General features: G+C 36.9%; 1 long non-coding RNA gene across 1 annotated transcript; it reads left to right on the top strand.

Annotated features, from left to right (window-relative positions):
* Nucleotides 1-26,301: 26,301 nt before the first annotated feature.
* On the top strand, nucleotides 26,302-45,079 carry LOC138831669 (uncharacterized). The gene is made up of 3 exons (XR_011373420.1): nucleotides 26,302-26,367; nucleotides 43,892-43,970; nucleotides 45,023-45,079. It is a non-coding gene; the product is annotated as an uncharacterized lncRNA (long non-coding RNA).
* The last annotated feature ends 27,010 nt before the right edge of the window (nucleotides 45,080-72,089 follow it).

Genomic DNA, 72,089 nt, shown 5'->3' with positions numbered 1-72,089 from the left:
CTCAGATTGACATGGAGCAGAGGCAACTGTTCAACCCTGAAAGAGGTGACTTTTCACTCCACTCCTGCAACCCTCCTCCAGCTTAGTTACTCATCAGAATAAGGGGGGAAAAAGAAGAGAATCAGAAAATAAGGGTCAGGAGATATCAGAGACAGAATAAGATGTAATGTCTTCATCACACTGTGAAAATGATAAAAAAAAAAAACAGCCTAAAACCAAAATTAAAACCACATATCCCATGCAGAATGAGGCCCTTATGTTGAATCTGTTCCTGTCCTACCCACATCCTGCAGGTCTGAAGAGCTGTTCTGAAGAGTAGTTCTGAAGGGAAGAGAAGAGAGGACTAAAAGAGGAGGATGAGAAAACTTTCTTTTGAGGCCTGCAGAGCTCAAGGGAATATTTTACATATCACTGAGTATTATAATGCCTGTTATATTTTTTGTCCATATACCCAGAGGACACATTCCCTGAACCAATCTCCTTTTATCTGTGCAACAGTGACATTCACTAAAGGGGTGGTTTCTACCTCAAGGCTTTGTTCCTGGTACTAGGAATAGGCTTGATAATTGCTCCAAGTCTTCAAAAGTTAATAAATCCCATTTAATATGTAAAAATGGCATCTGTTTTGATTAAGAATACTTTATATCATAATCAAATGCAGTCACAGCTAAAGGGCAATTTGTTCTCCCAGGTGTCATTTCTTTGACTTCAAAAAGTATATACCAGTTTGTTCTAAACCACCTCTAAATTCACTTTGATTTGCAAATTTGGCGTACTTGGTATAAACAAACACTGACAATGAGTTAACAATACTGTATGACCCTGTCTATTCCTGTATGAATATAGAATTTCATGGAGGGAGTATGTTTGTGACTCTTGCACATATTTGACTGCAAATCTTAATGAGTAACAGAATATTAATAAATATTATTTTATATCAAGCTTCTGTATTTTCTTTGATATTGCCCTGAACCACATATAAACAAAAATGTCAATCTAATAAATAGAAAAGGAGAAAGCACTGAGTGCCATTGGAATTTTGTCCCCAATGTGTGTGCTTCTATGTTACCCACTGCCTACTAACAAATCACGAGGAATGATAATTTGCTTTCACTAGTACTCAACTCTGCCATTTAGACAAATTATGTTACTTATGGAACCTACTCTAAAGGAAATTATTGCTCTGTTTCAATCGATTTCCTCATTCCTCACTATCAACAAACATATTCTTCTTCGATTGATTTTTATTTAGCATTCACTCAACAAACCTTAATTGAGAAATACCACATGCCAAGCATCATGCTACATGCCAGGAAATAGTTTACACTTCTGGCCTTAAAGATCTTATTGCTCATTTGGGAAGGAGAAATAAGTAAAACCAAAGATAACAAACAATAAATTAGCCTGGCAGACATATTTGACAGGCAGCCATAGCTTTCTGAACATATCTGCAGAGAATGCAGGCAGCTGATCTATCTTGGCTGAGGGGAAAGGGGTAGAAATAGTCAAGGGAAGCCTTTCCAAATAGGGTGGTATTTGAATGGAAAATGCCAGGCAGAGAGCAAAAATGTGCCCAGATGATAAGTTCCCAGAAGTGGGAAAGCAATGGCATGAAATCTTATGTATACTTAGTCTCAATGTGCACAAGAAAAAAATCCACACCATAAGACTTGCATATGGAAAGATTCTAAACATCCCACAAAACATAACACAACATTTTTCATTTATGTAATCCTGTCTATTACTTTTAGCTCAATTAAGCATACTAGTCACTGAACTAAAATAAAAGAAGCAGTGGAAAGAAAACATGCATGATACAACTTTGAGACTGAAATCATTGTGTCTTTTAAATAACTCTATCCTATCCCTTATGGAGACTGGGCAGGAAGACAAGGATCTGAACGTGTTCTGTTTAACTAACATTTAACATGTTTTCTATTCTATTGAGGAATCTATTGCCTTAATATAGGTGAAAATCATTGTGTTACAGGCATAGATACATAAAATCCCTTAGCCCAAGATTTATAACAGCAATACTTACATGCTTTCTGCATGAGATTCTGTCATGACTGCTTAGACCCATGGATGTCCTGGGTGGCTAAGTTCTTATTCCAAGACGATATTATTTTAGAAGTTCCGCCAGGCAGCTCTGTGTATTATGATCTGAATAATTATCAGACATTTAAGTTCTCAATCTAGTATGTGAGATAGACTGTGGAGTGATGTGACTTGCATGGTAGTATTGTACAAGAGCAGAGGCATCCAAGGGCATCTGTTCCCAAAGCTGCACACCCAGGACAGGAGATGGGGGAAGAAAGGCCGTCTGTCCCCTTATGGAATGAGAATTCATTCTGAAACTTGGGCTGCTAAATTTTAGGCAAGAATGTGAGCCAATCATACCTCATCTAAAATTAGTACTTTGATGGCTGGATTTAAGGGAGGGTAGACACACGCACCAACTCCAAGCAGAAGGGAAATGAAGCAACTTCCTCGGACAGCTCTGGTGGAAATTAGTGGGAATTGAGGCAAGGGGAAATGAGAAGACATGGAGGAAACTGAACACCTTTCTACTCTGTAGTCATTCTCATGGCAAGTTCTAAACACGTGATTAAAGTATACCACCTTCCTTCTCTTGCCAATATTTTTCATAAACAAAAAGGAAACAAAATGATGCGTGCATCATGGTGTCTGTTGGAGAATAAGTCTCTGGAAATTGCCTTTAGATCATTTAATACATAGAACTAAACTGCAATGAGCACTTGTATGGGGCCTAAAAAACAGTGACTCGGCCGGGCGCTGGTGGCTCACGCCTGTAATCCTAGCTACTCAGGAGGCTGAGATCTGAGGATCGCGGTTCAAAGCCAGCCCGGGCAGGAGAGACCTTGAGACTCCTATCTCCAATAAACCACCAGAAAACCGGAAGTGGCGCTGTAGCTCAAGTGGTAGAGCGCTCGCCTTGAGCTGAAGAGCTGAGGGACAGCGCTCAGGCCCAGAGTTCAAGCCCCACGACCGACAAAAAAAAAAAAAAAAAAAACAGTGACTCGGATGACTTTTCTTGAGAACCTACCCTGTAGCAAGAAGGGACTGACAGCCATGACTACCCTCCCTCTGGCCTGGTTCTACCAATATTATCATTTCTGAGCCGCTCTGGATCAATGCCCAGACACAGGTGAGCTACTGATTCTATCCCACTATTCCTATTGGATTTCTCTAACACTGGCTTTTCCATTAACTGACCATGATTTTTCTCAGATCTGTGCTGCAGTCTGGAGTTCTTACACAAAATCCGTTCTTCCTTCTTTCTTGTCAGCATTGCAATCTGAAGAGTGTTCCTGATCTACCTCCACCCCTTCCCACCATTTATCCATCACAGGCAGTTGTCTCCATAAATCTCTTATATTTCTATTTCTACTATGGCCTCTGCTTCTAGGATGATTTGAACGAACACAAGGGATTGCTCTGAGGGCTAAGGATTTAAAATTGAATGATAAAGTTGCTACCACAAAAGATACTAGGATTTCCTGACTTATGATAGGATACAAGTACATATATCGTGATGCTCTTGCAATTCCCACAATGTGATCATGTTCCTTTGTGGGTTTTTTTTTCTGTTGTTTTTCTTTACTTTCACTCAATTTACCATTGGCATACCTTGGCATATCTAAAATTCCTCTGATCTCTTGATTTAAGGTTATGCTATTGTCCTTATATATCTGACAATATCAGAGTGCTCTTTTCCAAACCTTTGTGAACAATCCCAAAATATCTACTCATCACTCAAAACTGACCCTTGGCACGATGGTAGAACCTGAGTCATCATACACTCATGAAATCTAAGATTCTGAGATAATTTAGTCAAGATTATCTATCTCACACACTTTCCCCCTCACTCTGTTTTTGTATTCTGGCCTTCTGCTCCTGGTCAACAAACATGTGCACATAACTTTTCTCTTCTCATTCTGAATTGCACAAGACCAGAATGCTTCTACACTTGCACGCCTCTCATCAAAATCCTACATTGATTTAAAATGCATGAGTCATTTTATTCATATCTTGGGTTCCGTTCAGGAAAATGCTGATCCTAGAAAACAGGAAGGCCTCATTTCCTCTCTCTCCTCTACTTGCCATGATCTTCCGTGGCCTATATAACTATCCTGGCCCACCCTTTGCACAGCTGATTGCTTACAATGCTCCTGTTATAAAGCCCGAGCATTTGGCAGAGGTTGAGCGATTGCCATTTGGCTGGTGTACAAACACCGACTCTTTTTCTAAAGTTTTAAGGGCTTCTCCCTTGAGGAGGGAAAAGTGATTCCTCTGATATGTGTATGGAAAGGAGAAGGAAAAGGAGAGAAATTAGGGTGAGACTGAGTAAAGGTCAGGGTCATCTCTATGTGGGTGTATGCCAATGCTCATGAATAATACAACCTATTTCATTTTCTGCTTTAGCTAGCATAAAGCATTACAAACCCTCCAAAACAAATCCATTTTTGCAGTAAAATGCTGTTACCTTCCAGTATTACTGTCTGTAGTTCAACTGAAACTCGACCCCATATCAAAGGGAGTGAGGCGAGTCAGGTACTGTGTATCAGTGGAAGCTCTTAGGTTGTCTTAAGGGCTGGAGAAAATGACCACAAAAACCACATTTTAAAACAAAGTGCATCATCTATCAGTAGACATGCTTCAGTAGACAGGAGTGTTTCTGCAGGCATCCTTAGAAGGCAAGCACTGAAGCTGTGTGTGGTTGGTGCCCCCAAGAAACAGTGTTCTTATCGACAGCAAGTTAATAGATGTTCACATCCAGGTAGCTAGAGAATATATGGACAGGTGTGAAGGTGTTATGAACACAGCTTCAGGACACAATCTGAAATCAGGTGCCTGGGCGAGCTCCCTCAACCCTCAGATACATTATGATGGTGATAGTAATGCAGTGAGATACAATACCATGAGGTAAGATGCCTGGCTGAACAGTACTGCTCTCCAATTTTTGATCCCTCTATGCCTCTCACTGCTTTCCAAAATAGGACTCAAAGTAGATGTTTTGTGTACAATCATTCCAGACTCATTTCCTTAGTCTATGTGTTCCATGGATATGTTAAATTGACAAACATGTGTAAAATTGTAGACCTAGAGGTTCTCTGTGTTTTAAGCTAGCTGCTGTATCCCTTGTATTATTAATAAATAATTTTTCTGTATGTTAGTGCAGCCTTTATCATTAAGCTGTTAACTCCTATAAGGCATGTACTATGGATGTATGGTGTCTTCATATCCACCTGACAAATTCAGGTGGATTTTAATGTCAGGGAGTATTGTGGTTATTTGATATTAGTCAAGTAATAATATTTATAAAGGTGTGGTTGTAAGAATTTTTATTATTTGTGAGGAAAACTTTTTAAAGGAAAAGGCAATGTGGAAATGCACAATTCTGTCTTTCACAAACCTCTATTTTTCAGTTTATGATTTGGAATCCATCAAACTTGCTTTAAATTTAGTGTATTTTTCCATAAAAATCTCTGCCTCCTAGTGCTGGATAAAAGTATTTTTATTTCATTCATAGTTAACTCTCTTTGAAACATCTTACTCTCCAACTCTTTTTAATTACTCAAATAATATTAGTATATTTTCTCTTTAATAAATTCCCTAGAGTCACTTTTGCTATTATTTCATGATTCTCTTTTTCTCTGAACAATACATTTATACCATTTAAAGTATAACATACAATTTTTCATATGGTTCCCACAGTGTTACTCATTTGAGACTTTGATCTGTCTACTAGTCACAATTAGATTTGTTCTAAAGTTGCTTCTATCTTTATGAAAAACACTAATGTATAAAGTCAAAAGAACAAAATAAGATAGTAAAAACTGAGGTCAGTTATGAAAGTTTTGGAGAGGGTGACAAAAGGATCCATCAGTTCGAAAAGTTCAGAAAACTTACTTAAATTGCCTACAGCTGTCTGAAGATATATTTTAATGTTCCTGATAAATGTGATACAGTTGTTCTTTAGGAATTGAAGATCATGTGAATGAATTTTAGAAAATACACTAAATACTATAGGAAATCACATGTCCTCCAGAGCCAAAATTCCCATTGCTTTTTTAAATAACATAAAACAGGATTTTATCTAGTTTTAGAAATTTTGATAGGCAAGACAAAAATATTACAAAAGTTTTGAAGATGTACACGTTCAAGAAATATGAAAGAAATCAGGGACAAAATTTAAAGAAGCCTTAAAGATCAAAATAAATTCAGTAGCTCACAAAGTTAATGAAAACACTGAAGCACAAAATTCAAGATTGCCTGGGAAAATTCTCTAAACCACTAACTTTAGAATTGATTCTGATATGAGGAAACTAAAAGAAGAAGAAGAAGCAGAAGAAGCAGAAGAAGCAGAAGCAGAAGAAGCAGAAGAAGCAGCAGCAGAAGCAGCAGCAGAAGCGAAGAAGAAGAAAAGAAGAAAGAAGAAGAAGAAGAAGAAGAAGAAGAAGAAGAAGAAGAAGAAGAAGAAGAAGAAGAAGAAGAAGAAGAAGAAGAAGAAGAAGAGGAAGAGGAAGAGGAAGAGGAAGAGGAAGAGGAAGAGGAAGAGGAAGAAGAAGAAGAAGAAGAAGAAGAAGAAGAAGAAGAAGAAGAAGAAGAAGAAGAAGAAGAAGAAGAAAGCTGTTTCCATAGAGAAAAAGAACTTGTACCACTTACTTCTTATAGTGGGACCAAAATCGAAGCCATTGGCCCCAAGACACTTGATTCCCAAAGTAAAGATTCTAAGTTGATATTCTAATTGCAGAGAAAGCTAGGAAAGCCACTCTCATTTCTAGGACTGTGATTTACTCACTTTCCAGAGTGTGTTTATTTGGGGAAAGGAGATCTACAATCCCAGACATGGATGGTCATAGTCTGGGAAGTCACACAGAATGATTAACTCTGACCATGAACATCCTTTTAAGCATTCTGCACCAGCTCCATGAGACTTGAATTGGATAAGAAGAGTGTATCCTTGCTTTTAAACACGTCAGAAAGAATGACCTTGCCCCATTTGTTAGGAAATGGAAAGACTTGGAAAAAAAATTTTATATTGTGAAAATACCATACAAAGGGGTTACAATTACTTGGGCAAGATAATGAGTACATTTCTTATCAAGCTTTGTTGCCTCCTCCTTTGTTTCCCCTTCCCATCCCTTCCCATCTCCCCCCCACGCCCACCCCCCAAGTTGTAAAGTTCGTTTTTCAACATAACGTCTTGTACATCTCATTGTTGCAATGGGTCCACCTGTATCCCTATTTAAACAATTTTTTTCCCTTTCTCTCCACAAAGTATACCAACATCAAATACAGTGAAAACAGGGATTATACCATGGGGAAGGAACATACAAAGCAACAAAGAAATCATCTTATAAATATGTTAGAAACAATAGTATGAAAGAAAAAACATTTGAATCCTTATCTTGGGGTTCATTTCGTTTAACATCATCTTATCTGTCCTTGTCTGCTTGTCTCAGACATATACTAGTTATTGCAAATAAGGGAAATCATGGGACCTATGTTTCTTTGGGCCTGGCTTACTTATATTAATTGAAGTAAGTGAAATAAGCCAGGCCCAAAGAAACATAGGTCCCATGGTTTCCCGTATTTGTAATAACTAGTATATGTCTGAGACAAGCAGAACTGGTCAGATATTAGGCGAAATGAACCCCAAGATAAGGACACAGTGTTGTTTTCCTTTCTTGCTATTGTTTCTAACATATTTATAAGGTACCACATGATTTTTTTGTTGCTTTGTGTGTCCCTTCCTCTCCCTGTTTTCACTGCATTTGATGATGGTATAATTTGGGGAGTGGAAGGGAAAAAACACATTGTTTTAATAGGGATTCAGGTTGACCCATTGCAACAATGAGAGGTACAAGACACTATGTCGATAAACAAACTTTACAGTTTAGGCGGGGTAGGTGGGGGGAGTGTAGTTGTGCAGATGGGAGGGAAGGGATTGTAGGAGAAAAACAAAGGAGGCAACAATGCTTGATAAGAAATGTACTCATTACCTTGCTCATGTGATTGTAACCCCTCTATACAGCATTTTCACAATAAAAACTTATTTAAAAAAGAAAAAAATTACATAGTTATTTTAAACCTCCAGCAGTCCAGCATTCTTAATGAAATAAGGCTCAGAGAAATGAAAAGGTGCTATTAGGTTACACAGATAATTATTAGAACAGCTAGGACTAATAGCCTGGTTGTCTAATTCCTACCCAGGCACATATTTTTGTCCCTGTATCCTTTGCAGTTTTAAGGGAAGTGGTTAAGATTTCTTGGAACCCTAAAATCAACATTCTATCTCCACTGTGTTTGCAAGACACCTTTTTTCCTCTACCAGAGTGCTTTCACGTTCTAGCACAGATAGAACTGTTCAAAGGCGTTTTAATTAACCCTGACATCATTACCCTCTTTTGCAAATTGAAGTCCATAATCCCAATGCCCAGAAAGATCCTCTTGGCAGTTTACATTGTATCTATCTATTACTTAAGTTATTCCCTTTCAACAATCTAAACACACTATTTGGGACATGACTCTGTGGAATGAATTATTAGAGGTCCTGACCCCCATGGAATATGAATTTACATTTCCTGTCTATATTCTGAATCTGATGTTCTTAATCTGTATGATTAGGGTGTATCTTATGCTTTTAGTATAGTTTAAATTGTGCATTTTTCTTTTAGTATCAAAACAGACAGCACACTAAGTAAGTGCCTATGATTTCTTAAGCATTTGTTCAATGAGGGGCTGGGAAGGTGGCTCAGTGGTAGATTGCTTGCCTCACACTCATGAGTCCCAGGGTTCGATTCCTCAGCACCACATAAGCAGAAAAAAGCTGAAAGTGGTACTGTGGCTCAAGTGGTGGTACACTAACCTTGAGTTGAAGAGCTGAGGAATAGCGCCCAGGCCCAGAATCCAGCCCCCACAACCAACAACAACAACAACAACAACAAAGAAATGTTCATTGAATGAATAATGCATACTAACTTCTTTAAAGATGTTTTCCTCTTACATGCTCATCCTTAATTATATTCTATTGGTCTGTCTGTTTCTCTATTTTTTATTCCTCATACCCTCTCTTAGTCTCTCTTTTTCTTTTTTTTCTCTCTCTTTTTCCCTTCTTCAAGACCTCTTTTTTACTTTGGTCACTTTACTCTTCCTTTTCTCCTACGTAATTAACAGGCATGTACCATGTTCATCAAAGCATTCCTCAAGGATGTAAATATGTCATCAGTAAAATGGACAGCTTACCAGTCTTTGCCAACTGTTTCCCACAACTATTTGGCACCATTATTCAAAAGCTTCTGCTCACTTTTGTTGTCCGGATTGATCTATTCATTCTTACTACATATTAGGCACAATAATCTACCAAATAACAATGTTTTGACCATCTCAAAAAATAATGGAAAACCAGACCATTGCCAAATACCTATCAATCATGGAATATTTTTATTATACTATTTGCAGTTACTTCTATTTTTATTTCTTCTTTGTTCTCTTTGGTCTATTCTCTTTTGTCACTGTTTTTTTTTAAATTTCTGTACCCTTTGTCTTCTATATAAGCTTATCTGATTTGGGTAGGAAGGGGAATTACAGAAATCAGAAGACAAACAGTGAACCAGTTCAGCAGTGATACTCACTAGACACTATATTGGAAATGAACTATACAACTTGGGGAAGTCGGGGGACTGGGAGGTGAAAAAGTGGAAAAAATGAGGGAAAAGGTGGCACTGTGTACTCAAGACCTGACCCATGTAACTGTAACCTCTTTGTACATATCCTTTAAAATAAAATTTAAATTTAAAAAGGAATATTTATACCACAGTGTACGTTAAGTATACACCAGAAGAAATAATGTTTCTGATTCCAAAGAACATCCATTTTAAATCATATTTCCCACACTTATTGAACTTTTGTAATCTTATGCTCTCAGTCTATGCCTATGATGCAAAACAATTTCTGCTTTTACAAATACTGATATACTTGCCACATCATGCTTAGTGTTATCACATCTTGCTTAATGTTATTTATTGCTCTTCCACTTTTTTTAAAATGAAGACTTTAATCTGTGTCTACCATTTGATGTGTAGAGAGATGAGCCAGTTCTCATCAGAAAAATTTTGATCTAACATATTTTATCCTGTATTAAATACTTTGTAATTAGCTTGTAATTTCTGGTATTTTTTAAAGTTATGGCCTTTTTAAAATTATAACTGTATATGGTTAAATCCAAGCTATATATTGTGGAATGAACCTGAGATTCAAATTCAGGATCCATGAGACAATTTCTGTCTGTCACTGAAGGATTATGGATATTTACATGTCTTTACTTTTTGGGGCCTTAGTTCCCATACTTTAACATTGAAGTTTTAAATTAGGTAATTTCTCACTTTTCCTCTAGCCTTTTAAAAAACTGATACACAGCTGTCAGAAAGCTATATTTAAATCTATCTTCAAAAAAACAACAAAAAACTTCTCAAAATTGTTTAAAACTTTTATAGTGAAAACAATGAGACACTTCAGAAAATAGTTCTGGAAGATTTCACATCAGAGGCTGTATAGATGAGCTTTATCACAGACGTTTCAGAAGCTAAAAAATAGAGAGAGAAAGTTTTATGTTTTAAGCTGAAGCAACAATTACCTGTATGCTATTGAGAATTTCTGTACTTATGCAATACTCAATGCACGGGAGAGGCCAAAGGGAAGCAATCACCTCTGAAGTTTTATTCATCACTCAGGATCATGAATACAGAGTCTTCCCTGATTTATGCTCTGCGCTTCCTCGACTAAACATGTTCTATGTTTCTCTCTAACCGCGATCCCTCACTACTTCTTCATTGTTCCCATATTTTGTGTATTAGTACCAATTAGTTCTACAATTTTAGTGCATCCGTATTGGCATTCAAGGTAACTCTATCAGATTCATCTTCTCTGTCACTCTCCTGAGACCTCTGACCTCCTTCCCAAACTAATTCTTAAAGGCTTCCTTAGTCCATTTCATACTTTTTTTCATAAAGCTATTCATCCACACTTACCTTTTTCACCATCTCAGTCTGTCCTTCCCCTTTTCCATTATTACCCAGACTCTACACACCTAGACAGGGCCTGTTTTACAGCTGTCGTTCACTTCATTGAGTGGATATTATCCATGCAAAGGTGCTTTCAACCTGATGTTTCACACAAGTATATAGAGTATTTAATTATATTGACCACCTCCTCCTCATTTACTTTCACTCTCCCCCTTCCCCTCCCCATGGCACCCTACAGCTTTGAGTGGGTTTCATTTGGAAGATTTTCATATCTTCACTCACATCTAGTATGTTCTGTTATTCTTTACTCTTTAGCTCTCTCTTTTCCTCTCACTCCATGCCCTCTAATCCTCTCAGATACTCTCACAATTACAACATTGTTTTGTTTTGTTTTTCTCTCTGTATTCTATATGTGAATGTGTATGTGCTTACATATTGTTTGCATTATATGAAAGAAAACATCTTATTTTACTCACTAATTCATTACTCCCAGGCTTACTGTCTACATTTAGAAGTCATAAATGGCCAACTGAATTCTTTAAATATTTGACAGCTATAATTTCAAGTCCTTTCTATTTTTAAATTCAATCTCCATAGGCCTCAGATACATTTTCCTAACTGACCTTCTGGTAATTTTATGTTTAAGCATATCAATGGCTTCCTATTCTCTATCTAACTACTGATTTTCAATTCCTTTCACCTACTTAAAACACATTCTAAGATGTGGACCCAAACATCTTTCTTGTCTTTCTATTCTGTTAGGATTAATCTTCTGACCCTCAAACAGATTTATTTTTCATAGCACTCATGAGTTTCTTGCGTCTGGCATTAATTATACCTTCTTGTAGATATTAGACTATTTTTAAATGACGGAGGGAATGAATCAAACGTTCTTATAATATTTCAGTTCAATTATCACTTACAGAGTGATCAGAATGACTTTTTAGTGCTGGTCCCTAGGCCTGAACTTGAGGCTGGCTACTATGACTGAGCTGTAGTGGTATGCTTTGATCTACCAGTCAGGCCACATATTCATTTCTAACTTGTTTTGGTAGTTAATTGGAAATAAAAGTCCCACAGACTTTCTGTCTGGGCTCACTTTGAGCAGATTCAAATATCTCTACCTCTTGTCTTGAGTAACTAGAATTATAGACATTAGCCACCAGCACACATCTAGTGACCTTAATACACATTCAAAATATCCTGGAACTGTTGGCTAATGCGTACCTACTGAGATGTAAGGATCATGATTCAAAGCCAGCACAGGAAAGTCTATGAGACTCTTTTCTCCAATAAACTAATCAAAAATGGGGGAAGTGGCACTGTAGTTCATGTGGTGGAGTGCTAGCCTGGAGCACAAACAGGCTCAGTGACAGTGCCCAGGTCCAGAGTTCAAGCCCAGGATTGTATATGGACTCTGTGTGTGTGTGTGTGTGTGTGTGTGTGTGTGTGTGTGTGTGTGTGTGTGTGTGTGTGTGTGTGTGTGTGTGTGTGTATGCATGTGTGTGTGTTTCTTTTTCCTTAAGGTAAGTAGAAATTTACCCTTTCTGCGGTTCATCATACAGAGATGGAAAAATTATTTTTATACTTTACTGAACACTTAAAATTACAACAAACATTACACTGGCATATCTCCTTATAAAAATCTGTAGATGTTCCAGCTAGCAATTTCTTTGGAGAGGAAAATGTTCTTTTCATGTATTTAATAAAAAGGTTTTTTTTTTTTCAGAAAAAGTGTTCTGGGCAGAGTACTTTGCCTAGTAAAGATATTCTGCACATTCAGTTCTAATCATAACTCCTTAGCTTAGCTTAGTTTGGCTGTTAAGCCTTATTTACCCTTTTGAACCATTCTACAAGATATCTATCCTCTATATTAGGAAAAGTCAGAGTTTCTTTAGGTCCAAATAAATGTACCTTCCCATCCATCAGGTTGAAGAACAGGACTAAATACATACCAAGAATAAATAACTCCATTAGTCAGAAAAATAGACTCATCAATCAGCCCTTGAGGTCAAATAGTTGACAGGTACCAATGAGCTCTTTCCAATGTCATCTTTTAGAAATGAAGACATTGAAGGATTTAACCAAAGTGATTTCAAGGGGACTGGCCAACCCCCCAGAACAAAAATACATGAATTGGTCCCACTCAGTGTTGCAGGATGAGCTCAGAACCAGAATGTACATTGTGATATTGCTAATTGACCCAAAGAAGGAAAAGTAGTGAACTGAAGAGAAATATTTAACATTTTCACAAAAAGATGACATTTAAAGGTCATTCAAATATATCAGCATATAGAGCAGTATAAATATTTGCTATTACCATAAATCCAGGCAGGATTCCCCCCACTTTCTTTTTAGAACTAAAACATAGCAACATCAAACTGTGTTGTGTTCTGTTTTGGGCATGCTTAAACAATATAGTGATGGTATTTCTTTGAAAACTGCCATAAAAACAAATAGATGTTTAGTTGACTATCTATGTAATAGATTACATTCCTTTCTTTGTAACCCATTGTCTTTTCAAAAAGACATTTGATATGTTCTTTGCTTTAGTTTAATTCATGCATTCATTCTCTCAAAATGGATGAGATGCCTTCTCTCTCCTCTCTATGTTAGGAAGTTTCACTAGTCACTGCTATGGCCAACAGCCTTCTTTTACTTGACTCTGAGAGCAGGAGTGAAGATAGCTATGGTCAGGCGGATTCTTCTTACTTTGTCACTGTGAGATTACCCTTAATTCAGACAGTGGAATATCAAACACCTACAGAGGACAAGGGAATCACAGAGCGTCACTGAATCCCCTTCACACAAGTGGGAAGACACGTAGAGTTCATAATCAAGGCAAATCTTTCAGACAGCTGACAGGAAATGGAAATTGAGTTCTATTCATTTCTTGTAGTTGCCATCTCCTTGAAAACATCGAACTGTCTCCCAAGATTCCTACCCTCCAGATGACTTAGCTGAGTCACCTTCTGTGTCAGTGGTGATGAGGGTGTAGAAGACACATGGCATGTATAAAACAATGAAGACCAGGTTCCTTATTTCTTTCTCTTCATGCTCTTCTTATCTTTCCCAGGAAATTCTTCACCCTCACTGCAAGCACGTAATGGAAGAGACACTCCACTAAGATCCTCTTCTAAGCCTACTACCTTTAAAGCTCTGTACTCTGTTATCAGATAAGGATCTTATTTCCCAATAGAAACTCCGTGGTCCATCACTGATATCTGGCCATTTGTTTTTCCTGGAATCGAAGTGGAAGTGGATGGTGTGGGGGTAGAGATGCACCCATCAGTCCCTGGGTGTCATTCTTTGTGTCTGGCTAACTGTATGCGTGTTCTTTAACACTGTACAATGGTCCTTGTATGACACAGAGAAGCAATACCACTGAGATGCACCCTGTATTAGTCACCAGCATGCTAGGGGTGATCACTGAAGTAAATACTTTTTATAAAAACACAAAGAAAAAAAGAAACATTGCTGCTGACTTTAGATATGTGACCATTTATAGCATAGCACAACTAGTATCATTTTTATAGGACCATATTCCTAACAAGCAGTGTGTTGCTGTCTGTCTAAATGGTGTAGAGCACTGGGAATAAACAGAAAGCCTCAATGAATGAACTCAGCAACCACAAACAAATTACCTGAGACATGTACCTTCCTGAGAGGCAAGGAATTATGGCAGCAATATTGCATGATGGGATATGTAAGTACAGCCTTAAAGGATCATATGTGGAGGCAAACCAATTAAGTAAAGCACTTAGGAAAATTGCTTTCTACTGTCTGAATGAAGATTTATCACAAGACATGGTTTTTAAATGAAAAATCTTATATGTAAGCCTAGACTAAGTGTTTTGTCCAAGGTGACACAATAAGGCAAGCGATAGAGATAAAAATAGAATGCTTGAAACCAGCCTCTTCATCTAATTACTAGATGCTTTGCAAGTTTTTTTGAACAGGACTGAATACAAAGCAGGACACTATAAGTGAGAGGTCATCAATGGAATTATAGCAGCCAACTGGGCAGCCATGGAAATGGAACTGATCACTTCCATAAAACATAAGACAACTTTATCAATAAGGACACCGTAAATGCAAAAGAATTGCAGCTGCAAATCTCATGAAGGAAAACACATTTTCCCCACTAAATAGCCTTTGCTAATCATGGCCAGCCATTAAAGATCACCAGACATCTGACCCTCTTTGATTCCAGCTTGCTGGCTAAAGTTATCATCGGGCAATTTCATTTTGTCTTTGTCTTTTAAAAAGTTCCTTTTAGTATGATTTATCTTACTCAATTAAAGTTTTACAGAGCATTTGCTAAATATTAAATGCTATAAAGGGGACAGAAAAATGAACTAAAATTATTTCAGCTATTCCAGAGAGCTTGGGTCTGTCACTCATGAATGCCTAAATCATATTTCTGGGTAAGCGGTACTTAGTATCCCAAAAGAAATAAAAGCAAAGTCCCATGAGAATGCTTAAGGGGGCTGGACAGAATAAGATCAGGTGAGAAAAAGAGGAAAGTACTGTATTAGCAGATAAACTCAGGAGTCGAGTAAAGCTGCTGAGCACTGATAAATTTTCAGTTAAAATAGAGGGATAACTTAGAACAAAAGGGAACTCTAGGCAAAGACAACAACTAGCGGGGTATAGGGAAGGGTAACCTCTTCTGTGTAAGTACTTGGAGAATTTCCCTTCTCAGACATCTACTGATCAAATCAATGTGGGCTTTATTCTCCATGGTCTATTTTAAATTTAATACCAATGACTCTTAGTTTCCTGAGCTCTAGTGATGTTTTGCTGGTAGAATTATTTTATCTACCATGGTGGTTGTGGTGGTTAAGTGAGATATTCCATGTAAGAACTTTAATAGAACTTGGGTATGTTGGGAATTTTTCATATAATTAGTATAATAGTTACATCATGCATGGAAAATATTAACTTTCCCTGTCTCCAAGCTAGATGTAAGTTACATGAGACTGTCACTGGTTTACTCCTCAAGGAAAACTCAGATTTAGACCCAAAACAATGAGCCTGCTCAATGATCACTCATATGCATAAATACCACTGATTCTCGGTGAATTATGTCACTGTTCTCTAATAGGAGAGGATTCAGGTAGCCATCCATGACTCAAGAACAGACAAACAGATTCAGCTGGCAAGAACTGCAGCCTGTATTACTCTGATGAGATGGGAAATAAGCAGATATATTTTTATATTGGAAAAAGTCTAGTGTCACCACGTAGAACACATAGGGGTCAAGAGGATACCAGAAAAGTGGGCTGTCCAAGAATAATGTTTGCCGAGCTTTACAACATTGGTGCGGGGGGGTGGGGGGGGAAGGAGAAGGATTGGGATTGTGGGGGAGGGGGGAGGCTGGGAAGGGATATGAAGGGTAAACCAAAGGAGGAGGGTGCAATGCTTGGTAAGAAATGTACGCATTATCCTGCCCATGTAATTGTAACCCCTCTGTACAGTATGTTCACAAATAAAATTAAATTAAATTAAAAAAAAAGAATAATGTTTGCCTACATCAGAGTTCTCATTACTAATAGTCCGCATGAGGCACAATTGGTGGTTGATCTATTGTATTAGAAAGAATGCCTCCCATGTCCATCAGATGACCAAAGGACAGGTGAGTGTAAAAGAACATGCATCACTTGTTCTTAGGAATACTCTTCCTTACTATCCAAAGACATCTGAAAACATTTTGTGAATAAGATGACTAGATAGGTGCCAAAATAAAAATGAACACACACTTGAATGCTATCAAAAATTAATTTTACTGTCCAATGCATTTAACACAATTGCAAATGAATGATTTCCTCTTGAGAATGTCTTTGAGAGAGAGAGAGAGCAGAGAGAGAGAGAGAAAGAGAGAGAGAGTTTGTTGAGTGTGCGGGGAGGGAGTAATGGATGGAGTTGTACAGGATGCATATAAGAGGTATCTAAATATAATCCATGCTTGTCATTTGAGGATCCATGATACAGTTGGAAGACTAATTAAGACTGAATTGCCCATTGAAAAGTGACAGATGTGATGCCTGTGCACTCTTGGGAAGTAAGAAGTGAGAAAAAATGATTTCTTACTACATCCGTTGCTTTATAAAGAAGATCCTATAGATAATGTGGGGAATGTTTTTTTTTTCCTTTACCAGCCCAGTCTTCTTTCTATTTACTTTATTATGGTAATCAAGATTAATTTTGAAGATGGCAAATCAAGTTATGTATTATAGTCTCACTATATATAAATTATTCTTCAAGTTTTAATGTGAAGTGGGAGGCAGTGAAATTTTGTATTTTCTGTAGGTCAATATATGGAAATAAGCTTCACATCTACTTGCTTCACAAAAGGAGTAGCGATTGAGTACTTCATATATATGTATATGTATACATATGTGTTTGTATATATATATATATATATATATATATATATATAAGCAATCAATGAAATGTATTACATAACTCAATGACCTAATCAAAGAAGAATTCCCAAAGCAAATACAATGAAGTTCTCTATTTAGTTGTATAGAGACAGCATGTACACAACAAAAGCTTCTGGAATGTCCCTATAGAACAACAGTGAACAGTGAGGGTCTGATAGCATGGAGACCAGGGCTGGCATTTCTGCTCTGATGCTTACTGACTCTGTCATCTTGGCAAGTCACATATCCAAGACTATTTCCTCAATCATAAAATGAGGATAATGTTACAAAATTCAGAGTTAATAAGAGAGAATAATTCATTAAATATGTACTTTACAAATCACAGCACTGTGATACCTTATCTTTATTATCCTGACCATTCTCATTGAATAGCATTTCCAATTGCTAAAGCAAGAATGTGGCAGGGCTGAAAGGAAAACCAAGGTTTCCTGCCTCTATGTCCACAGCCCTTAACATTTGCTACACAAGTACTAATCAATTTCCCAGAAAACTGTGCCATCTGTAAAGGAACACTTCCTTTCCTTTGCTACTTTGTTAATGTATGACATTAATGATGGTGGACCCCCAAATTCTCCTGAAGCCTAGGTCATATCTTGAGAATGTAGTCTTCACAGACTTCAAACAAAGCCCTGTATGGTAGAGCAAAGGGTGTCTTCTCTTTCCGTATCTAAAGACAAATAAGGTGAGTATGGTAGCATGCTGTGAGGCTGCATGGGCCATATCAAGTTCATTTCATTTGTGAAATCAACTGAGAAAAATGGCTGTGTGTTTGCCAGCCCCTTTGCTGATGACAGCTTGAGCACCTGCCACCACAAGGTCAATGGTGGCTCCCTGAACAGTGTCAGTATGCTTTCAAGTGAGATATGAGAAAGTAGTTGTCTCCAGCATATCTCCACTGAAAATACGATGGCAATCAAATTCTCAACACAGCTGGCAATCAATGCCACAGATAATATTAAACCTGAATGAATATTTTGCAAGGATCTTATGCAGTGTAAGCGCTATCAGTGTAGGCAGGTTGTAAAATGTGAAACCCAGCCTCCTCATTGTTTCCATTTCTACATGCTGATCATCTCTCCCTTGTCCCTCCCATTCTAGAACCAGTTGTCACTTGAAACAGAAAGTAAATAGACCCTTTTACATTCCTATTAACAAACTAATAGGATAAGGAAGATCCCTATCGATGAACTTTCAATATCTCATATTTACCCTTCAACAACTATGACAAGAATACAGTTTATAAAGGTTTGGAATCTTTCTTTTCTTTCTTTCTTTCTTTCTTTCTTTCTTTCTTTCTTTCTTTCTTTCTTTCTTTCTTTCTTTCTTTCTTTCTTTTCTTTCTTTCTTTTCTTCTTTCTTTCATTCTTTCTTTCATTTTAGTGCTAGTTTTCAGGCCAGAAATCAGGGGCTGATTGCTGTTCCTGAACTTTTGTGCTGAATGCTAAAGCTCCATCACTTGAGCAACAGCTCTATTTCCAGTCTTTTGGGTGATTAATCGGAAATAAGAGTCTCACAGATTTTCTTGCCACCAATGGCTTCAAACTACAATCATCAGCTCTCAATCTCCTGAGTAGTTGGGATTAAAGGTGTGAGTCACCAACTCTTGACATCACAATTATTTCTGAATACTTTTGTTCCATTATTGTCTGAAAACCTGCAAGTAGAACCCAGTGATATGGAAGGCTCTATCACATGTTTCACTAGGTACTAAATACAATACTTGATTTCACAACTATTTTTGTCAAAGAGAAGAAACAGAAATTTGCTAAAATTGCTTAACGAGTTTACCCACATTACACTATAGTGTTAATTATTATGTGGCCTAAAAGGGATCCAAATAGGGAAAGATGAAGTAAAACTCTCCCTTTTTGCAGATGATATGATCTTGTATTTAAAGAATTCCACAGACTCCACTCTCAAATTACTCAGGCTGATTTGAAACTTTGGCAAGGTAGCAGGGTATAATAAAATTAAACCTCAAAACTCAATGGTATTTCTGTATGCCAACAATGAGAAAAGCATGGCTGAAATCCGGAAAGCAATTTCATTTGTAATAGCCCCACAAAAAATAAAATACCTAGGAATTAACTTAACCAAAGAAGTGAAGGACCTCTATGATGAAAACTTTAAAAACCTGAGAAAGGAAATCAAAACAGACCTTAGAAATTGGCAAAACCTCCCACACTCCTGAATTGGAAGGATCAGCATCGTGAAAATGGCAATACTTCTACAAACTCAATGCGATACCTATCAATCTTCACGGAAATAGAAGAGGCAATCCAAAAATTCATATGGAACAATAAACGACGCCAAACAGCAAAAAACGATCCTTAACAGAAAGAACAGTGCGGAAGGAATATCAATACCAAATTTCAAACTCTACTATCAAGCCATAGTAATCACAACAGCTTGGTATTGGCACAAGAACAGACCCCAGGACCGATGGAATAGAATTAAAAACCCAGAAATGAACCTACATACCTATAGCTATCTAATCTTCCATAAAGGAGCTAAAAAAATAGAATGGAAGAAAGACAGCATCTTCAGTAAATGATGCTGGCAAAATTAGTTAACTACTTGCAGAAAACTAAAACTAGATCCTTATATATCACCCTGCACCAGAATCAACTCCAAATGGATCAAAGACCTCAGAGTCAAAGCAGATACTCTGAAAACATTACAGGATGGATTAGGAGAAACCCTAGGTCTCCTTGGCTCAGGCCGAAATTTCCTTAACAGAGACCCAGAAACACAACAAATCAAAGAAAGGTTGGACAAATGGGATTGCACGAAATTGCAGAGCTTCTGCATGGCAAAGGACATAGCTTGCAAGATCAATAGAAAGCCCACGGATTGGGAGAAGATCTTCACTAGCCATACAACAGACAAGGGTCTCATATCTAAAATATACCTGGAACTCAAAAAATTAAATCCCCCAAAACAAATCTTCAAAGAAACAACTGCACAATAAATACGTGGGCTAAAGACTTAAAGAGAAACTTCTGAAGAGGAAAAGATGGCCAATAGACACATGAAGAAATGCTCAACCTCCCTAGCCATAAAAGAAATGCAAATCAAAACAACATTGAGATACCACCTCACCCCAGTTAGAATGGCTATAATCAAGAACTCTAATAACAACAGATGCTGGAGGGGATGTGAACAGAAGGGAACCCTACTGCATTGTTGGTGGGAGTGTAAACTTGTTCAACCACTTTGGAAAGCAGTATGGAGGTTCCTCAAAAGACTCCACATAGAGCTTCCCTATGACCCAGCAATCCCACTTTTGGGCATTTATACAAATGATCACAAACAAGACCATACTAAAGCTACCAGCACAACTATATTTATTGCAACATTATTCATCATAGCTAAGATATGGAACCAACCCAGATGCCCCTCAGTAGATGAATGGATCAAGAAAATGTGGTATATATACATAATGGAATTCTATGCCTCCATCAGAAAGAATGACATTGCCCCATTTGTTCAGAAATGGAAAGACTTGGAAAAAATTAGATTAAGTGAAATAAGCCAGGCTCAAAGAAACATAGGTCCCATGGTTTCCCTTATTTGAATTTACTAGCATATATATATATATATATATATATATATATATATATATATATATCTGAGACAAGCAGAAACAGTCAGATAAGTTGATGTTAGGCGAAATGAACTCCAAGATAAGGATTCAAATTTTTTTCTTTCTTGTGATTGTTTCTTGTATATTTGTAAGATGATTTCTTTGTTGCTTTGTATGTCCCTCCCCCATGGTAGAACCCCTGTTTTAACTGTATTTGATGTTAGTATAATTTGTGGAGGGGAAGGGAAAAAACAAATTGTTTAAATAGGGATACAGGTGGACCCATTGCAACAATGAAATGTATAAGATGTTATGCTGAAAAATGAACTTTACAACTTTGGCTGGGGGGCAGGAGGATATGATTGGGGACAGATGGGAAGGAATGGCAAAAGGAAACAAAGGAGGAGGCAACAATGCTTGATGAGAAATGTACTAATTACCTTGCACATGAAATTATAACTCCTCTGTAAGGTATTTTCACAATAAAAATTATTATGTGGCCTACTTTACAGGATTTCATTTATGAACTAAATTGAAGCTGAAACAGATGGTTATCATTAATAATTTTATATTTTTTCTTTTGGTTCCAGATTTTTCTAGGCATAGTTTCCTCATCAAAAATGGCATGTGAGGGGCTGGGAATGTGGCTTAGTTGTAGAGTGCTTATCTAGCATGCATGAAGCCCTGGGTTCAATTATTCAGTACCATATAAATATATAAAGTTGAAAGTGGTGCTGTGGCTCAAGTGATAGAGTACCAGCCTTGAGCAAAAGCTTATATAGACAGTTCCCAAGACGGAGTGCAAGCCCGAGGACTAGAAAGAGAAAAGAAAGAAGAGAAGAGAAGAGAAGAGAAGAGAAGAGAAGAGAAGAGAAGAGAAGAGAAGAGAAGAGAAGAGAAGAGAAGAGAAGAGAAGAGAAGAGAAGAGAAGAGAAGAGAGGAGAAGAGAGGAGAAGAGAGGAGAGGAGAGGAGAGGAGAGGAGAGGAGAGGAGAGGAGAGGAGAGCAGAGGAGAGGGGAGGGGAGGGGAGGGGAGGGGAGGGAAGGGGAGGGGAGGGGAGGGGAGGGAAGGGAAGGGAAGGAAAGGGAAGGAAAGGGAAGGAAAGGGAAGGAAAGGAGCAAGGAAAGGCATGGGAGAATAGAAAATTTTTCATGGTTCTTTTTTTTTTAGTATTTTATGGTTGTGAATTTCTTGAAGATCTGCTAACAACCAAGAAGATAATTGGATACAAAATTCTGCCATATGTGGCAACATATAATTCCTTATATGTTTCAAGCTGTAGACATTTCTTCTTGTTTTTTTGTTTGTTTGTTTGGTTTTTTTTGGGGGGGGGGTCCAGTCATGGGCCTGAACTCTGGGCCTGGGCGCTGTCCCTCAGCTCTTCAGCTCAAGGCTAGTGCTCTACCACTTGAGCCACAGCACCACTTCCGGCTTTTTTCCTTTTTGCTTATGTGGTGCTGGGGAATAGAACCCAGGGCCTTATGCAAGCAAGGCAAGCGCTCTACCACTAAGCCACCTTCCCAGCCCTGTAGACATTTCTTCTATTCCCACTATTCATCCCATTCTTATCAGGCAGATTTTGGAATAAAGAGAGTCTTTTTTAAACCAGTCTTTTTGTATTTTTCCTAGAACGAGAGGTCAACTTCTTTTACTTACAGTGGAAGACCTACAGAACTGGCTAAATACTGAAGTGAATGTCAATTTCTACATCTACAGCTAATTATTTTACCTTTACATTACTGAGTGTCTGAATTTAAAATGAAGACTACAGCTATGTAATGGAAGTCAGTGCAAGATTGAACAGGAAGTAAAAGAAAAGGGTAGTGGGGGAGAAAGTCCAGGTTACCGTATTCATTGAGAGGAATAGTCATGGAACAACAGAATGTTAGAGCCACTCAAGAACTTAGGGATCATGGCATCAGCACTACATCATTGGTTCGGACCCAAACTTTGTACACAGAATGCACTATAGCTGATGATACAAGAGCTCAGATGCCTCATTTCAAATTTAAATATATTTCCACAAAGAAAATACAGTAACAATAACAAAGCATATTGAGAAAATCAGACAAGTATAGAGATGACACTTATCTCTACTGTCTTCTAACTCTGTATCCGACAACAATTTAACTATGTTCTGAGGTCCTAAATTTCTCATAAATGAATGGGGACAGTCCTACCTTTATAGAATTGTGAGTTTTATTGATGATTTAAATAAATCATCTAATACTAAGGAGGCACTTACCAAAGAATACTCCTTGCTAAGTCTTGTGTTGTTTTGTTCTGTTTCTCTAAGCAGTTATCTTCACATTTTTAGAAGAGTATAAGTATAATAAGAGTATAAGTATAATTCACTTCTTGATACATATTTTCCCCCTAACATTCTCATACTAACATAATTGATGTGGAAAGAAAACCTAGAAATTGCATGAGTTGTGATGCTTTTTCCACTTTATGCTCACGAATACCCAAGCCATGTGCATTACCTGATGTCCTGGCAAAATGCCAAGAGAGATCCAGATCTGAGAGTCCTCAGTTTTACATTTTCATTCTTACCCTTGAACCACATAATCATTTCACTAATGGGACTCTTTTGTCTGTCCCCATGATACATTAAGGGGGGAAGGGATAAAATTATGTGAAAAAAAAAGAAGCAAAGTAGCTCATTGATTATCTCCCCCATCCCCTTGTTGCAATGCTAAGGTTCAAACCTAGGTTGTGGTGTGTGCATGCAAGTTCCCTTCCCAATAGCATGCAACTGGTCCTCATTATATGCAAATTCTATGTTTACAAATGTTTAGCATTCCCCCATGGAGCTGCATCCCCAGCCCAAGTCTCTCATTTTTGACATAGTTCACTGAGATAGGAGAGTCTAAGCTCCTCAAAGGGCAAAAGCCTCAGAATATTCTGCCACAGAGGTCCATAAAGACATCCCTGAGCTAGTTGTGGGTTCTGAGCACCTATCAGAAGCTTATGGTCTCCATGAAAAGCTTTCCTTTGGCTTGGGACCTGGCTGACTCTTCCAAAATGGCAGTAAGACTGACAAATGCTCTATCTCTTCCTAGTTGTGCAATCAGTGTTTCTGTGTGTGCACAGAGTCTCAGTTTCTATGACAAAATACTCAAGATAATCAAGTTATACAGAGGAAAGATTTGAGAGATTGGCTTACCATTTTTAAATATTTCAGTCTATGATTATTTGGCTCCAAAAATTTAGAAATGCAAAACAAGACAACATTGAGATTCTCCTTCACCCCAATTAGAATAGTCATTCTCAAGAAAACTAAATAACAGATGATGGCAGAGATGTGACCAAAAGGGAACACTACTGCACTGTTGGTGGGAATATAAACTTGTTCAACCACTCTGGGAAGCAGTATGGAGATTCCTTAAAAGACTAAACAGAGAGCTTCCCTATGACCCAGTAATCCCACCCCTGGGCATTTATCCAAATGACCACAAACCAGGCACACTAAAGCCACAAGCACAACCATGCTCATTTCAGCATTGTTTATCATAGCTATGACATGAAATCAACCCAGATGCCCCTCAGTGAATGATTGGATCAAGAAAATATGGAATATGTACACAATGGAGCTCTATGCTTCCATAAGAAGGAATGACATTGTCTCATTAGTAAGTAAATGGAAAGACTTGGAAAAAATTACACAAAGGAAAGTAAGCTGGACTCAAAGAAACATAGCCTGCATGGTTTCCCTCATTTGTAATAATTAGAATGTGTCTATAAATCTACAAGTAAACCCAATGGATAGTAAAATACAAATAATTACTCTTGGATATGATTAATTAAACAGCACTCTAAACATTCATGCAGGAAAAACAAAGGAGGCTATTCTTAGGAAAGGATCACAAGAGTCAATAACTACGTGCATATGACCATATAAAATGATGCTTATCAAGATGAACTCCAAGAAATAGAAACAAGATGGTTTTTATCATACTGTTCAATTTTCTATTGTTCATTTTTTTCCTTTTCTTTCTTTGGTTTATTTCCTTTTCTGCCTGTATTTGATTTCTGTACCCTTTGTCTTGTATATAAATCTACCTGACTTGGGGAGGGGAAGGGGAAGCACAGAAACAGAGAAATGGTGAACCAATTGAGCAGTGATGCTTACTAGACACTACTTTAGAAATTAACTATGCAACTTAGGGGAGGAGGGGAAACAGGAGGTGAAAATATGGGAGAGAATGAGGGAGTGGGCAACACTGTGTAAAAGGAAATATTTATCTGGGAATGTGGCTTAGTGGTAGAGTGCTTGCCTAGAATGCATTAAGCCTTGGGTTCAATTCCTTAGTACCACATAAACTGAAAAAGCCAGAAGTGGTACTGTGGTTCAAGTGGTAGAGTGCTAGCCTTGAACAAAAAGAAGCTCAGTGATAGTGCCCAGGCCCTGAGTTCAAGCCCCAGGAGTGGCAAAAAAAATGTTCTTATTAGCTGACTTATGTAACAAACCCCTCTTAATTCACCTTTACAAAATAAAATAAAAATAAATAAAACCTTCATTTTGGTCCTATGGTTCTGCTCTCCAATCTTTTAGATAATTTCTGAGTGCTCAATATATTTTTCTTAATGAGAGGTACCCAAGCACCTTGCTTTTATCTTTGTTTTGTTGAAGTTCAGATTTAAAATTTTCAGTCACCTTTCTCCTTGCAACACCATCACTGGTGTCTATTGCTGGCTCTTGGAAGTGGCCGTATATACTCTTAAATTTTCAATCTCATTCTCATTTATAATGTACTTCACCATTCTATAAAAAGGTATAATTTTTCAAGAAAGTGACCACTTGTGTATGTACATATACGTACACTACTCTGCAGATGTATTTTTCTGTTTATCTACGAGTAAGAAGTAACCTTCAAACTGAGATACTCCCAGTAAGGATTCCTTGGACAAGCAAAGTTTATTTTAAGTATTAAATACAGTATTAAGAACCCATACCCAAATCTCATAAAAAAAGACCCTCCAGTATTTTACTCTTAGTTGGTAATATGGAAAAAATGGCTTATTTCATCTAATTCCTTACTCTCTGGGCCAAATAAGATACACAAAGAGAATAGAATGGAGAAAATTTATCAGATTTAATTTTCTCTGAAATAGCATTCACATCTCTAAGATTCTAAATTTTGGAAAGAATCTAAGAGTAGGAATTCTATTGATATGCTTGTGTTCTAGAATCAACACAGTGGTGAGGAATGGAAGAGGCTCCACAGCATCTCTGACTCCTCCAGAAAGACTTTTTTCCCCAAAGAAGACAGAAGAGGTGAGGTCCACTGTGCTTACATGCTGCTTTATAAATCAATGATTAATGGGACTCACATGTCACATTTGCATTTATTTATAGGGTTCAGCATTAGCAGCATATTTAAAAGTCATGATGTCACTGCCATTAATCAGGTCCTGTAGTGGGGTAGCAGGCTTCATTGTCATCTGTTTATCACTAGTGTCTGCGAACACGTGTATCTGGAAAGGCTAAGTTGAGATCTATATAGCCTGAATGACTTTCTTCGGTAGCATGATAGAAGATAAAATGCTATCATTCTCTAGTTGGGAATATATCACTCTACGTATGCTAGACCTAGCATATTTAAGATGGCATTTGAACAATTAGGACGCAATTGCACAGGTCCTGAAAAAGTCACTGATGGATACCTTCTACTTTAAGAGTTTAAATCTCTCGTGCAAGGAGTTCAGTTTTGATCTCTCCAAGTCACCACTTCAGTAGCCCAGGTGATTTCATAGGGAAACAAAAAAAGTCATACTTCCAAAGGATAGCAATTTTGAGTAAGACCCTGCATCGAGTCCTTGCCCATCCCCCCACCCATTGGCTTCTATCTGATTTCCGAGGAAAAAGAAAAAATGTTTCTGAAGATTTATTTTCCAGGGTGTTATGATATAACCATAAAATGGATTGCATTACAAAAATTACAAAGATGAATAAGTTCATTGCTTTGAGAAGTGGGAAAAAGTATAAAATGGGAGACAAGACAAATAAAATAAAAAGAAAGGTTGGACAGAAATAGTGAGAAAATAATTGAGATACTAATGCTATGGAGTAGGTTGTAGGAAAACAAAATAAGTGGGTAGAGGAGAAGGAAAAGAGAGACAGTCTGAATAATTATGTAGAACCATTGCAATGATAGGCAGTGCCTAACCTGTCACTATTCAGGAATCTGCTTATTGTTTTCCTCATGTGAACCTTTCTTCTACGTTAACTCAATCTGTTCATATTTATCTTGGATAGTACTAGATTATATGCATTGTACAGACGTTTCCAGGTCTTAGCATAAGTAAATGATATCATCTTCTGTTTAGTCAGCCTCAGATGACACTCTAAATTCTTCCCATGGATTGCTATGCGATATATTTCCTCCACTTTTCAGTGAGACCTGAATGATTTTGATATTTCAATTACTCCTGTTGTTCACTTCAAATGTTGTAGGAGCTGGGTGCTGGGGGCTCACACATGTAATCCTAGCTACTCAGGAGGTTGAGATCTGAGGATTGGGGTTCAAAGCCAGCCCAGGCAGGAAAGTCCATGAGACTCTTATCTCCAATAAACAGCCATAAAACTGTAAGTAGTGCTGTGGCTCAAGTGGTAGAGATTTCATCTTGAATTACTCAGGGACAGCACCCAGGCCCAGAATTCAAGCACCTTCCCCGCCCCTCCCCCCCCCCCCCCCCCCCCCCGCCTCCCTGCCCCAACTGACCAAAAGAAAATGTTGTAGGAAAAAGAGGTATGTACTTGATGATCCTCTACCTTTCAAACTTAGGATTCTGTCACTAATGGTTACAAAGCCTCCACAGATATTTAAACCTTGTGTTTCATTCAAAGGAAAGAGTAGGAGTTGTGCACTCTACAGTATTTCAAAAATTACTTTGTTCGACTTGCTTAAGATGAAATGTTTCATTACTATAATCACTCATTCTCCTTAAGCTTTGACCACTATATCTTTCACATGCACTTCATTGTTACTTTTGTGGATCAAAAATGCCACACATAGAATCTCAGTGGAGAATAGTGAATGGGATATTCTTTGATATATGTTTTTATTGTAAAAATACTATACAGAGGGGTTACACTTACATGAGTAAGTGTAACATGAGCATTGTTACCCCCTCCTTTGTTTTCCCCTACCATTCCTACCTTCCCCGCCTCCCCAACTCCTCCTTCCATCCTCCCCTCAATTTGTAAAGTTCATTTTCAACAGTGTATTGTACATCTCATTGTTAAAATTGGTCAACCTGTGTCCTTATTTAAGCATTTTGTTATTTCCCTTCCCCTCACCATATCATAAAACTGCATATACAAGATGCAGGGCTCCAGACTCAAATACAGTGAAAACTGGAGTTATACCATGGGGGACGAACATACCAGAGAAACAAAAAAAATCACACAGAACATTATAAATATGTTAAAAACAGTAATAAGAAACCAAAAAAACACTTGCGTCCCTATCTTGGGGTTCATTTCGCTTACCATCATTCTCACTGTTGGGAAATCAGGGAGGTGATTCCTCTATGCTCATAACCTTTCTGCATCATAAAAAGAAGATGGGCTCAACACCTGAGGCTCATAACAATAATCTTAGCTACTCAGAAGCTGAGATATGAGTATTATGGTATGAAGCCACCCTCAGTATGATGAGGCTGTCTTCCCCCAAAGGCCAGAAGCACAGCTGTAGTTCAAGTGATAGGAGCACTAACATTGAGCTCAAAATCTTTGGGTCATTGCCTAGGACCTGAGTTCAAGGGCCAGGACTGGCACAAAAATAATTAACCAAGGTAAAACACTTTCAACAATAGTTATAAAAATATGATAATGAAAAGATAGATATGTTTATGATTCAATATCCTATATGTGTGTTGAGTGAGATATCATATAATATTCCTTAAATGACTGGAATTTTTATATTTTTATGTTTCAGTTGAAGTCAGTATAAATAACATGTTAGAAAACAGAAATGTTTTATATATTTGCTTTAGCTACCTAAGAGAAAATTTTGTATTAATTACCTTACTCCAGTTGTATAGATTGTAAAGACTGTTGATAAGAAATAAAGGAGTATTATAGAGAAAAGAGTTTCTCATCACAGAATTATTAGGGAGAATGCAAAGTAGTACCTGCTTTCTAAGAATGTATATTCTTGGAGGAAGGATTGGGAAAGATCCTAAATTGGAAATAAAAATAAACAACTGAGTTTCTGCAATAGAGGTCCTAAAAATGAGAAAGTACTGTTAGTACTACTGAAATAAATAGAACAAAGAGGAGACTGGGGAAGGTGTGGATAGAGAAGAGCAAAGCTGGTATAGGGGACATATATTTGAGATTAAAGATCTAGTCTCAAACAAAATAATTTAGAGATGTTCTTTCACATAAATGTATTCCATAAGTCTGTAATAAATTCTATGTTATGGGGAAGCCATCCAAAAATACATTGACTAAAAATAAATACAAAGGAAGAGTACCAGTAGCTCTTGTCTATAATGTTTGCTATTCAGGAGGCTGCAAATTGAGGATAATGGCCAAAACCAACCCATCCAGTAAAGTCAGATGTTTATCTCCAATTAATCCAAGTCTTATCTCCAATTAATCACCAAAGCATAGAGATATGCTTTAAGTGGTGAATGTCAGCCTTGAGTGAAAAAGTCAAATGAAAGCATGAGCATTGGATTCAATCCCCAATATGGGCATAAAAATACATAAATAAATAAAATTAATGAAAGATAAGCTTTGATTCACTTACTATTTTAGCTACTATGACAATAAGATTAATGAACCACTTGAAATCTAAATAAATGGGAAACACAGGTTACTTCAAACTGTACTTTCTTGATTCTAGTTAGAAATTATTTTGATTGTCAAGAACGCAGAATGCTATACACTGCTAACAAGTATAGGCTATAATATATATATATATATATATATATATATATTCCCCAAAGATCTAATCTTTTGCATGTATAAAGACGTAAATCAAGTTATAATTGTAATTAAAGTGGAGAAAGTGTGAATAGACAGCAATCCTTTCCTTGTTCTCCCATTGTCATCACAGAATCCCATAAAAGTCTGCTTGTCTTCCATTTAATGGGCTTTGTGGTATAAATTCAAGCTTTGTGCTTCAACATCCAAGTGGATGGTGGAAAAGGTTGTAAAGTAGACTTTCATGCCTTATCACCAAGAACCGTAAAGTCTCTGTGGACAACAAAGAATTAAATCCAATTTTTTTTATCAATATCTCCCTGGCACACACATATCCTCTTCAAAAAAAAAAGGCTTTTAATTAAATTGTGACCTGGTAGAATAAATATTTCACAAGAGGCTTGATCCCATCCTGCAGGGCACTCAGTTTTATTCCCAGATGCCTTGTAACCACAGCCTCTTCACACCAGTTGTCTCTTCGTCTTTGATCTTTCGCCTTTGTCCTTTGCCCATCATTTTCCCACAGGGGTTCATCTTCTAAGTGACAGAGCAAGTGCTGGGTATGGGTCCATTTTATCCAAAACAGCAAAAACCACTCTTAATGTAAAACAGTCCTAGCACTTCTTGATTTTTTAAAAAAATCTCCTTCCCTTGACCTCCCGTATTTCTTCTTAATCTATTTCCTTTAAAAGGACAAAGAAACACAGCCTGCCTTCTTATTGAAGCCTACCCAGTTTTCCTGGTCAGTAAAGTCTTTGGTTTTCCTTACAAAGAGCAACATCTTTGTAACTGTGTTAATCCCACCAACTTTAGAAACTAAGATGGTAAAGAAATGGCTTCATTTATAATGCTGGATAAATGAATTATATTTAGTAAAAATCTGAACAAAAAGCTACCAACTCACTTTGAATTGTGAAACTATTAAAAATATTATAATTATCCATGCACATAGATAGTAGCTACTTTAAATGTACCAAAGCATTAACTAAGAAAATAAGCTGGACTCTTGCCTTATTTCAAAGAAACTTCAAGCATGACAAATGGAAAAAGCATTTCTCACTGGCTTTCATAAAAACAAACAAGATTACATTTTATCAGCAGAAGTAGAGGCTATAACTAGACCTCTAAGAGAAAGGCAACAGCATTAAACCTTTATGACTGACCAGGAAAACATTCTACTTCTTCCTTTAAAAGTGCAAAAGAAAGACAATATTAGAAAGTGAAGAGATGAAACAGTTTTATAATAGCATCTGGGAGCAACCAGAGGAACAGTTCAATGCTGTATTTTAGTTGTAGATAGAGATAGGGTGAAAATAAAATAAAATGAACCTTCCATTTATGACTGCTGAAAGAGAATTAGACCAGAGGCATAAAAGAAAAGAGAAAAGCAACTAATAAATGGTAGGCTTGGAGAGGTCTTTGTTTAGAGGCAATACCAAATTATTAGAAAAAAAAAGCAGATATAAACACACCATCTTTCAATGTTCCACTTCAAGTAATTCAAGGAACCTTCAGACTTCTAGGAACAATCATCCCTAGCAGACAAAGAGCAGTGTTACTCAATGTTCTCTATATATTTCCAAAAGGTATATATGAAGCAAGTATTTTAAAATGAATCCCATTTCTCACTAGTTCCAAAAACATATTAAGATCCCTATGAAAAATATCCTGGGTTCAATGCAAAAGAAAAAATATTTAATAATTAAATCAGTTACCTCAACATTGTCATTTTCTGGATACAACAGCTACCTATCCTGACTTGAGATCTCAGTCACATTTGCCAGAAACTAATCTAACTTCCACCTATTCCACACTATTGAATGGGGCCTTCTGCTTCAAACTATGATAAAGTACCCTGGAATGGACTAATGCTTCCACTGGGAACGAGAAGAGTTGGATAAAACACAAAAATTACTCAAAAGGATCACAGACAACAAGAGCAGCCAGAATTTAATAATCAAAGATTCCAAAACAGAAAAACCTGTGGTGGTGAAGCCGGTCTTCACTGCTTTTCCCTCAATATGTGCTAGTTTAAACTGCACAGGATTGAAAGCCCACGTGGAATGTAGGAGCACACAACTTTTTTGACAGTCTCGTGAGACTGAATAAATGGAAATTAAAGTTCAGAATTAGCAAGGGAGTCAGGACATGAGGGGGCTGAGATGGAAGGAACTTCAAGAACTGAATCCCTTTTTAAATGCTACTTTTCCCTTCAAGACATTTGAAGATTCCTAAGCATTGCTAAGTAAGACATCCAATGCTCTTCACCCTAAAATACTCATAGTAGTAATAACACAAATAATAATTTTGATGATGATGATGATGATAGAAAAAGGTCAGATAAGATGATGTTGAGCAAAATGAGCCCCAAGATAGGGACACAAGTGTTTTGTTTTTTTCTTGCTTGCTATTGTTTCTAATGTATGTATAAGGTACCATGTGATTTTTTTGTTGCTTTGTATGTCCTTCCCCCATGGTATAACCCCTGTTTTCACTGTATTTGATGTTGTTATAATTTGAGGAAGGGAAGGGAAAAAAACAAATTATTTAAATAGGGATGAAGGTTGATGCATTGTAACAATGAGATGTACAAAATGCTATGTTGAAAAATGAACTTTACAATTTAGGCGGGTGGGGGGGAGTGTAGTTGAGGAGGTGGGAGGGAAGGGATGGTAGGGGAAAAACAAAGGAGGAGGCAACAATGCTTGATAAGAAATGTACTCATTCTTGACATAACGACTTGTACATCTCATTGTCTCAATGGGTCCACCTCTATCCCTATTTAAACGATTTGTTTTTCCCCTTCCCTTCCACAAATTATACCCACATCAAATACAGTGAAAGCAGGGGTTATACTGTTGGGGAGGGACATACAAAGCAACAAAGAAATAATCTTATAAATGTGTTAGAAACAATCGCATGAAAGAAAAAAAAAACATTTGAATACATATCTTAGGGTTCATTTCCATAACATTACCTTATCTGACCTTTTCTGCTTGACTCAGACATATACTAGATATTGCAAATAAGGGAAACCATGGGGGGGGAGGATGGGAAGGGATGGGAAGGGGAAACAAAGGAGGAGGCTACAATGCTTGATAAGAAATGTACTCATTATCTTGCCCATGTAATTGTAACTCCTCTGTACAGTGTTTTCACAATAAAAAAAGAAAAAAGAAAAAAAAGGAAATGTACTCATTACCTTGCTCATGTAACTATAAACCCTCTGTACAGTATTTTCACAATAAAAAAAACATAGGAGGAGGCTGCAATGCTTGGTAAGAAATGTATGCATTATCCTGCCAATGTAATTGTAACCCCTCTGTACAGTATGTTCTCAAATAAAATTAAATTAAATTAAAAAAAATAATAATCCTTATATTCTTTCCCCAAACTCAACTTTGTCCAACAAAAGTTAACCCTTACTATTTTCTTTTTTTGGATTTTCTAGTGTGTGACGTGAGCAGCACTGACTTTTCACAGAACATACACAAAAAAATATATGCAAAACTTCAGAGAATAGTTATCATAATTCTCAATCTGAAAATCACATTGCAAGGTATGAACTGTAGGTGCCTGGGTAATATAGTGAGATCTGGTCTCAAAATAAATAAATAAATAAACAATTTATTTAAAGCAAAATCTGAACTGCTCATTTGTTCACCTGAACTGCTTTATCATGAATTTTGATTTTATAGCTATTATCTCTGTTTCGTGCTTATCTGGACATTATGAGAAACAACCTTGTCCTTTATGAGAAACTGCTGTTTTGCTATGAACCACAAGCTTGGATTCTATTTTTTTTTTTTTCTGCCACAGTGGCATCAGATGTGATTTCCTGAGCATTAGCTATTTCATTCTGACCTTGAAGTTTAATGGACAGTTTATAAAGGCAGAAAAAGGGCCTATTACCTGAATAGATGTATCTTTTCTTGGTCCAAATCAGTGTACTCAAGAATATTCACTAACCTTTCATGAAAGGGAAAAAATAATAAATACAGGTTCAGACAGCAATATTCTGTAGCTTCTTCAGACCCAATAGAGTAAGAAAGAGGGTGGATCTAAGGAACTAGAAGTGAGCTTTCTGAAGCAGTTTCTTATGAAATAGTTGACTTTCCACTTCTGCCCCCTTCTAACTTTGGATACTCTCTGTAAAATAACTCCCATTTAGTTCAACAGACATTGGGTGCTTCTCAATCCCTGAGGCTGAAACCAGCTGAGGGTTAGAAAATAAATGAACCCATTGAAGGTGATTCAATATAGTTTTAATGGACTTCATGTTCACATTCATGATGGACCCTTATAAATACTAATTTTACAAATTCAAAAAGTGGCTTGTATTCATTCAGTAATATCTATAAAATTATACCAGGTTCTGTACTAGATTCTAGATATGTCATATACATCAACATTTTATGACATTTGGCATATACATGTCAGATACTAGAGATGCCATATACATGAACAAGTAGTAAGCTAATGCTCAGATGTATATAAATGCAGATGATTATATGAGCAATAACACTTTAACTGATCAGATCAGGGAAGATAAAAGAGTGCTCTAGATGCTAATAATGATGTAATCTGGTCTGGAGTTATTTGGATATTTTCCCCAAGGAAGCACTGAAGAGAAAGAAAGTCTAACGGAAAGGAACATCAAAATTATCCCAGTCTAAAGAGTGAAATCAATTAAAAGTAGTGATAATAATTAGAGGAGCTTCCTGAACACTTCTGAAAAAAGAAACTTTCTTTGACAGGTGTTGATTTAGGAAATCATTTTTTTAGGCTCAGAAATAGCTCAGATTTTTGCCCCAAAAGAGAGAACTGAACTCTCATAATAGGAAAATTACATTTCAGAGCATAGCTGAAGATAGGAGATTATGTGAGGGGAAATTCTATTACCTCAGCCAACACACATGTTCAAGAATTTTAGCTATAAAAGAACACTAATCATTCTAATTATCTAATGTTGTTTCCTCGGATTAAAAAGAAAAAGAGGAGGAGGAGGCAAGGGGTGGTTGAGAGCCTGATGCCACTGAGACATGGTCTCTATGATGAAAAATAATGAGTCTAGGGAAGAATAAAATGGCCTGTCTCAATATCCGTGCTGTTTCCATTGAATGAAATGTCAGTTTGTGGAAGTGGCTGTCATTTGTTCTGCAGCATAAAGAGGAGGGAAAGGGGGCAGGTCTTACTTTATATGTGAATTGGCACCATTAAGACACATCTGTCCAGGACCTCAACCTGTTTTTCAACCTGGAATAGACATTGATGTGTATAAATCTTCCCTAATGGATAGGGTTGTCCAGAGTTTGCCATGTTGTACCCTGACAAGAGGTTTACAAAGGAAATGAACTGCTTATCTAGTCTGACTACCTGTCTCCTGATAATCTTGGCTTTCTCTCACCCAATTCCTATTCCTAAATCCAATTATGCTCACATATACCATTAGGTGTGAAAGAGAAGTTGATCAAAAATTTAAAAAAATAAGTTCAATTAAAAAGTTTGTCTGTTTTTTCCCCCTGGATTTTCTAGGAATAATACAAATTTGGCATACCAAGCTATATAAAAAAGAACTCTTAATATTTTCAAGCTAAATGACATTTTCTTCAAATAAAATCTTTTTAGGGTTGGGGAAGTACTAGAGTTTGAATGCAAAGTGTCACACTTGCCAAGCAGGTGCTCTCTAGTTCTTGAGCCAAGATCCAAGTCCCTTTGTGCTTCAGTGATGCCCTCCACCAGCATAGAAGGCAACCCTCATAGTCATGCCTCCCCGCATAACTGGGATGACAGGTGTGAGCCCCACACTGCACTTCTTTTCCTTTTGAGATGTGGTTCTTGCAAATATATTTTTTATTTAATTTTATTGTCAAGTTGATGTACAGAAGGGTTACACATACACAAGGTAATGAGTATATTTCTTGTTGAATCTTGTTACCCTCTCCCTCACTTTTCTCCCACTTATTTCCCCCAAGTTGTAAAGTTCATTTCCATCCAGCCTATTGTCTTGTGAGTTTCATAGCCTCTGAAATGGCTAGGATAACAGGCATATTATACTACCACTTTCAAACATTGGCTGAGATGCAGTTTCACAAACATTTTGCTCAGGCTAGCCTTTTACTATCATTCTTGGTCTCTTTCCTTCTGGAATAGAAGCATGAGCCAGTAGGAGCTAGCCAAACAAAGCCTTCTGAGGAAGCACATACATAAGCAATGGAGTAAACTGTACTGGTTCAGCTTAGTCACTTCTCCAGAGAACTGAAATCCCAAACGTCCTGTCAGACTAAACTAAATTACATGGAGTCGGTCTAATGACACTCCTTCTTAGATCCATTTGAGCTATACCACCGGTGCCTCTGGCTTCCCCTTCCTGTCATCCTCACCAGGAACCCGAACTCATGTCCAAATTTTTTACTTTATCTTCTGCTCATTCTCAGTCCTTATCTTCCCTCGCTTCCCAACGAGCTCTTTACCACTCATTTCTCAGAACTTTTTCTTCTAACCTCCTTATTTTAGCTGAAAGCTAGTTCTCCTCTGAGAACGAAATTTCTGCAATAACCTCAAACCGTGATTGCATTTTCTCCTATATATCCCATTACCTCAAGGCCAGAAAGGGAGGCAGGTGTCCACCTTGCTTCCCCTTGTGGCTTCTAAACCATTGCCATCCTCTCCCCTTACAAAAACCACCACGCTGGTAAGATGTGCAGCATCTCGATAAATCACTATTACCTTATTGGTGGCAGCTACCGCCCTATCTCTTTGTCACTTCCTCTCTTTCCTTACCACATAGCTCCTCTCCACAACTGTTGCCATTATTCATAGTGCATTCAATGTCTACATTAACGAGCCACTCCTCCTTTCTTTAAATTCTTCTGTTTCCTCCGTAACTTCCCAGTTCAACAAATTTCCTGAGCAAGGACATATTCTGGACATTGTACCCAACAGAAAGCAAAGGTTAAACATTCTTTCCTTTGACTACACTTCTTAACATTGACTGTACTTTGAAACATTCCCCTGTGCTTATATACTCCCACCACTACCATCTTTTCCCAGCTACCCAGTTCATTCTCCTTTTTCCACTTTCCTGCTTATCTATCATCATTGACATTCCCTTGCAATTGCGTTCATTTCTCTTCATTGGAATCACTTGGCAAAACTCAAGCTCTGTAAGTCCTTGACCATTAACCTTCTTTATACTTGTGCCTAGACAAGTTAAACATTACAGAAAAAAATTCCCACCTTAATCTGTTTCATTTTAATTTTATTTATCTCTAACAAGAACTTGTCTCTGTCTGGTAATTCTACAGTATGCTCAGAAATTCAATTTTATTCATCAAGAAAAATGCTGATACTTGCTCCTATCTTCAAAGTCCCTACAGCTTTGCTTTTTCTTCAACTGAATTCTCTCCCTAGGACTTCTTTAGAACACACCAGGATAAGTCACAAAGATTGGGTCTCTTGGTATCTTGTTTATTTGACCTACTTGTTCCCATCTGCATCCATGTATCTCTTCCTCCTGCTACAACAGAAAAGGTATTCCTTATGCAGCTGAAATCCAATTCTGATAGTTCTATGGATCCTATTCACTTTTATCATCTCAAAGACATAAATTCTACAGTTATAGATGCTGGAGGGGATGTGGACAGAAAGGAACCTTACTTCATTGTTGGTGGGAATGTAAACTTGTCCAACCACTTTGGAAAGCAGTATGGAGGTTCCTCAAAAGACTTCACATAGATCTCCCCTATGATCCAGCAATCCCACTTTTGGGCATTTACCCAAATGTTTCCAAACAAGACCACACTAAAGCTACCAGCACAACTATGTTTATTGCAGCATTATTTACCATAGCTAAGATATGGAACCAACCCAGATGCCCCTCAGTAGATGAATGGATCAAGAAAATGTGGTATATATACACAATGGAATTCTATGCCTCCATCAGAAAGAATGATATTTCCCCATTTGTTAGGAAATGGAAAGGTTTGGAAAAAATTATATTAAGTGAAGTAAGCCAGGCCCAAAGAAGCATAGGTCCCATGGTTTCCCTTATTTGCAATATATAGTATAGGTATAAGTCAAGCGGAAAAGGTCAGATAATGTGATGTTAGGAAAATGAACCCTTAAATATGTATTTTAATGTTTTCGTTTCTTTCATGCATGTGTTTCTAACGCATTTATAAGATTATTTCTTTGTTGCTTTGTATGTCCCTCCCCCACAGTGTAACCCCCGCTTTCACTATATTTGATGTCAGTATAACATGTGGAGTAGATGGGGACAAACAAGTCGTTTAAGGATTCAGGTGGACCTGTTGCAACAATGAGAAGTACAAAATGTCATGTCAAAACCAGCTTTACAATGTCGGTGTGGGGGGGAGGGGGGTATAATTGGGTGGGGGGAGGGGGGAGGCGGGGAAGGGAGGTGAAGGGTAAACAAAGGAGGAGGCTGCAATGCTTGGTAAGAAATGTATGCATTATCCTGCCCATGTAATTGTAGCCCCTCTGTACAGTATGTTCTCAAATAAAATAAAATAAAATAAAAATCTACAGTTATAACCCCTCCCTCTAACATATATCCCAGCATCTTGGTCATGAGCATAACCTTCAAAGAATTGTCCACAAATGTTTATTCCAATCAGTTCTTTTCCTTATTTACTATTCTTATACAGGCAGTATATAAATCAAATGATATCATGCTAAATTATAAATATATGCACATACACATGCACATACACACACATACACTAGAAGGCTACATATGATACAAGTCATAGTCTTTTCGAAGTGGTAGGATTGTGCCCACTTATTTTCTTACACTGAAAAGAATCTCATAGGTTTGTATGTATACATTCATTCACCCACACCTTCCCTGTAAAAAATGCATAAATTCACTGGAAATTCTGATTTCCAAAAACATTTCCTGAACATGTAGGGAACAAAGGTCATGTCACTAAAGTACATATTTATAAATTTGTATTACTTGGTTACATGATCTTGTAAAGAAGGTTGCCATCCAATGATTCACTTCTACTCTTATCACAATCAAAGCAAGATCAATGCTAAGATTTCATCTAGTTATTTCTCATACAATTTCAAAAAACTTTAATTCAACTGCTTGAGACCATTATTATCAACCTTCCTAAACAAGAACCTCTTAGAAAGATCCTATTATTGCAGGTGCTGCTGGCTGCTCAGGAGGCTGAGCTCTGAAAATCAAGGTTCAAACCTAGCCTGGGTAGGAAAGTCCATGAGACATTTAATCTCCAATTAACCATCAAGTGGAGCTGTGGCTCACATAGTAAAGTAGTAGCCTTGAGCAATAAAGCTTGGGGACAATGCCCAGGCCCTGAATTCAAACCTAAGGACCAGTACAGGGAAGAAGGAAGGAAGGAAGAAAAGAAGGAAAGAAGGAAGGAAGGAAGGAAGGAAGGAAAAGAAGGAAAGAAGGAAAAAAAAGGAAGGAAGGAAGGAAGGAAGAAAGAAAGGACTTGATCTTAGGATAAAGTACTCAGGTACTGATACACAGCTCTAAAGAATATGTATGTGAATAACACCTTTGGAGAATAGCTACTAACACAGGAACACACAGAACATATATTATTGAAATATTAACTATAAAAAATCTTATGATTATAGAAATTAAAGCCATCTAAGAAAGAGAGAGTGGATACTTTGAAAGAACAAGATAGACAAGCAAAAGATATGTGAAGGTTTTCTTTTAATATCTTGGGACATTGGCAAGGAGAAGTTAATGACAACATTTCTTGCACTAAATTTATAGCTGAAGCTGTTTGTGGTTTTCAGATGAGGTCTGCTTCAAATGTTTCTCTGACCATTTCTTATTCTTTCATACTTTTTTATTTCTGAAACACAAGAATGGCCAGAACTGTCATTCCTTAATTCGGTGTCTCTTTGGGATGCCTCCACTTTCTTTCCCACTTTGATTTTAATGCTTCTATGATTGGCCATTTCAAGCAGACAGCCTATTGTGAGATTTTTCACATCATAGCTCTATTAAATCAATCCTATTTGAACTCTTCCTTCTCAGCACTTCACTGAAAATAACCTCCTGAGGATTGGAGGGCTAGGAAAGGGCAAAAAGCTTTAGCTATTACTTTGAAGAAAACTTTGTGTACAAGGGAAATATCACAAAGAGCTACTTGTATTCACATATCATGTTTACATGTCCATTAAGAGCTACACTCAGAGGTCATCTGTCATAATGACTACACAGGAAACTGACTATAAAGTATGATGACCTGAAATACACTTTATAAAGAAATGAAGGAAAAGATAAATAAAATGGCTAATGATAATCTCAATAAAAATACAGAGATACATGGGGAAAACATCAAACGATTGGGTACAAAGCCACAGGTATAAAATTTGTACATATTTATCAAATAATAACTCTTTAAGTGAAGATATTGTTATTATTATTATTTGCTTTTCTTAATCTTACATACCAAAACAGTACCAGAAGCAGCTTTCCTATTTGACAAGATACCTTCCCTCCAACTTCTCCAAAGAGTGAAAACCTTACTCAACAACTGATACACAAATAATTTGACAACAATAATAATAGTGCCATAAATCACATTCAATGTTCACTGTTTACAAAGCTCTGGGAATGCATGCATATTGTTCATGAAAAACACCAAACATAAAATGATTTTAACTGTGCCAATCTCTCTATGACATTTTTCTACAGCATATGAAAAATGTATTGTGCAAAATTCTCAGCCATACACTTCAGGCTTTTAAGTACAAAGACAGACTTGCTAAGTAATCCTGTATGTATGAATCTGATACTTTCTAGCCATGGTCTTCTCCCTTGCTTATTTATTATTTTTGTCATTTATTTCCTTCATTTCTTCTTCTCATACCATTGTATTTATTGAGTTCCTAAAGTAATATAGCTATTAATTCTTGATAGTTAATATGAATTTCTCAATGTCTGTGAATACATGCCACATTGCCTTAAAACTTGATGAAGTATACCAGATGCCAGTGGCTCACAATTATAATTCTAACTACTCAGTGAGCTGAGATCTAAGGATCAAATACAAAGGCAACACAGAGAAGTTAAGAAATTCTTCAGATACATCTCTAATTAACTAGCAAAAGGCAGAAATAGAGCTGTGACTCAAGTGGTAGAATACTAGCCTTGAGATAAACATCTTAGGGACAATGTCCAGGCCCATATCAGCACCCAAGCCTCCAAGGTTCAGCACACACACACACACACACACACACACACACACACACACACACACACACACACACACACAAACAGAACTTTATTAAGTAAACAATTCTAGTGTAATCCTGACCTTCCATAAAAGGAATGCAAAGCCCTGAGACAGTATTTCTAGAAAGTAGCCACAAAATTTCACAGGTAGCCACAAGCATCAAGATCACATAATTTTATCTTGATTGAGTCATCATGAACACACATAGCTCCTACTCCAGTTATATACTTAGAGTGGTAAACCTACTAACATGATCATACAATCTAGTTTTCACCACAGATAGAATATGCCAATACAACATCATTGGCCTAAAACAACAAATATTTGGAGAACTTTAGTGTATACATTGAAAACTTTTGAGCATGAACATGGAAGGTGGTTGCTCTTTTTTCTGGTGTTCTTGGGATATGAACTCAAGGCTTGGTTCTGGCTAGGTAAATGTTCTACCACTTAAGCCACAAGTGGTAGAGTATTGGTGCTCTTCTTTTCCTCCTACCATACTATATTCATGCTATATATTTATTTCTTGAAGTTATAAGGTGTTATGTTTTATTTCCGTGAGCTCATCTCAGATCATAATCTACCTATGCTTTCTACATAGCTGGGATTCTCTATAGGCATATACCACAACACATGGTTTGTTTACTGAGATGGAGACTGGTGTGTGTGTGTGTGTGTGTGTGTGTGTGTGTGTGTGTGTGTGTGTGTGTGTGTGTGTGTGTGTGTGTTAAGGCTGTTCTAAAAACAAAACCCTCCTGATCTCTGCCTAAATAGCTAAGATACCAGGCCTGTGTCATCTTGCTTAGTTCAAATTCATATAATAAATAGTACTTCAAAAGCAAAGTTCATGAACAGTGTTGTGACTTCAGAATTTCAAAAATTAAAAATCTAGTACGGACACATTTAAAGTTACAACATCATAATAAATGCGTTAAATTGTAAAACCTTGTACACTATATACACTAATATATACACTAATCTGTTCATTAGAAATGTATACATATACACATTTATAGATATACATATATGTGTAAAAACTTAGTTAACTCTTTTTTCAATAAGTTTTCTATTGTGAAAATACCATACAGACTGGTCACAATTACATGAGCAAGGTAATGAGTACATTTCTTATCAAGCATTGTTGCCTCTTCCTTTGTTTTTCCCCTACCATCCCTTCCCTCCCACCTCCACGACTATACTCTCCCTCCACCCTCCCACCCCCGCCCCCACTGCCAAAACAGTAAAGTTCGTTTTTTGACATAGCATTGGACCATTAGTTAAACTCTTACATGGAACTTCACTGGTAGATATACATGCTAAAATTGTAGAAACGACCTTTGTCCAGTGTACTAGCTTTATGAATACCAACCTAATAACAATAGCAAATATACTGGGGAAAGTATGAGAAACGAATCCGGGATAAATATACAGCTGAATTGAGTCAGAACAGCCCTATGCCACTTCTAAATTTTATAAGGACTAGCCTTCATTTTTTTTATCAACCTCTTTTGGGAGTTAGGACATGATGTAAAAGTAAATGCCCAGGGCATTTCCAGATCACTTTTAATGGAAAAGTATGATTTAACGGAAAGAAAATTAGATTTTATGTCTGAAGACCCTTTGATCTAGTTCTGGCTTTGCCTCTAAATTATTCCACATGTGTGAAATGAGGAACCCATTAAGTCCTTTCTAGCTCCTGTAGTTTTTGTGATTTAAGTGATAGACTTGTTAGTTCTCTTTTTTTCCCCCATTTTCCCTAAAGCCAGCAGGCATGACAAGGAAGAGACCCAATCATTTGCATGCTTAAGTTGATATGGGGTCAAGAGAGAAAGTAGTCAAAACAAAATCTGATTACCTTTAACACCAACTGGAGACATTTTCTTACTCACATTGGATATTGCTCAGAATACCTATTCCACAATAAGCTAGTCAGTATAGGCTCGTGGGTAAAATTATTTGTATTTATAATTCTGGTTTTACTAAGCTAGTTTCCACTATAATAATTGCATACAATTAATCTCATTTAAGATGTAGCTGATAGTCAGTATAATAAGGGAATTTAGAATCACTGTGTACTCAACCACAATGACATTATCCATTAATTGAACTAAAATAAAGTCATTTATTTATGTAAGTTTCTAATAATGTTATTTTAAATTATTAACAGATATTCCTCAAACATATAAAACAAAGCAAAAATTAAAGTACTCATCCTAGGTATAAAACTACTGCCATGAGAATTAGCCTGGGATATCTTTACCAAAATTCTGAATCTGAACTGCTTCAAGGCAGTGTGGCTATTTTCCTCAAACTCAGACAACTGCTACAAACAACATTCAACACGCTGTCTTCTTTATGGAGACTTCTAAGCTTAGGATACTTTCTTTCACATGTGGTAGCCAATGAACATAGTATTATTATTTCTATTTTTTAATTTGTGTTGCAAACATGGCTGTTTTCATTCAAAAGGACTAATACATTGATTATTTGTGAAACTATAGAAAATATAGAATAGAAGTGATGGTCTTTCCCCAGGTAATGACAAGTTGGGTAAGTAAATAGGAATATAAGCAACAAAGACACTGTTCTTTTTCTTTTTTCTTTTTGGCTAGAGTCAAATGCCAGTTATGTAGAGAAGATACTGGAGTGAAGAAGTGAACAAAGGAGATAAAATGCAATATTTGAATATATGTAAGTTTTCTTGTAGCCTTATTTTTTAAAAAGCAAATGCAATTTTTTTATTTTTCATTTTTTAATTTTTTGTCTTGTAAGTCATGGGGCTTGAACTCAGGACCTGGGAGCTGTCCCTGAGCTATTTTGCTCAAGGCTAATGCTCTACTACTTTGAGCCATAGGTCCACTTCCAGTTTTCTGGTGATTAATTGGAGATAAGCATCTTATGAACTAGACTTTCATGCCATGGCTGGCTTGAAACTATGATCCTCCAATCTCACCCTACTGAGTAGCTAGGATTACAGGAATGAGCCACCAGTGCCTGGTGAATGCAGTGTATTTTAATCCTATATTTTAGTTAAGAAAATACACTCAAAATATTACCATCTCCATATGTACTCAAAATAATTTTTTACTAAAATATTTCACATTATTTATTTTCATAATGAGCTTTGAAATGTGGCATATGGTTTACATTTAGAGCACATCACAATTTGGATGCTAAACTTTTGCTGGAAATATTTAGTGTGTATTTATATTTGATAAAATTCACAGCTGAAAAAGTATATCTACACGCAGGTATATAAATTTTTCCATTAATCCTTTAAAAAGTTTTCCAATAACTGAATCAAATATTAAGTTTTAAAAATTTAAGTTAATTAAGTTGAATAGAATTAAAAATTTAAATGCTGAGTCCTAGTAGCTCATTTCAATTATTCAGTAGCCACATGTGTGACCAGGACTACAGTACGAAGAAGTTCAGCTATGGGATAAGAGATGGCGACAATGCCCAAGAATGAGGCTGATAAAGAGTCTGAAGAATTCTGGCCATTTAATAAATCTCTGTGGAATAATATTTATGAAATATAAGATACTATAGGATTTTTGTTGCTGTGTTTCAGTTTTGGCTGTTATAACTAAGTACCACAAATTTCTGGCCTAGAATGGCAGAAATATTGTCTCACAGACTGGGCAATTTAGAAGGTCAAATCTAGCACTCTTACCTCTGGGATAATTGGGGTGAATCCCTTTCTTGTAGCCTTCAACTTATGGCTTTCCTAATTTTCCTAGGCTTGTGGCTGTTCCATTCCAATCACTGTCTCTGTCTTCACATTGCCTTCTCCTACTGGGTGTGGATTATTACCTTTGGCCCATGTTTTATAAGAAGCCGCTACTGCAAGTCAGGTTATTTGGAGTCAGCTAAGGTAATCTCATTTCAAGTTCTGTACCTTAATTATACTTACAAGAACCACTTTTTCAACAAGGTAGTATTTACAAATTTCAGCAATAAGGACTGGATATTTTGCTATGGCTATTGTTCAACATATTAAAAGCTATGAAACTGCTTTTTCTAAATTTATAATGGGAATTTTGACAGTTTGACAGAGAAGTCCCTTTCTACCTGACAGCAAATGAATTTTTATTACAAATCCAGTTCTGCTAGCATCTCTGTTCCTATACTAAAGGGCAATGGCATAGAAGCCAGAGGAATCCTGGACAGGTAGAAATCTCATAAGCTTCAAGAGATCTGATAAGAACCGTTAAGGAGATATGAGCTGATTAACATAATCACAATTAACACAAAGATACACACACGTGCACATGTGCACGTGCACGCACACACACACACAAACACACACACACACACACACACACACACACACACACACACATACCTCTTTCTTCTAAGCCATTTATTGGCAAAGCCTACTATTTTAGAATATAACACTCTGAGAGGTAAGGCAGCTGCCATGCCCAGTGCATAATGGTCTAATGTACAGAATGCTTCAAAATGGAAATTATAAACTACAGAAATGTTCAACCATGGAGAAACACAGATGCTCTTCAAATGATGAGCAAATGGTTTCTGCACATAATTGCACAATTTCCAGAACTCCAGAAATATAGTTATGATGGAATGCCTATATGTTAGCATTGTAATTTAAAAGATACTGACTATAAGAAAAGGGAAATATTTAGATTTTTTTAAAGATTAGTGAATACTTCATATAAACAGGGGTCTGTCTGAAGGAAACAATTATGGCTAGAAATGATAAGACTCAGAGTTTAGATGAATTGAGCAAACTTGAGTATTCATCTCCTATTTCAATGAATGAAAGTTCTTGACTTATTAGCACATATCTAGAGGTAAGAAACTACATATTATAGTCCAAATAAGAGTATATTAATGGCTTTATTTTTATAAAAAAAGAAAAGAACAAGCATCACTTGGGACTTTATTAAGGAATCAAGCATTTTCTAGATATCTGTATAATTCCTTTATTGCATAGACTAGGGAAAATATGGATTTTGATTCCCATTCTTCTCCCCAAAAGGATGAACATTGAACCATCATCTGAAGCAGATTAACAGTGGTTGCCTCCCATTCTAGTTAGTACTTAATTGGCACATCATTCCTCTACATAGGAAGCAAAGATTCCCTGTTCCAGGGATAAAATAGATGACACATAAACACATTTGTTTTGTGTTTTGAAATTCCTATTAAATGCTTTTTATTATCTAACTGACATGGGATACTTAATGGTCTATTTAAAAACAAACTTGAGTTAAGGTATTCAATATATAGTGATACAAGTCTGGTGTGAGTGATTCCAGCCTGTGGAAAGCCATTTCTGCATAGTAATAAACGTTCTTAAAACACATCATGAATTCCACCTCACCCAAGTTAGAGTGGACATTATCAAGAAAACAATAACAGATGCTGACGAGGATGAAGCCAAATGGGAACCCTAATACACTACTGGTGGAAATGTAAACATGTCCAGCCACACTGGAAAGCAGTATGGAGGTTCCTAAAAAAAAAAAACCCTAAACATTGACTACTCTATGTTCCAATAATTCCACTTCTAGATTATTATCCAAAAGATTACACATCAGGATACAGTAAAGCTATAAACACATCCATAGCCAAGGTATGGAACCAGCTTAAATACCCTTAAAAAGGACCAATGGAACAAGAAAATATGGTATATATACATAATTCAAATTTACTAGTTAATTAGAAAGAATGATACTGTACCATTTGTAAAGAAATGGAAAGTCTTGGAAAAATATATTAAGTGAAAGAAATCAGACCCATAAAGAGGTTTGCATGATTTCCCTCATATGTAGAAACTAGAATTAACTTAAAAATTAATAAATAAACATATTAGATGGTATGCAAATGTATACAAATATATAAACCGAAAGATGGTAGATTCAAGGGAGAACACAAGTAGTGTATGACAGGCCACTGGAACTCAGTTCCTTCAGTTTCTGTAAAATCACAAGCTCTTGTCTGAATCTCCCTCTGTCCTTTGGTCTAGGTGCTGAGAATGATCAAGGGAGGTCTGGTCTTCTCTGTCATCTCATTTTATTTTTACAGGTCCCAGACTTGGCTTCTCAGTATTCCCCATCCAAAAAAACTCTTCTCTATGAGAAGGGTGGCACCGATGGAAAACAGGGATGGATCTTTATGGGAAATACGTTGGCCTTGCCTTGGGCCCAGGCTACAACCTGGTTGTACAGTAGGTTCATGTCTCACTTCATATTGAGCCCAAGGCACTCTTTCAGCTTTTAAAGCCACTCTTTTTATCACCCTCAGCTTTCCACCATAGCTGAGTGTGCCTCTTGGGCATGTTTTACATGCTCCACCACCACCCCTCAAGGGGGACCCAGGCCAGCCTTTACAACCCATCAAATGGGTTTGCCTGGCCAAGACTGGCAGGTTAGTTTCACCCATATACCCACTCACAAAAGGATGAGGTACCTTCTTGTTCTGGTAGACACCTGAGGCCTTTCCAACTCCCAATGAGACAGCAGGAATTGTAACCTCACTTTTACTTCCTGAAATTATTCCTTGTTTTGGCCTCCCTTCTTCCCTTCAATCTGATAATGACCTGGCCTTTATTTCCCAAGTCGTACAACAGGTGTCTTCACCCCTAGGACACAGTCTAGTCTCAGCTCAGAAATTTTCAGATAAACTCCAGGTGGCCATGGAATTCCACCTTGGTATCTCTAGTGTCACTACAGCGGTCTGTCAGTGTAATCCCTTTGAAAGACAAAATCCAAGTTCAAAAAATGAACAGCAGGAAACAGGAAATGGGTACTTTTAGGTGGAGTGAAGTCAGAGGGAAAGGGCCAGACAAATGAAGAAGATGAGGCCGAGAGAAGGCAGCCAAGAATTCAATGTGTACCCTGCAAAATTAAGAAAAGCAATAGGAGTGGGTAGGGGAGGAATGTGTGAGAATATTGAAAGGAGTGAAAATGAACAAGATGCATTTTATTCATAAACTGCTTTGTTGAATGGCAACTTATTTGTACAACTACTTAACAATAATAGTAATAATAATAATAATACACATTATGGCCACTGATAGTGCCTGAATCCATTGACATCTTTATCTCTAAAGAAAATAATTTCATCCTCTGAGTCATTTTCCTTTTCTTCCCTCATCTCCTCCAATCTCCCCCATCACTGTTGCAAATGACCTTTTCTTAGCTTTAGAAGAAAGTTCACAATAAGACTGCAAACAAAAACGAACTTTGGAGCGTGGGGGTGGGGGAGGGGAAGGGGAGGATGGGAAGGGATGGGAAGGGGAAACAAAGGAGGAGGCTACAATGCTTGATAAGAAATGTATACGTTATTTTGCCCATGTATGGTATTTTCACACACAAAAAGAGACTGCAAACAAGTGTGAACAATTGGACAGCTTCTAAGGATAATCTAGATAATGCATAGCATTGTCAGAGAGTGTCTCCATAGCCTGTGAGGAAGCTGAGACTAAGGGGAGCTTTTCCAGGGATCTTGAGAGGGCTTCAATTTCGAAAGGCAGCCAACCATCACCACAATTGGTCCTAATTACTTCTCTCGATGGAGGGGGGGGGGTCTCAAGAGAGAAGACAGAGTTGAATGAGTGAGGAAGACTTAAACTCTCTCTCATTAAAAGCTCAGCCTCTTTGGGTCAAAGCAGTGCCCAGGGGAACACACAGGGCTCTTACAAAACTACCTGTCTTCTGGGTAAATGAGATGCCAGTCTAGGACTTTCAATTTATCGTCCTCACTGGGATAATCAGAATTGATTAATGGAGAAGAATGAGAAAGAGGACAGGGTGAATGGCAATCAAAAGGAGGAACTATCTCCGGTTCAGAGAATAGATAGAGACAATTGACCAGAGTCATTGGGGTTTGAGTGAGGTTTTCTTTAACTTGAAATATGGGAGCTGAGATCTCATCAGCTCTGAGCAATTGAGGACTAGGAAGTTACAGGTATTCTTTTTCCTTTTCCCATTATAAGAATGCTAATCACTAATCAAGAGATGTTCTATTCCACTTGGAAAGATAAAATTACATGAAACTTCCTTAAGTCAGTTGAATATCCCCAATTCCACATTTATTTTTTGTCCTAGACTTAAAAACAATGAAATTTTTATGTTTGATGATTTTCTCATTTTCAGGAAAAGTTGCAAAGAACACAGATTTCACGTGTACCCTGAGCCAAGTTTCCCCATTGTTTAATATCTGCGAATACCATAGTTCATTTGTTACAATGAGTGAACCAACATTGATAAATTATTATTAACTCAAATGCTTGTGTTTATTTCAATTTCTTCTGTGTTGGCCATGTGGTCTTCTGTTGAAGAATCTTCTCAAGAACACTGTACTGCATTGCCACTTGTCTCTTCAGTCTTCTTTCTCTAACAGATCTCAGGACCTTGACAGCTCAAGGAGTGCTATTACAACTTGCTTGCTTGTCCTATTCAAACTCAATGCTGGGAAATCTAGCTTTTTCCATATAGTATAGTGTTTCAAAATAGTTAACATGTACAACAACCTTACCATGTAAATATGGTACCTATATATCAGATTGAACTTATATTCTGTTTTAATTTACAGTTACTTAGGTCAGCACCTTGCCTCTGTTTGTTTCAGTTAGGTTTTTCATATTTGTTATTAATACAGTGGAAATCTACTGCAGTCTAGAATTGTATAACTCTTTGATGTACATTTATCAAGTTTCAGTCTTTGGATGTAAATTCTTTGAGCTATTACAAAAGCACTGTATTGTCTATCTGACTTTGTACTATTACACAGAGTAATTTCACTTCTTTGGAAAACATCCTGCTTCATTTTCCTGTGAGTCACAACATTTTTTCCTTCAACAAATGTAACTCAGCGTACCACTGATCTATTTGACCCTCTAGACTTCAGTCTGCCCTAGAATGTGATAAGAACAGAATCATAAATATATACATCCATTAGACTAATTTCTTTTATCTTGCATGATATATTCAAAGTTCCTCACCATTTCTTTTTCCTGGCCTCATAGCTCTTTTTTTAATCACTGAATAATATCCCACCATATGGATCAAAGTTTGTTTATTCATTCACTTACTGAAGGAAATCTTGTTTTTTTTTCAATTTCTTAGAGATTATGAATAAAGCTGTTATAGACATTCACATAAAGGCTTCTGTGTAGACATGAGTTTCTAGATCATTTAGATAAATTACTCAGAGCACAACTGCAAGGTTTAATGATAAGATTCTATTTACTTTTCATACTGTTTGGACCAGGAACAAAATGGGGAATTAATAGTGGACTGCACTCTTGTCTTGATATAATCAAAAGGACATGTTCGTTGTGTTTCTTAAATGGTCCAGAGAATATTTATCTGAAAAGAAGATGGGGAAGGATGCTTCAAGGTGCTAGAGAAATAGAAATTCACTCCTCTCCTGCCCTCTACTAGGAAGACAAGGACTGAGCAGTTGCCATAAAGTTTCAAAAGGATCTGTTTATCCAGGAGCTGCTTTGGAGGCTGAGATCTGAGGATCACAGTTTGAAGCCAGCCTGGGCAGAAAAATATGGGCGAGCATCTCCAATTAACCACCAAAAAAAATCTGGACTAAAGGTAGAACTCCAGTGGTAGAATGCCAGCCATGAGAGAAAAAGCTGAGTAAAAATGCCAGTACCTGACTTCAAGCCCTGGCACGTGCGCACACATGCACACACACACACACACACACATGCACACACACACACACACACACACACACACACACACACACACACACACACACACACACAAAGGAAAATAAAGTATTTGTTTTAGTTTACCTCAAGACACTTTGACACCTTATACTCATTTTTTTTTCTAATATGATCCTGAGAAAATCTCCAAATTCTGTATAACTTTTTTTTTTTTTGGCTGTTTGTAGAGCCTGAACTCAGGTCCTTGAAACTGTCCCTGAGTTCTTCAGTTCAAGGCTAGCGCTCTACCACTTGAGCCACAGCACCACTTCTGTATAACTTTTAAGTTGCTACTTCAAGTTCATAAAATGAAACACAGTGGAGGTAATCACAAAGCAAATTTTTGTCTTTTAGAGACTTTTTAAAGCCACCTTAACTTTGCTAATCTACCTCCATGCCTACTGTCCATGCTTGCTGCTGCTTCTTCCTCCTCCTCTTCTTCTTCTTTCTCTTCTTCATTCCCTGCTCCTCCTGATCATCCTCCTCCTCCTCTTCCTTCTCCTCCTCTTCCTCTTCTACCTTCTTTTTGGAGCTACCATGGTTTGAATTTATGATCTTGGTCTTGTGCTTGCCAAGTAAACACTCTCTCCAGGTACTTTCATGCCCATATTTCTATCCTTTCTAAGTCATAAAGGTCAAATAACTTGGTGAGAAATTGATATAGAAATTTTCCAGTAGTTCAGCAGAAAGCATTACATATCCTTAGATTGTCCTATAAATTCTCTTTTCAGGAAAATGTGAGAATATTTTTCTTTCTGTTTTTGTTCAGAAACACTATGTACATGCCTACATGCATGTTCCTACAATATTCTGCATTGGAGCTGAGGAAGTTTCAAGAGTTTTTACAAAGACAGATTCAATTAGAAGAAACTCCTAACTTGCTGGGATGGTGAATCAGAAGATAGAAGTATTTCTTACAGAGAAAAAAATTCATACACAGCCTCATTTTTATGAGTTATGCAAAGTAGATTCACACATATTTATAGCTTTTCCATACCTAAATTAGTTACCTTGAATTGTTTCTGGTAAAATAATACATGAAACCACCCTTGAGATACTGAATTTCTAACAGCAAGAGTGCTAGGAGAATGGTGTCTATCTGTCTCTGTCTCTCAGCCTCTATCTCTGTCTCTGCATTTCTCTCTCTCTTTCTCTGTAGGTATGTATATATATGCTTATATGTGAAAACTTGAACATATGTGTCTGAAGTTGTTCCTATACTGTATGCTAGAAATCAAGGGTTGGAAAATGTATTTCTCAAGGCATTCCTACTATGTGCTAAAAGTACACTAAGTGATTATCTATCATGACAATTTTACATGTGAAAAATGAATTTACCAACTAATGTATGATATTATTACTAGAGCAAGAATGCTGAGTTTGAGCCCCAATACTAGCACACACACAAAAATAAATCAATAATTCTACAGGTATATTTGGTTCTAGACTAGAAAGGATCTTATATAAATCTAATCCTTTATTACACTGTCATTTATGACTTATTCCATGAGAAGCCCCCAAACTAAATTAGGTTTAGTCAAGAGGAGAGAAAGAAGGAGAGCCTCTATATGCTGTATACTAGTGGATATTTCTTTTTTGGGGGTCCGTTCGTGGGGCCTGAACTCTGGGCCTGGGCGCTGTCCCTCAGCTCTTCAGCTCAAGGCTAGCGCTCTACCACGTGAGCCCCAGCACCACTTCCGGTGTTTTTTTCTTTTTGCTTATGTGGTGCTGAGGAATTGAACCCAGGGCCTCATGCATGCAAGGCAAGCACTCTACCACTGAGCCATCTTCCCAGCCCCACTAGTGGATATTTCTGAGGATTATATAGGCCATAGGATTTCCCATACAGAGAAGGCAAGTGGTAATGCATTATAGGTAATACATTACATTGCTAGTATCTACACTAGTAATGGCCATGACAGGAGGGGTAAAGATGAAAACCCTGTCCCTAATTCTTTAAAAAAATAGATTCTGGAATTTGGCTATTCTGAGGGAAAAGGAATTCCCTCTGTTAATGAAACAGAAACAAAACAAAAAAACCTTACCAAAGCACCAATGCCATGTTGCAATCAATTTTTTTTGCTAAGACCAACCTGTAAGTATTCTAGAGGTTTATGCCTTACACACTTGATACCTGCTTATTCATGGTTCTACAAAGCTATTAAAATTTCAACACAACAAGGAAGTCCTTCTTTGTGATTTCAACAAGGTTGTTCCTCAAGTTGCTTTGACCCTTAGCTTTGTAAACACCCAGTATCCAAAGCTTTGGAAATATAAAAGCACCTTGTTAGCTTACATGTTGTTTTGCCAGTAAAGTAGTTATAGAAAACAGAGGAATATCTATAATCAAAAGCAACCAAGGAGGTTTTTAATATCAGAGAGAAAGCCCAAATTATAGAACCAAGCTCCATGGCCTTAACCACTTTTGCCTGTGATCATGTGAGGCTGGTCATTGGACTGAGTCCTTGGACAGACATGCATGAGATTTTTTTTTTTTTTGCTATATGTAATACACTGATCCTTTATACACTGCACAGTTTACAGAGATACTGAAAAGCTTTTGTCAAAATGTACTCTCCAGTTGTTTTTTTTTATTCAAGCTCACCACCATGAAGCTGAAGAAAATATTTAAATAAACCATTTCTGAGTCCCGAAATTCAAGAAAGACTAGCTTTTGTGCAGGAAAACAGATTAAGGAATTTGATTATCAGAAAACAGGGAACATCAAGGATACTTGTAATATGAAATTAATCATATGAATATTCAGTGACCTACAGGGAAGTGCCCATGGTTGTGTGTGATAGGCCATCCTGTCCGGTTATCTCTGGGACAAATCTGTGAGGATAAATAAATAAATAAGCGTATGACCTGCTGCTGTGTGAGGAGTGACGTTGTCTTTTTAATTTATTTTTTTGGAGTGTGATAGCATCTCTTCAGATGGGAGATATGATGAAATCACAGGAGAGTCTATTCTGTACGACTTCAAGGTTAATAAGAGGGAAGGTTGGCACCAACAGGACCAGCAGACAGGGAGGAAAACTCTTTTGAAAGCTGCAGATCGAAGGGCCACAGTGATATCTATGTGACATTTCACCACTGATGTTCCTGATTAATTATCAGCAATTCAAAAGAATATCAGTGTAGAGAATGGGGTGCACTTGACAGTTAAAAGGGACATAACCTCATTAAATCTTTGGGATACCGCTTCTCTCAAGTCATTGCAGAGATGGGAAAAGGATTTTAAGAGTCTAATTCAAAAGGAATTATGTTAAATTCTTAGTACCAATTGATTGAAGAAGGACTTATTATATTATCATTTGCCTTACCTATTGTAACCCATGTCCTAAAGACATGTGATATACATTGATCAAATATCTATTTTGTCTGTTTGCAATAACATTTCCTTAGTAAACCATCTATATGTCAATAGGAAATATATGATATATTCATATTAGAAAGACTTAAGCTGATCAGTTTCTAAAAGTTACATAGTTTTTATGCCATGTCAGACACTATCCTGTGTGTTTTAGCCATAGTAACTTTAATGATCACAATAACCCTACTAGTATGCAAAATAGAATAAAAACCTTATTATCCCAGTTTTACAGATGAGGAATGGAGAAGAAAAATGCTACTAATTTCACAGGGTAATACAACAAATACAACAGTTAACGGGGCCAAGGGTCTGGTTCCACACCATAGGCTCCTACCTCCATCTCAGATCACGTCCTTCTGCTCTCCAACTAACACAGCAGAAAGACTGCATTTATCTCACTTGTGCATGCCTCCTAAAGGAAACCCCTTCTTTCCTGCCCCTCATTCTTCAGCTTTCTGCTTTCAGTTCTTTTCCTCTAGATCTGAGCTGCAACTTGGTGGGGAATCTTCTGTTCCCCTACCAGCGGCTCCAATGTATAACCCCAGCCCAATGGGTGTTCACACATATTTTGAGATCCCCACTGATTTGTTTTTCCTTTTAGTTTCAACTTCACAGAAGTATCAATAAACTAATCTTAAAAGGTACAAGTCTCAACAGGAGTTTGAAAAAAAAAAAGCAAATATTGATGAAGGAGCTCAAAAACACCATGAATCTAGTAAGTGAAACATATGTTTCTCCTTTCACTATCTTACCTGTAACTGAAAGGACAGACGGGAGGACAATGAGTTAGCATGGAGAGAAGACAGCAGGTCTACTTACACACCTTTTTAAAAATTGCCCCCAGCCCCACGCTCTCTCCCTGCTTCTTTCTCTGTCTGTCCATATCTATTTGTCTGTCTGTCTCTCTCATTCTTTCTCAGACACAAACACTTGTCACAAACCCATGAAGTGTTTTACTTTCATAAACTTACAAGTTAAGGGTTCTTCACTTGATAATTCAGAAGACTTGGTTGAAGGCTGCAGAGGGATGCATAGCTAATATTTACTTAGGACCAATACAGATAATTTTTTTACATTTTATTACAGGATAGATTCAAGCTCCAGAAGGTTACTAACTTGGGAAAATCCCCTCCAAAGAAGCAATAGGTACAGAATTTAAATTCAGGCAAGGTGCTGGTGGCTCATTTCTGTAATCCTAGTTACTCAGTAGGCTGAGATCTGATCATCTCAGTTCAAAGCTAGCCAGAACAGAGAAGTACAGGAGATCCTATCTCCAGTTAACCAGCAAAAAGCTGGAAGTAGGGTTGTGGCTTAGGAGCTAGCATAACAATTTTGAGGAAAAAGCCAAGCAAGAGTACAATGTCCTGAGATCAAGCCCCAACAATTGCCCACATGTTTGAACACACACACACACACACACACACACACACAGAATTTATATTCAAATCTGCCTCATTCCTTAGAATGCTACTCCCTTCTCTGAGTTAGGCCCCTGAGAGGGCAGCTCACTTCTAGAACAGTGTGCCTAATTCTCATAAGTATCAGAGTCCACTGGAAAATTTTGTGTAAAATATAATCATCGGTGCCTTACTCCTAGAATATTATTTGCCTGAAATGAAACTTCAGAAATCTACCTATAAGTGTAAAGTACCAACAAGTGAGTCTGAGTGACAAATTGAGTTTGAAGACTACTGTTTTAAGTTATCCACACCAAAAATTAACAAACATTTCTAAACTATTCTCTGGCTTATTTTGTCGACTCCTTATAAATTTTTCAACTACAGCCTCATCACAACCTGCTTAAAAGTATTTATGGTACATTTAGCACATGGCCTGAATGTATTCTCCACCTGGAAACAACGATGATCTTCCACTCATCCCTTGTTTACCCCACTAGCTTAAGCAGGTGTCCTTTAGATCAGGCCTTGTAGGGTCTGGCTGTCCAGGCTGTGTTTACTTTATCTGCACTCTTCAAATTTTTGTAGAGGTCAGCATGTAGAAAAGTAATCATTTTAATCTGCTCTCACACAGCACCCTTATTTTTATCCCCCTGATCATTTTATCTGCCCTTCTTTAGACCTTTTCTAGCTCCATTTCCTCTCTTTTAAGGTTCATCAACCAGAACCACATAGAGTGCAATGAACTAAGGTTTTGTACAAAGACATTGCCCTTGGAGTTGTGGGGGAAGGTAATGTAGTTATCCAAAAAAAAAAAAAAAAAGGTAAATCCTAGGATTTATAACATGAAATGCTTTTGAAAATGAAAAGAGGAAGGAGCCAAGGACATTAATAATAAGTCTTCCTTTCTCCTGTCCCAGTTGTTTAGTCTTTCATTCTTTCTTATATCTTTCTTATATCTGGAAAGGAGGGGGTAAATTTGATACCACACCTTTGGGGAAACTACAGGAACTTGGAGAAGCTCATTAATGACTGCGGGTCCAACTTTATCTAGAAGTAGACAGGTATGTAGACAAAACTGTCTTTGTTTGCATGTACCTCCTTGTCTAAATCCATCATTTTGTGTATTTCTTCTTCCCTTTGCCTCTTATGTTTCTCTCTCTCTCTTTTTTATTGTGAAAATACTGTACAGAGGGGTTACAATTACATGGACAAGATAATGAGTACATTTCTTATCAAGAATTGTTGCCTCCTTACCAACCTTTCCCACCCACCCCCAAAGTTGTAAAGTTCATTTTCGATATAACGTCTTGTACATCTCATTGTTGCAATGGGTCCACCTGTATCCCTATTTAAACCATTTGTTTTTTCCCTTTCCCTCCACAAATTATACCCACATCAAATACAGTGAAAACAGGGGTTGTACCGTGGGGGAGGGACATACAAAGCAACAAAGAAATATCTTATACATATGTTAGAAACAATAGCGAGAAAGAAAAAACATTTGGGTCCTTATCTTGGGGTTCATTTCATTTAACATCAACTTATCTGACCATTTCTGCTTGTCTCAGACATATACTAGTTATTGCAAATAAGGGAAATCATGTTTCTAAATAAAGTGGTCTGTCGGTGTACCACAAAGCCCCAGCAGCTCCCAAATGCTTGCCATTCTTAGCCCCTCCCACTCTCAAAAGAAGAGTGCACATTTGCCTGAGAAATCTTGCTGAGTTGGCAGCCCTAAAGAGCTGGTGATCTGATTATCTCATTAAAGCAATTTAATCAGAGTGTGAAGCCGGCTTAACTCTTTCAGGGACATCTGAATTTGAAAGATATTTCCAAAACCTAAATAATCTATGGGCAATCACATTTTGGGGAACATGGAAATGTATATAATTTCAGATGTGTGGAGGTTCTGTTATGGAAAGATAGCTTCCTTTTTCTCTCTCTTTTGTTCACCTGCAGGCAGATGTATATATGGTATGTTTTGTGTGTGAATGCATGTGAGTGTAGGATGATCCTCTTCAGCTGAGCCAGATTCACTCTTACAAAAAGTCTCTTTAATTCTTTAGCTCATTTATTAATGGGGTGGTTGCTTCTTCTTTATAATATATAAATATCTACAAAGGGAAAGAGGGGCTGGGAAGGTGGCTCAGTGGTAGGGCGCTTGCCTTGCATGCACGAGGCCCTGGATTTGATTCCTCAGCACCACATAAGCAAAAAGAAAAAAAGCCAGAAGTGGTGCTGTGGCTCAAGTGGTAGAGCACTAGCCTTGAGCTGAAGAGCTGAGGGACAGTGCCCAGGCCCAGAGTTCAGGCCCCATGACTGGACCCCCCCCCAAAAAAAATAAATAAAGGGAAAGAATTGTTGGGAGAAACACATGGGATACCTGATAAAATCTCACTTTTCAAAATTCAAATTTTCACAACTGTGGAGGAGCATTTATGATTTAAACTGTTGCTGACTTCAGTACCTTTACAATATCCACAGCATGGCACTCTTAGTTGTTGCTGTTTGTTTAATATGTATCTTTGTATATATCTCTCCCTGAAAATTCAGTGCCAGCTGCAGTGGTGAATTTGCAGTCTCATAGAAATCCTGAGATTAGAAAGAAACTAAGAGATCATCCAATTACATTTATCACGCTAGTTGTAATGGGTATCCACCAGTTTTTCAGCCTCTTGTCCAGTTATCATTTTTTCCCTGAACTATTAGCCTGAAATATCTTTCAGAATCCATGGCTGCATATCATCAGCCAAGGAAATATGCTAGAATATGCCTCTTTTTCAATTGAGGAGAGGGTGAGCCTTAACTATTGAAGTACTGACTACAATATCCCATCCCCCATCAGACATGGTAATGAATTCAGGAGTAGAAAAAAAGGGAGCAGTGGGTAAAGGGCCTACTGTGAAAAGTACATATATTTCTATTTAAAATCTGTTAAACTGTTTTCTTAATGTTTAGAAAGTCTTTTAAACACCCTCCCATTTGATCAAGTTGTGTGAAGGGAGTTGGGTCTGTGGTTTTTGTTTTATTGTTGGTGAGAGAGGACTTAGCCTTCAATATGAATAGAGGATGAGGTTGCTACAGGGTGTTATACATCCCTTATCATGTCTAAGCACCTCCCAGAATGAGAAGAAGAAGAAACATGGATCTCAGGGGCATCACCAGAGCCATGCATTTGAACTTCTGCATGATGAGATCCTAAGTCTATCACCTTCAGCCAATAACTTTTCCCTATGAATACTGTCTTGAGCCGGTTATTCCTTGCCTCAAAAAGGACATTAAAGGGCCAGCCTATTTATTTCTATAATAATCTGTCACACAATTTCCTAAATGTTTGGGCATCCAGTTAAATAGCTTTTCTGAATACTCAGCCCATTTGACCAAATCTATTTTCAGGATTTTTATAGCAATCATCAAAATCTCTCTCATTTCACTGTCCTCCAAATATTTGGATATAATTAGCTTAACTCATCCTCCTAGGATACCCAAATTTTCTATGGGATCTTGAGTTACTGCACCTTTTTAAATATAAATTATCTTGCTCAGAATTATGCAGGCTGTAAAATCACATGATTTTACATCTCTGTGACACTTTTTCTCTACTCACTCCTGTTAACTCTATTTTCCTCTGTGCAACCCAACTTACAATCATTTTTACTAACTTTTCTTTCACATTGTGGTACATTTCTGTATTCCAAACAACCTAGAAAAGAATTAACTTGAAATAACTGTCATTTCCACCTTATATTTTTACAATAGCACTTTTATCATAAAATTAATACATGTTGTGCTATGAAAACTTGATTGCTTCTAACACATTTATAAGATTATTTCTTTGTATGTCCCTCCCCCACGGTATAACCCTGCTTTCACTGTATTTGATGTTGTTATAATTTGTGGAGGGAAAGGGAAAAAACAAATCGTTTAAATAGGGATACAGATGGACCCATTGCAACAATGAGACATACAAGTCGTATGTCGAAAACGAACTTTACAACTTTGGTGGGGAGGAGGGTTGGGGGGGGGCTGGGGGAGGATGGGATAGAAAGGGGAAACAAGGGAGGAGGCTACAATGCTTGATAAGAAATGTACTCATTATTTTGCCCATGTAATTGTAACTCCTCTGTACAGTATTTTCACAATAATTTTTTTTTTTAAAAGACCTAGATAAGCATAAAGAAAAAACTATCACTGCTCAAACTACCAACCAGAGAAACCATCACTATATTTCTGGATATTGCTATACACACATTAGTGTTTTTTTCATATCTACAAACTCATAAACTTTATAACAATAAAGTATATAAAATTCTCACTTTTTACCTGCTGTATCCCTCATATACTTTCATGACTATAGATGAATTGCTTATTAATTTTTAAATCTCTATATAGTATTTTACTATGGGAAAGTAGTGCTTTATTTGACCACTTCACTATATTTTTGTCAGACACTAATAATTTTCTTGGCTATTTCATTACACTAAATTCCTTTAAGAAAGACAAAATTGAAATGATTTTTTTGATTTGGCTATATATTTCCAAATTTTCTTTCAGAAGGATCAAAGTAAGATGTAATCACATCCACCATATTACCAATAACAATATGTATTATGTAATTTTAAATGCCGATTTTCAGGACATTCTTTTTTTTTACTATGTTGTGTTGGGCCAAAGAGATTAGCTTGTCAAGGGCATTGTATGTCTTTCTTCTGTCATTAATGTGTTATTTATATTCACCTCATGTCAAATCAGCATCCATAACTGATAATTTATTTCTATGACATAGTCAATATTATAAACTCTGAATTAGGAACATGTCTTCTTAAGGTTAAAGACATTGCTAAGTTATTTTTTATTTCCAGTTTCAGGGTATTTTATAATATTATTTAGCTTCAACAAGTGATTGAATCAATTACTCAAAATCCCCAACACATTTTGTATTTTTTTTCCAAATTTAGTAATTCAACCTAATATATAGTATATAGATACACTAAACATAATTTGTATTATATGTATAGAATATATATGTATGCATATACATGTGTGTGTGTGTGTGTGTGTGTGTGTGTGTGTGTTTCTAAATGTGCCTCTTTTTGGATATACCTACCACATAACTAATCAGCTTTCCCTGGAGATTAGAATTCATCCTAATGTTGAAATTCCCTTCATAAATGGGAATGATGAAATTGTGCATAAAGTGAATAATTTATTAGAGTCTGCTGCTTTTAGTAGATATATCTGTGTGAATGCCCTCATCTAGATCATTTATAAAAGTGTCAAAAATTCACCCCAGGAATAATTCCTATGAGTCTTAATTACTAACTTTCTTCTACATATGAAAGGTATAAGTATTTTTCTCTTTTCTTCTTACTTCTAATCCTATTTCTTATCATAAATTATTTCTTCTAATTCCATACGATTTATTTTTAATAGTGCTTGTTATGTGAAAGTAGAATAACTTCTGATCTAACAATTCCCTTAAATTCAAGAATATTAGTTCATAAGAACATAGACACGAGAGATAGAAAATGTTGAGTTATATTCAAATATTTGAACAAAAAAGTCAATTATTAAGCAGGATATACAGTAATCTTAGCCTGTTTCTTTATCAGTAATGTAATTAAAATTTACTGCATGTACTTTACAAAGAAAATAAACTATCAATGAAACTACAGATATATGTGTTCTTATGAAGCTCTGAATAAAGTATATATATATATAAATAAATAAATAAATAAATAAAGTATATATATATATACTTTATATATATATACTTATATATATATATATATAACACTTAGTAAAGTAAGTATTTATAAATAAAAGTATCATATTTAAGGCTCCTACTATTGGGATCATTATGTCAATTTTAGTAAGTGCCAACAATGAGCCTCCATGACTTAGCCCTCTTCCTGAGGATGAAATGGAAGATTCCTATTTTTGATCTCAGATCATAATATTTCAAGTCAATGTTCATGTGTTTTACTAACTGAGGTATATGGCTCATTCATAAAAGTTTATGAATTTTAAAAGAAATAAAATTTAGAATGAATTAAAAATTGCACCATTAACTATGTAATTGTCACTCATTGTAATTCTATGTTCTTCCTGGAGTGCTAGGAGAGTAGGTGGAAACACAGCTCATATGGAATTATTTATGCTCAACATCCAACCTAGGGAGCAACACATACTGATGCCACTGTCCTATTTGTGTTGACTGTGAATTATTGCATGGCCTGACTTTACTAGCAATGTTGTGATGTTCCATCAAAATCTCCATGGGAATCCGTTGAATAGATGAATGTCATCTGCCATGGGTTTCGTGCTTGTGACAATGGCCAGATATGCTGTAAGTGATTGATGAGGCACAAAGTAATTTTTGCACTTCTCCTTAAGAGGTTTTTCATCTCTTCTTTGAGCACTCTGATGTGTGGGATTATCTAATCCTCCATAGGGAGAAAATTTCATTATTTTAAGATTTGAACCCATAGAACTTGACGTACTCTCTCTCCATAAGAGTGATGCTGTAGTAATCCCTCAGCTACTTAGATCCCATTTAATTAAGGTCATTAAAACAGAGGAAATACTTTGTGTAAAGTGGCTCCTTGGTAAGAGAAGAGCAAAGACAGATGCCTGGAAAGACTGAGCTGTCATAGTTACATTGAAGAGGAACAAACAGGACTGGGGAAATAAGGTTCATGAAAACATAGAGGTGAAGAAGCCAATGTCAACCCCAGCATTGGGTGACCTGCTGAATTAAAAATATTTAAATAACAAATGCCACATGTAGTCTTGTGGGATCATGCTTAAACAATGACTGTCAAAACGGGCTACTTTGTTCCTTTGGGGGGACATTTTTAGAAGGGTAATTTTGGTTGCTAATTTTCAACAGTGACTATAATTTAATTTATATTGCAAAGGTTACTCTTGCAAAATTATTAAATAATTGTTCAATGCCAGAGATTGCAGAAATTTTACTTATTTGTCATGACCAGAGATGCAGATGGTATATTATGAAGGAAATTTTCTGCATACTTAAAACCTAACCATCTAAATGTTCGTAAGTATAAATGGCCAGTCTGACATTAAATGAGTCCCAACTTCAAGAAACTTTAACTTCTTGTTTCTGTTCTGACAGCAATGAACCTGACAGTAAAGTAAATGCCATGGGCTAAGAAAACCTGATAACCAAGTCTAAGCAAATCAGTTGGTGTACGAGTAATTGAAAGAGTCTGAGGGAAAATGTCCTTGAGCTTCGATACATAAATAACATACAAGACAGTGGGTGTGAAAACAAGATCTTATACTGACAGCTAAGAAGCCTGGTCTATGTTGCTCCTCAGCTATCATACTCAGGGTCTCTGCCCCAGAGAATTAGTGGGCAGTTTGTCCTGAAGGAGGAATTAACTCTTCTTGTAGTGGCTAGGGTAGATCTATTCCCACACTACCTCTCCCCTGCCCTCCCGCCACATATATCAGAAAGTGTTATAGGCAAAACTAAAAGAAATAATGCTGAACAAAGTACTCAGGAGAGCAGTTGCCAATACTGTCTCAACAACTATTCTAAAACAGTATGTTCCATGAAAACAAAGAAATGTCATACCCAATCATTACTCAGTAGAAGGAATGATGTAACCCACTCATGGGTAGCTGGTGAGAATACTTTTATTTTTATGTATCAACTATTGTGTTATTTACTTACTTATTTATTTATTTATTTTTGGTTTCAAAGATCTAAAGTAGGAGTAACTGCAGAAGCCAAGAGAGGTTTCTTGTACTTAGTTGTAAGAATCTAGACTCAAACTAGAGATCATCATGGACACACTCTGGAGACAAGCAGAAGAGTGTGCAGAGGCAACATGAGACAAAGACAGGCAAAAGCAGATGCACAGCGGAGAACACTGCAATTCTAAGAGAACAATCAAGACGCACTGTACTCATAAATCGGTATGTTGCATTGAAACCTCTTTGTACAACTACTTAAAGATAATATTTTTAAATAAAGAACATCATAGCTCTTTCAGACTGAGTGAGAGAAATGTGAATATCATAAACTCATTGCATATTGTATGTTGCTTTCTGATTTCAATTATGCACAAACTGGTGGTCTAATAAACTATGGAAACCTCATTCTACAGAGTGTGGATGTATAAGTCTCTATATTGAAGGTACTCTGTATGTATTAGTATAATTCTTTTTTCAATGACTAAACCCGGGGATCCTAAATGATAACTGCAGTTAGCATTCTGGCATGCTAAGAGGCTAAGTGTGCGATCCCCTCTTATGTATGCTGTGCACAAGGTAACGGAGGCACGCTCCAGCCACTCCACTGGATAGAAGAATGCATCATTTCCTAACAGTGATTTTATGTTTGCTTCCATTAGGGATAAGTGACCTTGTTGTACAGGAATAATTATTACTTTGCATTTAAAAATTACAAAAGAAAATCTCTGCAAACTATAAGCACTCACTTTTTTCAAACTCAATTTGCAATTCTGCGTGGACAACCTTTTCAAATAATAAGCACCAAATAACAATAATGCTGATGAACAATAATCCTAATGTTACAAAATTTCAGGACTTTACTGCATCCTTAGTGTCTCTGTTTCATTTGTTTTTGTTCATTCTCCAATTTACATATGTCAGTATGGTTCTACTGAGTTGTATCTTGTTGACTATCAAGTCAATTGAGGAGGAACTATGTGATTGGAGGATGAATAATCTTTAAAGTTTAAGTCATACACTTCCATGTAAATAATAATTTTCCAATTTCCTGATTAAAGGTTGTAAATCTGAACAGAATTTAGCACTCACTCAAAACTCAATTTATAATTGAAATATTTGAAGCCATGAGATCCAAAGTTGGCTCACTCTGTTGTCTTCATTATGTATTTGTTAATAGCTCAAAACTCTCTTTTGTATAGTCTACCCTTCATTCTCATACATGAGACATCTACCATTTAATATTACCTGCACCTGTACAGTCTCAGCTCTTCTGCTGTAGGGAAATTCAAAAAGTGTATATGTTCCATATCCAATTAGACCTTTGCCTTATAGATCACTGGGGGACAGATTAGGGAGAGGGGAAAAGTAGAGATAGGAAGACTGATTATGACAAGATTCTGGTGAATAGTTTTATGATATCCAGAAACTGACCAAATGAGCAATAAAAATGATACATTTCAGTGAAGTCAAAGCCCCACATGAAATTCACATCCACATAAATATTAATTATTCACCCATTGAATCAAACAGGTGTCCTTCACCTCTCTCTTCCACCTTCCTTCCTTCTTTCTCTCTACTAGTTGACCATAGGGTTATGCAATGCTTTAGAATTTATTTTCATTTTATATATTTTTCTCCTTATACTTATTTTATGATAACAGAAGTTGAAAACTCCAATATAAAATGCAAAAGACCATATACAATTGAACATATACACAATGCACAACACACACATAGATTATTTTGTAGGAGAATCTTTTCCTAAATGGCCTTAACTGACCAGATCTCTCAACCTACTTGCTGGAAGTTGTCAGAATAAATATGGATTTCAGAAATGATACTATACCCTAATGCAAAATGGATGAGCAGTAAGGGCTTAGTTGAAAGGCCCATTTGAGGATATGATCCAAACTTTTTTTCAAGGGTATAAAACCTGGGGTGAAATAAGTACTTTGGAGACGCTGGGTTGCATTATGATATGCATGTCTACGTGACACATTTTCACCATCGGCAGTTTTCCTGAGACTTGAGGGACCAGCTGGTTACAATTCCTAGGTTTGTTTATTCTTCCTCCCTATCTGTGAATCATAAATTTGCTTTGCCTGACATGTGGCACAAAGGACCTTTGTATATTTATACACCATTACTTTAGTACCATTGAAACATCTTAGGAATATTCTGAATGAATCAAAGTATAATTAGCATATCTCAAGGGCAAAAGGCACTACATTGGTCAATAGAAGAATAATTCATGGGGGGGGGGGGGACTGTGAATGTGCCTTAGTAATAGAGTGCTTGCCTAGAATACATGAAGCCCTGGGATCGATTCCTCAGTACCACATAAGCAAAAAAAAAAAAAAAAAAGCCAAATGGTAGAGTTATCTTTGAGCACAGAAAGGCTCAGTGGCAGTGCCCAGGCCTTGAGTTCAAATTCCAACACTGGCAAAAAAAAAAGTAACTCATGGATGAAAATTACCTTGGGTTCATTTCACCTTTTCCTAGGAATGACAAATTAATATCACAGGATACAATGGTATGTGAAGATTGGTCTTGTTTGTTAACATCAAGAACTTGGTCTGAATACCAAATGAAATAAAATTTAAAAACATTTGGTTTTCTGCTTTCCACAATGTCTACAATTCTTTTAAGATTTTTTGGAGTTATTTATTTACTTATTTATTTATTTTGGTTTGTCATGGAGCTCAAGGCCTGAGTGCTGTCCCTGAGATTTTTTGTTCAAAGCTAGCACTCTACCACTTTGAAGCACAGCACCACTTCCTTTTTTAAGTATTATAACTAAAAGTTGAACCTCTTTACAGGGAGGATTTCAATGAACTGCAAAATTTGAAAATGGCAAGCTTCATCCAAAAGAATGCACACCAATGTTAATTAAGCATTCATTAGAAAGAAAGTCTAAGTGGGAGGAAAACAGGGAACAATCTAGCCATTAGAAACTTAGAAAGTCAAAATAACCCATCTTGATTAGACGTGAAGGGCTATCATATTGGGAAAGCAACATAGAAAAGTCAGCAAAGCAGAGGGATTCTTTTTCCTAGCTCTTCTTTTAGCCTTAAAGAATAGTTGTAGAAAAAACAAAGGGAACAAAGTATATATTTTTAAAAGGTCAGTATATGATGAGAAAGGAACCACAAATTAAGAAATTGAGATCTCTTCACAAGAACTGATTAAGAAAGCTATTGTAAGAAAGCTAATTACGGCAATTAACCCAGCATCAGGCCAAGCAGCTAGTGAGGATTTTCTAAGCAAAATGTGAGTTAGCTTAGATGTCCCACTGTCAGTGCCAGAGTCCAGGGGATCCTGCCTGGCTTTACAAAAAAAAAAAAAAAAAAAAAAAAAGAAGATAAGAGTAAATTTTAATTTAGGTCTGGGAAGGAATCCAAGGGTTTGATTAAGCTAAGTGATAATTTATAATTGCTGAGGAGAATTCAGAACTGTCTAAGTGTACTTAAAAATAATAATGTATACTGAGAATACTCTATAACCTGCAAGGGGCTGGTTTTTGTCCTTGCAGATAAAATTTATCTTGCTTGTGTAACATATCCTAAGATATTAGCACTCAAGCATCATTTTGACTAATTCCTTTGTCTAACCAGAGACCATTGCCTCCTGCCACACAAATCTGATGGTGGCACTACAGTGCATACTCTAGTCTGTGGTGCTTAACTTTTCAGATTGAAATTCATCCTTTGTTTAGAAACAAGCTAGGACACAGCAGGTAAGAATGCCTGGATGTATGGAGAGAATGAAATTACCCAAGGCAGAGAAACTGGTAGGAAAACCTTCACTTCATTATCAAGAAGCTCACAATTGATGGACAAAGCAGAGACCCAAACAAGAAAAGAGATAAAGCAAGAAAAAAGTGTTCAAAAAGAAAAAGGCTGGATGAAAATGAGTCTGACAATAACATGATGAAATTTTGTGAAAGAAGTTTGGACTGAAGAATCGTTACATCAGTCAATAAATTTGTAATAACAAAATGAAACAATCACGTGGACTACTTGGCAAGTGAGAAAATAAACAGGGAATAGAGTTCACATACATGCTCATTTTGTAAGAGAAACGAAGTCTATCCTTCTTATACTCAAGTCCAATTGGCATGTGCAGATTTGATACATGTTGCACAGAACTAATGATGAACTAGAATAAGTTTGCATCTTTATTTTGTGTGTTCCAGTATTGAACTTTGAACCTGGGCCTGGGTACTGTCTCTTAGATTTTGTGCATGTGTGTGTGTATGTGTGTGTGCGCACGCGTGTGTGTGTGTGTGCTGGTCCTGGGACTTGAGCTCAAGGCCTATACACTGTCCCTGAGTTATTTTGTTCAAAGCTAGCACTGCACTACTTGAGCCACATCTCCATTTCCAGCGTTTTTGGTGATTAATTGGAGATAAAGTTGTCATGTCGAAAACGAGCTTTACAATGTTGGTGCGGGGGGGGGGGGGGGGGGGGGAGGGGGAAATCAGGGAGGATTGTGTGTGTGGCGGGAGACTGGGAAGGGATGTGAAGAGTAAACAAAGGAGGAAGCTGCAATGTTTGCTAAGAAATGTACGCATTAACCTGCCCATGTAATTGTAACCCCTCTGTACAGTGTGTTCACAAAAAATAAAAAAATTTAAAAAAAAAGAATTTCAGACTTTTCTGCCCAAGCTAGATTCAAATCTCAGTGCTAAGATCTCAGCCTCCAGAGTTGTCAGAATTATATGAGTGAGCCACTGTCTAGATTTACAACTCTTGAAAGCAAGAAAGCCTAAAGAATTTTATGTATACTGAGAAGACCTCAGAACTTAGAAACTACAAGGGACTGGGACATTTGGGTAATACTAATTCATTTAATTTTGTCTTTCTTCCTAACATATACTCCTTAAGGAAAAACTTATCTTCTTTTTGTTCCTCCATAGCATAGGTCTTCAGCAACAGAGCATCACTTTTACTAACTGTACTGTTTAATAGTGTATTTTCACAAACCAATAATTAGTATTCATATTTGTTCATTTACATTAATAATAATGTATTTTAATTCAATTATACTTGCTGTTATTGAATTTTTTATACAAATCATTTGATAAGCATTTGACAAGCATTTATCTCATTTGTGCTTTTTACCTATCTTAGAGGTCTTAGCCTTAAGAAACCACACAATTTCAGTAGTAGGTACACTGTTAGCAAATTCTGCTTTTTCAAGTTTCCTTATAGGAAAACTAAAATAATTAAGTACTGGGTGCTATAATTGAACTTTGTGTTATATTTTGTTAAGCCTGTTTTATTTGTTGAACTTGAGTATTTAGGTTTACTTTAAGAATTAGTTTTCTATTTTACAAGGAATACTATCTTGAGATTTTGACTGAAATTTCATTGAATTTAAAATTCAATTTAGGAAAATGTTTATAACTTAAAGCATTGAAATTTCCCTGTTGTGCACTTGTTTCATTGGACAATTTTAGTTGTCTATGTCTTTATCAATATTTCAAAAATTTTGTTCATAAGAGTTATACTTATTTTTAATAGTTTCTTCTAGTAGCTTTATGGCTTTTGTTAACATGAATTGTATTGATTACAATGCTCTGTTTTGAATTGGTTATTGCTAGCACAAAAATATGCATTTCGTATTAATACTTTAGTTTTAATGAACTAGAATCACCTAATTATTCATACCATCAAGCTTTAAAGTAATCCTTAATTTATATATTAGAAGGTCCCCAAAGAAAGAATGAAAACCATTAAGTATAATTATGATTAGCAGAGCAGCCAATAATATTTTTATTTGGAGGGGGTCTGGTCATGGGGCCTGAACTCTGGGCCTGGGCGCTGTCCCTCAGCTCTTTAGATCAAGGCTAGCGCTCTACCATTTGAGCCACAGCGCCACTTCCAGCTTTTTTCTTTTTACTTATGTGGTGCTGAGGAATTGAACCCAGGACCTCATGCATGCAAGGCAAGCCCTCTACCACTGAGCCACCTTCGCAGCCCCAATAATATTAATGAATGAAAATCCAGTCATTTTGTGTATGTGTGCTGGTCCTGGGTCTTGTACTCTGGGCCTCAGCATGTTCTCTCCCTGGGCTTCTTTTGCTGAAGGTTAGTGCTCTACCACTTAGGCCATGGCTCCACTCCTGACTTTTTGGGGGGTAGGTTATTGGAGATAAGAGTTTCATGGACTTTCCTGCCTGGACTGTCATCTAGCTACTATTCTCAGAGCTCAGTCTCTTGAGTAGCTAGGATTATAGGTGTGAGCCACTGGTGCCCACAGGTCCAGTCTTATTATCTCTACTAATCACCACAGAGGGATATGGGAAGAAGACATCCTCAAGCATGGAAAGAACAAAACACTACTATTGAACATAATCACCCACCTGAATAGGTGCCACTGACATCATCAAAGGCTCTCTTCCAGTAATTTCTACCCATTCTTTCTTTAATTTTGTAACATGAGTATAAATAAAGAAACCTATACAAATCAGAAATGTGCAGCTTGAGTTTTCAGATGGTAAAAGGTCTATACAACCAATATCTGGAACATTCAGAAGTTCCCTTAAATTCTGAAGCTTGTCCCCTTGCCTAAAGCCAGAATATTATCCCTTACATATCTGCAAATCACTAACACCCACTCATGCTGCTAATTCACGCTGATATCTACCACTTCTTTCCAAGCTTTATCATCACAGCCTACCTGTAGACTTGTATCTCTTCTTATGAGGATCTTGTGAATCTCTTGATTGGCTATCCTCCTCTGCAGCTGTGCTCCTCTCAGATCTCTCTCATACACTTGCTCTCTGTGTAAGTTTCCTCAAGAAGTCTTCCTTAAGCCCTCCCACAGAATTCCACTCCAAACTCCCTCTCCTATCCTTACACCATTGTCCAAATCCTGTACTACATGAGATCTTCTGTAGGTTGCAGTTTTCTCATACCAATTAAATAGACATTGTGTTTGGCAATCAATTTACCTTTACAGGCCACCCTTTTGATTTTAATGATAATACTGTGGAGCAAAATGTGCTTCGTAAGTTCATATGTACCACCCAGAGGATGGGCAGAAACCAGTCTTCCACAGGATAAAGCAGACAATCTGGTGTGAGTGCAGGAAAGCAAGCGTTTCCATTAAGATAAGATGGATGTTCTCACAATTAAGGTTTTAAGAATCTGTACACAAAGTCACTGTATGTTCTTGTTAATTTAAGACCCCGAGAAGAGGTCATACCAGACACAGGAGATTTTCCCTGTAGTTCATGAAAACTCTTAAACACAGATCCAACCACTACCGCTTCACTTTATCTCTGTGGCACAGGTTCCTTCATTCTGGGGGTTTTGTTTCTCTTCTTTTAGCGTCTGTGTTGAGGGAAGGAAAGAAACACTTCAGAAATGAAAGATTAGTTTCCTAAATCATAAAGATGAGCTTTGTAATCATTTTCCTTTAAGCAAGGAATTAAAGGATAATAAAAGCCCTAATTAAGGACCTCGTTAGCTTAACTAGATTTTCATATGCAAAACACTGTTATGAAAAGCTGCTATAGAATGAAAATGCTTCCTGTCCACAGCAAATTCAAAGGGTAGCATTTCTACTGAAGACTTATTTTCTTCTTCAATGTTCCTGTCTACTTGTTCTGTGACCATTCCTTCCTCACCATCTCCTTGGTGGCATCTCTTTGGGGTTTCCCAGTATTCCTACTTTCTTTAAAAATTGGAAATGAATTAATGATTTTTTAAATTGAAACTAGAAAATCCTGAGCCCATTAATGTGATGCCAGCACTAAGCTAAGAGATTGGGAGGCGTAGATTAATGCAGCAATTTCTTTTCTGTCCTCCTTGTCCTGTGACCCATTCTCTGATCATTAGCCTCCTCTCTAATTACTTCTATTTCTCTGTAGCCCTAAGGCACAATTCCTCTTTCAGGGTAACCATACTAACATCATTTCAGCTCTTTCTTATCAATTCATCCCTTTTCTTCCTTTATCTAATAACTCTTATAAGTTACTTACAATTTACCCATGTTTGCAGTTGTTAATACCAAATATCTCTGGTTTTTCTATGCCTTTTGTGATTGTACATTAAAATAGTACAGTAATACATATGAGACATATATTTTTGTTTTTGTTTTTGTTATTGCTGATTGGAAAGTCATACTCTTGGCCTTGTGCTTGCTTGGCTGATTTGTTTAGTTGGTGTTTTACCCCCTTGACCCACCTGTTCATCCCAGGTTTTTGCTGCTTACTTTAGAGACTAAGTCTCTATGACTTTTCTGTACAGGCTGACTTTGATCTGTGATGCTGGGAACATCAGCTCACTGAATAACTAGGATTACAGATGTAATCCATTCATATCTGACCATTTTTATAATGATTTTAAAAACTGGGCAGGGATAAAACAACTCTAAGCAAAATTATTCTTGATTATCTGAAAATCACAGTAACACATAGTTTCTTCCATAGACTGGAATTTTGTAGTTAATGATTAACCTTATACATTACAGAATTCTTCAAGTGAGAAGCTAAACAACTTCACATTGTTTTACAGTAAAATTCTTTGCCTTTTACCAACAAACTCAACTTCCAAACAAGTAGTACTTCTCAAAGTAAAGTCTGAAATTCTATTCTCAGA

Source organism: Dipodomys merriami, unplaced genomic scaffold (assembly GCF_024711535.1).
Source record: "Dipodomys merriami isolate MVZ:Mamm:240054 unplaced genomic scaffold, mDipMer1.0.p SCAF_2, whole genome shotgun sequence".
Classification (NCBI taxonomy): Eukaryota; Metazoa; Chordata; class Mammalia; order Rodentia; family Heteromyidae; genus Dipodomys; species Dipodomys merriami.
This window is presented reverse-complemented; position numbering and strand designations above follow the sequence as displayed.